This window comes from Benincasa hispida, chromosome 6 (assembly GCF_027475165.1).
Source record: "Benincasa hispida cultivar pf3 chromosome 6, pf3_genome.v1.1, whole genome shotgun sequence".
In the NCBI taxonomy this organism is placed as follows: domain Eukaryota; kingdom Viridiplantae; phylum Streptophyta; class Magnoliopsida; order Cucurbitales; family Cucurbitaceae; genus Benincasa; species Benincasa hispida.
Window position 1 is genome coordinate 3,128,551 of NC_143483.1, and position 72,089 is coordinate 3,200,639.

Consider the following 72,089-nt stretch of genomic DNA (forward strand, 5'->3'; position numbering starts at 1 on the left):
GTCGAGGTACCATTATTGTCAATATCCTCCATTGCTTGCTTATAAGACAATGGATCCTCAACTCCATCATCATATATGATGTTTTGGGCTTCAGCCAAACCCATGTAGCGTTCTGGTGGGTTCACAACCCTCCCACTACGTCGAGGTAGTCTCAACTCTTGAGATGGTTGACTAGATGAACCGACATCAACAACTTTTGTTGATCTATCGGTCTGTTAAAAAAATCTTATTGAACTCTTAGTAGTCTCATTAGAAATCTCATTTAAAACAAGTTTACTTCGTTGCTTATGATCCCGTATGTGGTCTTCTGCCAAGAAGATAGAATTTTTTGACACAAACACCTTGTTCTCATATGGATCAAAGAAGTATCCACCCCTCGTTTCTTTAGGGTAGCCTACAAATAGGCAAACTTTCAAATGAGGTTCCAAATTTTTAGGGTTAGCCACAAGCACGTGGGCCAGACATCCCCGAATCCTGAAGTGGCATAAAATACCTTTTCGACCTCTCCATAACTCAAAAGATGTTTTAGAAACACTCTTTAAGGGAACATTGTTCAAAATGTAGATTGCAGTCTCCACTACAAATCTTCAAAATGAGTCTTGAAGATGAGCGTAACTCATTATAGACCAAACCATGTCCAACAGGGTTCTATTTCTCCTTTCTAATACACCATTATGCTGAGGTGCACTTGTAGCTTAGAGTTGGGACGTGATTCCATTATCTATCATATAGTTTTGGAATTCTATGTCCATATACTCTCCACCACGATTAGATCGTAGTGTTTTTATCTTCTTACCTAACAAATTTTCAACTTCAGCCTTATACTCCTTGAAATTTTCAAGAGTGTCAGACTTATGTTGCATTAGGTATAGATACTTGTATCTTGAAAAATCATCTATGAAAGAGATGAAATATTCATACCCATCTTGGTCTTTTACACTCATCGGAACATAGAGATCTGAATGTATAAGCTCTAAGATTTCTTTGACTCTATAACCTTTTCTAGTAAAAGTTCGTTTGGTCATCTTGCCTTCAAGGCATGATTCACATACCGGTAAAGAGTTTTCCTCTAAACCATCTTGAAGTCCACATTTCACCAACTTCTCAATCCTATTAAGGTTTATGTGACCTAACCTTAGATGCCAAAGATGGATGTTTTCTTTAAGAGAAACCTTTGGTCTTTTTGCAGTTGTCGTTGTTTTGAACATTTCAGTATTAAGCAAGGCTTTTATGACTAACGGTCTTAGTATATACAAGTTATTTTCCATTGAACTAAAACAAATCTCTATACCATTCTTAAAAATAGACACTTTATTCTCAGAAAAGGAGATGGAATAACCTTGTTAAATCAGACAAGACACTAAAATTAAGTTCCTCTTGATATGAGGGACTACATAAACATTATCCAGTAACAAATAACGTTTCTTGTCCAAAAATAACTTTAGCCTGCCTACAGAAACAACTAAAACAACCTCACCAGTACCGACTCGATGAGTCAACTCTCCATCTTCCAACTTTTTTCCAATAACTAAATCCTTGGTAGGAAGAACTTACGTGGTTAGTAGCACCTGAATCATGTATCCAGGCAGAATCATCATTCTCTATCAAACACGTCTCCAAGACAAATAAATCACATTTACTGTCTCTAGACTTCTTCATCTTCTAGAGAGTAGTGGGATCGGTATCAGAACTTATATAAGCTCCAAGATCCATTTCAAAGAATAATTCTCGTCGATAAACTTCATCAGAGTCAGCAACAATTATTTTCTCTTTTAATCCCTTGACATTGAAGAAAGACTGGAGATTATCTTTGGAATTGATACTACTAGTTCCTTTGTCATCCATCCCATTTTTCTCAAAAATGACAACTTACGTTCAAATAATTCTTGCAAGGAGTCCATGATCATATGTGGAATGACCATGTTCTCAACCCTTTGGGCTAATACATCAGGTATGCTTGCCAAAATGTGAAGTTGGGCCATCGAATTAGCCTTTATCCACACCTCATATGCATTAAGAATTTCACGGTGCATCAAAGTTTGAGACTTGAGGACACTCTTCACCCATGACAAACTCGAGTGTTGGGATTGGTGTCCTAATTCTCCCGGAGTCTCGTTGTTTTGTAAAGATACACATTATTTAATGAATAAAATAGGTGTTATTTAATTCTAGCATTTACTCATATCCAATAAACAAAGCTCCTTGGTTATCTTATGTGAACTTAATCATGTATATTAATATACAAGTGGATCATGCCTTAAGTGATAACCTAAATCGGTCTGTAGTATAAGAATTAAGGTGGGATACCTGATCTTGGTGACACTATGGATACGACCCGCGTTGTAGAGGTTTGCAAGTGTTGTAAACTACTATAGATGGTTGATCCTGACCATTCGTGTGGAGACGTGGAGCAGGGATGTCCTATACAAAGAGTTCGTATAAGACATGAACCACGAGATAACTAGACTCTGTATATAACGCCGTTGATACTAGAGACTTGCATCTCACCTTAATGACCATAGATGACATGACCTCAATCCTGAGTGTTTTGTGAACTCCTGCCTTTGAGGGCGGTCCTTTCATTAGTATGAGTGAGAGTGGCAAAATTGCCAACTCAACATGCCTACCTTTTTGGGGACTTGTCTGATCTGAGAGCTGGGAACTCAATCCACAATATGGAATTCACTCCATTCCCGAAGCAAGGATAAGTAGAGAGATTGCTCTCTTAAGGGCTAATTTCGGGGCTTGAACACAGTGGCCATAGCTTCTCTTTGGAAGAGGAGACTCAGTCATAGTAGGACTATGATTTATGTTCATTAGAGGAATAAGTGGTACTTAAGGAGACAGATGTAACTACAGGGGCATAACGGTTATTGGCCCAGCTGTACTTACGAGCGATCTATGAAGGGTTGTCGCACTGCTGATTGGTTAAGATGGACACATAATATATCTGTAGTGAGGAGAGTTCAGCTGTCGGTCTTGAGTGGAGTGCCTGGAAGTTAACGGATGGTAGATGATAACTTGTAGAAATACAAGTTATTTATATTGTTTTATTTAGATATTGCGGTAAAAAGAGAGGAAAGTTGCGTCGATAGTATAAAAATTGGCTAAGAAATACGAAAATTATGAAATTTCGTAAATATACCCACTAACATCATTGCGATGGAGAATAGAATGTTTCAATTTCTATTTTGCAGGAAATGAGTCACCACATGCGTTAATGGCTCGAAGACAAAATAAACGATGCATCTACGTCACATGCGCCCATCACTCAAGAATGAAGAGATGATCAATGCAATGACAGCGTATGCGACAATCAATCATAAGCTTTAGCGATCAACAAAATTCCAACCGCATGCGAGAATAAAAAACAACACCGCATGCAGCGATAGATCGAAGATGTGAAGAGAAATTCATTCGCAGGCGATTCTGACAAGTGTACAGCTTTGAGTTGTACATTTCTGACAGATTGATGCGTAACAGAAAGGAATTTTCCATTCCGCCATTTTAGGAACTACCATAACTATACAGTAGGGACCACAAAATCAAAGAGCCAAGGCCTCGCCTATAAATAGCTTCTTCCAATTCGCTGAAAGAGGGGCATGATATTCTGATATACTGGTACATACTGATACTGAGAGAGAGGCTAGTCTGAAATGACTTACAGAGTAAATCCGGGAGAACTTCGAGTAGAGAATTCTTCCAATTCCTAAAGTCGAAGATCTGTACAAAGGTCAAATTCTACCAGGAAAGCAAGCCTGAAAGGGAAGCTTTCCTCTCCACCACTTCCATACGCCGGCAAGCGCAAATCTCTGATCGGGATCTGCATCAAGATGTTGACACTCTTTCAGTATTTGTTTCTATTCTCTATTTCATCCTCTGTATTCATCTTCTTTAATCCTTCATTCACAACATGTATCAAACACTTAATTTTAAAATTAAATATTATCATCGTCATCGTTATCATCTCTCTGCCTCTTTCCATACATTCATAATCCATTTTCTCCATGATGTGTTCTTAATCCTCGAGGTAAAAAGCGAGAATTAAGCAAGTGAGTTAATTTGTGTTAAGGAATTAATTAAGTTTAGGTAAAGCATGCTTGATGGCATCTTCACCTGTGAGAGCATAAATGAAGATGTTATTCCGCCTATCGAGAGAAGGTTGGAAGGATGCATTAACTAAAGTGAGAAGTATTTCCAGAGATGCAAAAAACCTTGCGTTCATCACGTTCATCTCTATTTCACCATAGACATATGGGAACGCGGCCGATCACCGAGAGGTGTATGCCAAGGGAAAGCTGAACCTTAGTTGCGTCCTAAACATGATTGACAAACTTGCGATGTTTTTACTCTTTACTCATTCTCTTTCTGCATCATTCATGAGACTTGCCATCAAGCGTTTTTGTACAACTTCACAGTCAGTCCTCGACCCTAGTATCCTGTATCCTGTATCCTGTATCCTGTATCTTGTATCATGTATCATAGTAGTTTAGGATTTACTTTATCAAGCATTTTTACTTTCATCGCAATTTATATTTCTGTACAAACCCAAACTCTTTATTCATTATTAAAATCGGTTGCACGTATCACATAAGTATCGCATTTAATGAAAACAATCCTCGTGTTCGACCTCAGATCATTTTGAGAAACTTGCGTTGGAATTATACTTGGTTTCATCGCAAGGAAACTTGTGACAGGCACTACTTAATCGCATACTACGAGCATATCACTATCAACGCATACACTTAGAACGTAGTATCACATAAAATTATCTTTATCGCAAAGCATTTGAGCGCATATAGCACATCATTCATTCATTCATCAGTGCAATAGATAAACAACTTTCCATTCGTATCCTTACAAGTTTATGGGAATATGAGCTTGTATTATTCATATTTATCATTGTCTATATGCATAAAGATAAAAGCATTAAAATTATGTCAACAAGTTTATGGCGCCGTTGCTGGGGATTGGTAATGGTTAGTGTTGAATACTTTTGTGGTACTTTGCAAGACAAATCTCTGTTGTACTGGCTGTTTATTGCGAAGAGTAGGCTGACAGTTTATAAGTACTGGAATTGATCCAGAAATTCAAAGCTGACCCAGAGATCAGGTGTATTTTTCACGCAAGAGTACATCAGAACCAAATTAAGCGAAGAAGAACCAAATTGAGAGGCACAATGGGAATCAACGGGTAAATTGGCCAGCGCAAGACACTATTTTTCTTGCCGCCGACCGCAACATCCCTATGATGAACTATGCGGCACCGAATCTTTATAACTTCTCGCCCGGAATTTTAAGACCCACGGTTGTGAAGAATGCAAGGTTTGAGATAAGGTCGGTCATACTTCAAATGATCCAAAATGCAAGACAATTCAGAGGTCTACAAGGAGAAGACCCACATACTAATTTGACCTGCTTCATAGAAATATGCAACTCATTCTCCATACCTGGTGTGACTCCCGAAGGAATTAGATTGTATCTCTTCCCGTATACATTGTGGGATGAGGCAAAGAGGTGAGCTCAGTCACTAAAGCGAAATGAAATCAATGCATGGGATCAGTTGGTCGAAAGGTTTATGAATAAATTCTTCCCTCCAACCATCAACGCAAGGAGATAGAGGGATTTGTTGAATTTCGAACAGAAGGGTTATAAAACTTTGAGCACCGCCTGGGTGCGATTCAAACAATTAGCAAAGAACTTTCCACACATCGGGATTCCCGATTGCGTTCTGATGGAGACTTTTTATAACGGCTTGGATTGATCAACGTAAGTAGTTGCTGATGCCTCCGCGGTAGGAGGGTTGATGGACAAGATGTATACGGAAGCAAAGATCATCTTAGATCGCATTTTGCGAAATACAGATGAGTGGATTGATAATGGGTATGATGAAAGAGGTTCGGAACAAAGAAGAGCACAAGGTGCCATTGTACCAGCTGATACAATGAACACCCTGGCCGACCAAATGGCCACAATAACATCGCTCATCTAGACTATGGCTATTCAGCAAGGACATCTCCCTCAAAATTCAGCGCAAGCAAATGCGCTGACGCAAGTGGCCGCAATAAACTGTGTTTAATGTGGAGAGGGGCACTTAGTGGAAGTTTTCCCGTTGAATCAACAATCCATACACTATATTCACAACGAATCATTCGGCAACACCTACAACCCTAGTTGGCGGAATCACCCAACTTTCAGTTGGGGCGGGAATCAAAATCAGGGGGGCCAAGGTAATCAGCAGAGCAGTCATCCCTGGAATCAAGGTAATCCTCCGGTTTTCATTAATCAGAATCACAACGAGGTTATTTTCAGAGTGTACAACCCTACGACCAACCGTCCTCTTTTGACACCTTTTGTAGTACCTCATCTATGGAAACATTATTGAAATAGTATATTGAGAAGAACGAGGCAATCAAGCAATCGCAAGCTTCCTCCCTATAAATTTGGAGGTAAAATTGAATAGCTTGCGATCGAACTTAAGAATAAAGCGCCTGGTACGCTACCTAGCAGCTTGGAAGCATTGGGACCGCGCGGTAAAGAGCAATGTCAAGCAGTGACATTGAGAAGTGGCAAGACAACGGTTCCCATGCCACCAGTACCGAATTTAGTAGAAAGGCCAGTAGACGTAATAATTAATGATGATCAATCAACCACGAACAACAGAACCACTAGTTCAGAAGGAAATACCTCTACAAAGAGTGAATCTCAGCAATACTTAAATTCAAAATCACCGCAACCTCTAGCTCCTAAAACACAGCAAGCATAGGACCTCAATGAATAACCAAATGAACAAGAAGTATGGAAGGATCCTCCACCTTTCCCGTCCAGGCTGAGAAAGAAAGATGACAGTAAACAATTCAAGAGGTTCCTGGATGTTCTCCGACAATTACATATCAACATTCCCTTAATAGAAGCATTGGAACAAATGGCGAGCTATGTAAAATTCCTCAAGGACATACTTGCCAACAAGAGGAAGATCGAGGACAATGAAACAGTCGCATTAACATGTGAGTGTAGTGCGCTTTTTCAGAACAACATCCCCACTAAAATGAAAGATCCCGGGAGTTTCACATTGCCATGCTCAATAGGGGGAAAGGAAGTCGAAAATGCGCTGTGTGATTTGGGGGAAAGTATAAACCTAATGCCCTTGTCAATCTTCAAAAAGTTAAATATCGCCAACGCAAGACCCACCACAATTACGTTGCAGTTGGCTGATAGATCAATAATGCATCTAGAGGCAAAATAGAGGATGTACTTGTGCAAGTGGATAAGTTCATCTTCCCTGCAAACTTTATCATATTAGATTATGAAGTTGACATTGAGGTGCCTTCGCCCATTGCTCGCAACAAGGCGACCACTGATCGATGTACAGAAAGGGGAGCTTACCATAAGGGTCGACGATCAGCAAGTTAAGTTCAATGTTCTTAATGCGTTGAAATACCCAAGTGATATGGAAAATTGTCAATATGTTAAAGAACTGCAGGAAGAACATTGGCACGAGCCTCAAGAAGAATCGGAGGAAGAAGACTTTGGGATCGGCGCAATGTGGGAGGAAAATTGCACCGCAATAGAAACTAAGTCAGATTTTGAACCAATCAAGTTATCTGAATGAACAACGCAACGTACTAAGCCATCTTTAGAAGAACCACCCATGTTAGAGTTGAAGTCGTTGCCAGTGCACCTCAAATATATTTATTTAGGAGGCAATAATACTTTACTGGTTATAATCTCTGCCTCACTGACAAAGAAAAGGAGGTAGCACTTATTCAGATCCTGAAGAACAACACAAAAGCCTAAGGATGGACCTTAGCGGGCATTTGTGGGATTAGTCCCTCGTATTGCATGCATAAGATTCATCTTGAAGAAGGAAAAACAAGATCTATAGAGAGGCAATGCCATTTGAACCCTGCCATGAGGGAGGTTGTGAAGAAAGAGATAGTGAAGTGGCTTGATGCAGGCGTCATTTACCCTATATCTGATAGCAGCTAGGTAAGCCCAGTGCAATGCGTTCCAAAGAAAGGGGGTATGATAGTCGTAACCAATAGCAAGAATGAGTTAATTCCTACAAGGATAACTACAGGGTGGAGAATATGTATAGACTACTGCAAATTAAATCTGGCCACGAAGAAGGACCAGTTTCCACTCCCGTTTATTGATCAAATGTTAGATCAACTTGCTAGAATGAATTCTTTTGTTTTCTTGACGGCTACTCAGCATATAACCAAATTGCGATTGCGCCGAAAGATCAAGATAAGACAACTTTCACGTGCTCATTTGGCACATTTGCATTCTGTCGCATGCCATTTAGACTCTGTAATGCACCAAGTACCTTCCAAAGGTGTATGATGACAATATTTTAAGATTTCTTGGAGGAGTCAGTCGAGGTATTTATGGATGACTTTTCAGTTTTTGGCAACACTTATGACTCCTGTTTATCAAATCTTGAAAAAGTCTTGAAGAGATGCGTTGAAACGAATCATGTTCTGAACTGGGAGAAATGCCATTTGATGGTTGAAGAAGGAAACGTGCTAGGTCACAATATATCAAAGGCAGGATTGGAAGTTGATCAAGCAAAAATCGACGCGATTTCCAAGTTACCACCACCAGTCAATGTGAAAACGTTTAGGAGTTTTCTGGGACATGCGGAGTTCTATCAAAGATTCATCCACAACTTTGCTCAGATCGCAAGACCCCTAAGTGTGCTCTTCGAGATTGATCGCGAATATGATTTTGATGACGCATGCGCTGAAGCATTCCACACGCTGAAAATGTATAGCTTTGAGTTGTGCATTTCTGATGGATTGATTACGTAACAGAAAGGAATTTTCCATTTCACCATTTCAGGAACTACCATAACTATACAGTGGGGACCACAAATTCAAAGAGCCAAGGCCACGCCTATAAATAACTTCTTCCAATTCGCTGAAAGGGGGGCATGATATTCTGATATACTGGTACATACTGACACTGAGAGAGACTCTGGTCTAAAATGACATACAGAATAAATCTGGGAGAACTCCGAGTAGAGAATTCTTCCAATTCCCAAAGCCGAAGCTCTGTACAAAGGTCAAATTCTACCGAGAAAGCAAGCCTGAGAGGGAAGCTTTCCTCTCCACCACTTCTATATTCCGGCAATTGTAAATCTCCGATCGGGATTTGTGTCAAGACGTTGACACTCTTTCCATATTTATTTCTATTCTTTATTTCATCCTCTGTATTCATCTTCTTTAATCCTTCATCCAAAACATGTATCAAACGCTTAATTTTAGAATTAAATGTTATCATCATCACCGTAATCATTTCCCTGTCTCTTTCCATACATTCATAATCCATTTTCTCCATGATGTGTTCTTAATCCCCGGGGTAAAAAGCGAGAATTAAGCGAGTGAGTTAATTTGTGTTAAGGGATTAATTAAGTTTAGCTAAAGCATGCTTGACGGCATCTTCACCTATGAGAGCAAAAGTGAAGATGTTATTCCGCCAATCAAGAGAAGGTTGGAAGAATGCGTTAACTAAAGCGAGAAGTATTTCTAGAGATGGAAACAACCCTGTGCTCATCACATTCATCTCTGTTTCACCATAGACATATGGGAACGCGACCGATCACCGAGAGGTGTACGCCAAGGGAAAGTTGAACCATAGTTGTGTCCTTAACATGATTGACAAACTTGTGATGTTTTTACTCTTTACTCCTTTTCTTTCTGCTTCATTCATGAGACTTGCCATGACATACATCGATTCTTTGTACAACTTCACAGACAGTCCTCGATCCCAGTATCTTGTATCATGTATCATGTATCATGTATCATGTATCTTGTATCATGTATCATAATAGTTTAGGATTTACTTTATCAAGCGTTTTTACTTTCATCGCAATTTATATTTCTGAACAAACCCAAACTCTTTATTCATTATTAAAACCGGTCGCATATATCACATAAGTATCACATTTAACGAAAATAGTCCCCGTGTTCGACCTCGGATCATTCTGAGAAACTTGCGTTGGAATTATACTTGGTTTCAGCACAAGGAAACTTGTGACACGCACTACTTCATCGCATACTATGAGCATATCACTATCAACACATACACTTAGAACGTAGTATCACATAAAATTATCTTTATCACAAAGCACTTGAGCGCATATAGCACATCATCCATTCATTCATCAGTGCAATAGATAGACAACATTCCATTCGTATCCTTACAAGTTTATGGCAACATGAGCTTGTATCATTCATATTTATCATTGTCTATATGCATAAAGATAATACCATTAAAATTATATCAACAGAGGATCCCATGACTAAAGAGTTTAGTCAGTTATTCATGTACCATTGGAGCTTCAGATCTACAGGTCCATTAGGTCCCCTTGGTAGCTTGGATTCATGTTGAAGGATCATGTTCTTGGTGTTGATTTGAAATGTTCAAATTGACAAGAGGTATTTTGAATATATATGATATAATCGGTATGATGTATGAGAAACATCTAGTGGAAGATTGATGTAAATGAGATTTACATTAAGTACCATGGAAAAGAAAAAGAAATATTGTTTATATGTTTCATAAGATGAAATAGTAAAACTATAGGTTATAAATATAGTATGATAAGTTGGTTATCATTTATATTTATAACACTATTAGATAATTAATACTTTTTTCTTTTAAATAACCAAATGTAGTGGGTGGTTATTGATCATCGTAACCATGAGTTTAAAAGAAAATCGGTTTCCTATTTTGTAAAAAAAAAAAAGAAGTTTTTTCCAAAACGTTTGAAAAGATTTGAGTTTTCTCTTCGGCGAAAAGAAACTCACGGAAGTCGTCAAGTAAATACAGATTTACTAAATGACGGCTGGGCGAGCTAAACGATCATGCAGGTGCTAGCTAAACAATCGTGCAGTCTTTACTAAACGATCACATAGCTTTGCTAGACGATTGTTGGCCCAAGGTAAATGATTGTGTAGAATCGACCAAGCTAAACGATAGAGCTAAACGATTGCATAGTTTTATCTAAACGATTGGGCATCGACCTATACAATAGGTCTCCGACTTCTCCCACTTGCCCAATCGTGTAAACGATCTGTCTTTCCTCTGTTCGTCTGCCTCACACCAAGTCCGAACAGAGCCCACCCTCTTGATTCTCACACCGAGAATACCAAGGTCTCCTTGTTGGTGGTGTCAGACTCAACTCGACACCGTCAAGGTTTTCTAGAGGCCATTCGTGGTGCTTTGGAGGTGTCCATTCGTGGTGTTGCGGAGGAGATCGTGACCGAGGAGATCGTTGAGGACGAGCATGAAGTGTTCATGCTGTGTTCATGCGGTATTGTGGTTGTGTAGATCGAGCGCTCGTGGTTGCAGTTGTTCAATCAGAGTCACGCATCGAAGCGTGGAGATGGTGCTGCCGTTATTAGTACAGTATCTCCCTCTGTACATTTGATGTTCATGCTGTAATTTCTCTGTATATTTGCATAACCGTTTGTGTTCAAGTCGACTGTAAATGTATTGTTGATTCATGATTGTAATTTGGAATAGTCGTGCTGAGCGCGCTAAGCGATTGTGTACTTCAGGCTTCATCGCTTAGTTACGGTCCACGATCATGTTGTAATAGCTAAACAACCATTTGGATTTTTCTAAACGATCGTATAGTAATGCTAAACGATCGTATAGTAATGCTAAACGATCGTTTAACTCTGGAATGCTAGTAAGTGATAGAGCAAAGAGTTTATTTTATCGTGTAGACGATCGCGGACTGCTTAGTACATGATGGTTGGTTGGAGAAGCGATGCTTTGCTGAGCGGTTCAAGACCCGGTTCGTCTGTTTGAACCGAAGACTCCTTGTCTTTGTAATAGTTAGCTTTCCTTTTTGTGTTTTAAGGCAATTTAACCCGGTTCATCCACTTTTATTGCTTATACATGTGATGTATGGTTCTTATATGTCAAAGTGTTTGTCATATACTTAAAAACCCACCTTAGGTTGTGCAATTACTCATGTATCATGTATTATAAATATTATAATCTTGCATGAAGAAATTACTTGAAAGCATGTGCATACATCATGAAATATAAGAGTTATATTTTGAATGCAGTGAGCTTTATCATGCATCATCCTTTTATTATAAATGTTATAGTCTAAGAGTGAATGGAAGCATGTTTTGCTTGTTTCATTGTTGTTTTGTATAAGTGATATAAAAGAAGTAGCAATGAATGGACAATGCATTGAGCATGACACATGCTATTTATAATCGTTATGAATGCCTTGCATGTGTTAGCTTAGCATTGTGGTTGTTTCCGTTTATTAGTGTTATAAAGGAAATTAGACCTAAAATTGATAATTCAGAGTTTCATGCGGACTTAGGGTGAACTCAATTTTTTAAAAGGGTTTTCAAATTGGATTGAGATAGACCTAAGTTCAAGTGCTTCCAAAGAGTTTAGAAACCAAGATTAATCTTTTAAAATCGGTTTAGGTTGGAATAAAAGATTAAAATTGTTATAAACCTATCTATAAGGGACCTTTTGTCTAAGGCGGGTTCTAGCTAGGTTGGGGTTCTTAAGTTGACAGAAACGTAACACCTCTACCTGGGAACCTACCTAGAAAGGTGAATTAGATAATTTTCAACAAGCATGCGACGTATTAGTCAAAGATTCCGTTAAAGAGTTTAATGGATGATGATCAAAAGTTTTTCAATTATCTAAGATAAAAGTTACTCTTGGGAAAACCTAAAAGTCACTTAGTTAAAATCCTTAGCCGTGTTTTTTCTAATTAAACTAAACTCTAGGTTATAAAATACTCAATGGGAGGAGGAGGCATATCAGATATGTCTATGATTCCACTCATGTTTCTCTCTGTATGTTCACACTGTGAGATTCATGCTTGGCCTCGAGATGCCCTAGGATGCATCCCCCTTCGGATGGTGTTTGCATGAGTCAATATCAAGATGGACGAAGAGAGTATTTATAGTAAGTGGGTGAAGGGTGTGTGCCAACACATCCTATGGTCTCTGTCATTGGTTCACACCGTGAGATCATTCTATACGCCCTCATGTCGCCTTCGATGCGGCCCCCTTCGGATGGGTTTTGTGCAGTTGGTCAATATCAAGGTGAACTCTACAAATGGATAGGGCCGCTTTAGGTTTTCCCCAATCGGATTTTTCCCTTCGGATTGGCTTTTTAGGACATACCTCTAGGGCTTAAAATGGCGAGTCACACTTGCGGGAGATTGTTAAATAAGTTAATGATCTCTTGGCCAAATCAATGATGGCTAGTCGTTATAGGAACAAGAGTTGTTCTACTATTAATGACTGGTTGAGAACTTCTCAATTCAGAGGAGGGATAACTAACCTCCCTTCGGCGGCTTTTGTCCGAAACCTTTGAAGTGTCATTGCGAAACTAGATGTCACACAGGGTTCATGTTAGTTTTGCTAAAATCTTAGTGGATGTTGTTTTGTTTTACAACAGGTATTTGCTAAAAACCTATCGTAGGTCAATGTGTTTTTCTTTTCAGCAACTCGTTAGTATTTCCGTTTAAAGCTTTTAAAAATGACTGATTTATTACAGTGGAAAGAATCGTGTGAAACGAATTTCGTGGCAAACGACCTCCATCCCACTACTCTCCAAAAAAGGAGACAAGATAGTAAATATGATTTATTGCTCTTGGAGACATGCCTGGTAGAGAATGATGATTCTGCCTGGATCCTTAATTCAGGTGCTATCAATCATGTTAGTTCCTCTTACCAAGGATTCAGTTCCTGACAAATGTTGCCACTTTGAGAGATGACTCTTCGAGTCGGTAATAGTGAGATTGTTTCAGCTGTTGTTGTAGGCAGGCTGAAGTTATTTATTGACAAGAAACGTTATCTATTACTAGATAATGTTTTTGTAGTTCCTCATATAAAGAGGAACTTAATCTTGGTTTCTTGTCTCTTTGAACAAGGCTATACCGTCTCTTTTTCTGAGAATAAAGTGTTTATTTTAAAGAATGGAATGGAGATTGGTTCTGGTTCGATGGAAAATAACTTATATGTATTAAGGTCGTTAGTCATTAAAGCCTTGTTTAACACTGAAATGTTTAGTACGGAAACAACAGCTAAAAGACCAAAGGTTTCTCCAAAGGAAAATGCCCATCTTTGGCATCTAAGGTTAGGTCACATCAACCTCAATAGGATTGAGAAGTTTTTGAAAAGTGGACTTCTAAAGAGTTTAGAAGAAAACTCCTTGCTGGTATGTGAATCATGCCTCGAAGGCAAGATGACCAAACGAACTTTTACTGGAAAAGGTTACAGAGCCAAGGAAGCCTTAGAGCTTATACATTCAGACCTCTGTGGTCTGATGAATGTTAGATCTTGAGGTGGGTATGAATATTTCATCTTCTCCATAGATGATTATTCAAGGTTTGGGTATCTCTTCTTAATGCAATATAAGTCTAAAGCCCTTGACAAGTTCAAGGAGTATAAGGCCGAAGTTGAAAACTTGTTAAGAAAGAAGATAAAAACACTACGATCTGATCATGGTGGAGAGTATATGGACCCCTAATTCCATAACTATATGATAGAACATGGGATTGCGTCCAAACTTTTGGCCCTGGTACACCTCAGCAGAATAGTGTATCTGAAAAGGAGAAACAGAACCTTGTTGGACATGGTTCGGTCTATGATGAGTTATGCTCATCTTCCAGACTCGTTTTGGGGTTATGTAGTGCAGACTGCATGTTATATCCTGAACAACGTTCCCTCAAAAAGTGTTTCTGAAACACCTATTGAGTTATGGAGAGGCCGTAAAGGTAGTTTACGCTAATTCAGGATTTGGGGCTATCCGGCACATGTGCTAACGACTAACCCAAAGAAGTTGGAACCGCGTTCGAAGGTTTTCCTCTTTGTGGGCTACCCCAAGGAAACGAGAGGAGAATACTTCTGTGATCCAAGTGAGAACAAAGTGTTTGTTTCAACTAATGCTATCTTCTTGGAATAAGATCACATGAGGGATCATAAGCCACGAAGTAAGCTCGTTTTACGTGAGATCTCAAGTGAGACTGAGACTACTGAGGGTTCAATAAGATTTTTTGAACTGACCAACAGATCAACAAGAGTTGTTGACGTCGGGACGTCTAGTCAACCAGCTCAAGAGTTGAGACTGCCTCGACGTAGTGGGAGGGTTTTGAACCCACCGGAGCGCTACATGGGTTTGACTGAAGCCCAAAACATCATTACGTATGATTGGGTTGAGGATCCATTGTCTTTTAAGAAAGTAATGGAGGATGTTGACAAAGATGAATGGGTTAAGGCCATGAACCAGGAAATCGAGTCTATGTACTTCAACAGCGTCTGGGAGCTTGTTGGTGGATCTATAAGCGAAAGAGAGGTGTAGATGGAAAGGTGTAAACCTGTAAGGCTAGGCTTGTGGTAAAGGGTTATATCCAGGTTGAGAGAGTTGACTATGAGGAAACTTTCTCACTTGTTGTCATGCTTAAGTCTATCAGGATTCTTCTGTCCATAACCTCATTTTATGATTATGAAGTATGGCAAATGAACGTCAAGATTGCCTTTCTAAATGTAGATCTTGAGGAGACCATCTATATGACTCAACCAGAAGGGTTCATAGTTCTAGATCAAGAGCAAAGAGTTTACAAGCTTAATAGGTCCATTTATGGGCTGAAACAAGCATCTCGATCTTGGAACATTAGATTTGACACTGCTGTCAAGTCATTTGGCTTTTACCAGAACGTTGATGAGCCTTGTGTTTACAAGAAGATCATCAACCGCTCAGTAGCTTTCCTGGTACTGTATGTGGATGATATCCTACTTATTGGGAATGATATAGGATATCTGACTAACATTAAGAGTTGGCTAGCTGCCCAGTTCCAAATGAAAGATTTGGGTGAGTCACAGTATGTTCTCAGGATCCAAATCATTCAGGATCGCAAGAACAAACGGCTAGCCCTGTCTTAGGCATCGTACATTGATCAAATGTTGATCAGATACAGGATGCAAGATTCCAAGAGGGGTATGTTACCTTTCAGGCATAGAATCATTCTGTTTAAGGATCAATTTCCTAAGACACCTCAAGTGGTTGAGGAGATGATATAGATTCCCTATGCTTCTGTTGTAAGAAGCTTGATGTATGCTATGTTGTGTACTAGACCCGACATTTTCTATGCAGTAGGGATTGTTAGTCGATATCCGTCCAATCCAGAATTTGATCACTGGATGGCAATTAAGACGATCATCAAGTATCTTCGGAGAACGAGGGTCTACATATTTGTCTATGGAGCTAACGATCTGATCCTTATGGAATACAACGTTGTTGATCACTTTATAAAGGCCCTCACGGCTAATGTGTTTGAGGGTCACCTAGAGAGTCTGGGTCTGCGGGACATGAGGCATCTTGTCTAGGGCAAGTGGGAGATGATATTGGGGTATGCCCTAGTTTATTGTATATTGTACATTTTTATATTGTATTGTACATTAGTCTCCCGAGTCATTAGGACAAGTGGGAGATTGTTAGGATTGGTGTCCTAATTCTCCTAGAGTCTCGTTGTTTTGTAAAGATACACATTATTCAATGAATAAAATAAGTGCTATTTAATTATGGCATTTACTCATATCCAATAAACAAAGATCCTTGGTTATCTTATGTGAACTTAAGCATGTATATGTGATATAAAAGTGGATCATGCCTTAAGTGATAACCTAAATCGGTTTGTAGTATAAGGATTAAGGTGAGATACCTGACCCTGGTAACACTATGGATACGGCCCGCTTTGTAGAGGTTTGCAAGTATTGTAAACTACTACAGATGGTTGATCGTGACCATTCGTGTGGAGACGTGGAGTGGAGGTGTCCTATACAAAGAGTTTGTATAAGACCTGAACCATGAGATCACTAGACTCTGTATATAACATCGTTGATACTAGAGACTTGCATCTCACCTAAATGACCATAGGTGGCACGACCTCAATCCTGAGTGTTTTGTGAACTTCTGCCTTTGAGGGCGGTCCTTTTACTAGTATGGGGACTTGTTTGATCTGGGAGCTAGGAACTCAATCCACAATATGGAATTTAGTGCTTTCCCGAAGCAGGGATAGGTAGAGAGATTGCTCCCTTAAGGGCTAATTCCGGGGCTTGAACATAATGGCCATAGATTCTCTTTGGAAGAGAAGACTCAGTCATAGTAGAACTATGATTTATGTTCATTAGAGGGATCAGTGGTACTTAAGGAGACAGATGTAACTACAAGGGCATAACGATTAATGGCCCAAATGTACTTACGAGCGATCTGTGAAGGGTTGTCACACTATTGATTGGTTAAGATGGACACATAATATATCTGTAGTGAGGAAAGTTCAGCTGTCAGTCTTTAGTCGAGTGCCTGCAGTTAACGGATGGTGGATCCCGTGACTAAAGAGTTTAGTCAGTTATTCACGTATCGTTGGAGGTTCGGATCTAAAGGTCCATGAGGTCCTCTTGGTAGCTTGGATTCATGTTGAAGGATCAAGTTCTTGGTGTTGATTTGAAATGTTCAAATTGACAAGAGGTATTTTTATTGTATATGATATAATCAGTATGATGTATCAGATACATCTAGTGGAGGATTGATGTAAATAAGATTTACATTAAGTACCATGGAATAGAAAAAGAACTATGGTTTATATGTTTCATGAGATGAAATATTAAAACTATAGGTTATACATATATTGTGATAAGTTGGTTATCATTTATATTTATTATAATATTAATTATTAGATAATTAATACTTTTTTCTTTTTAATAACCAAATGTAGTGGGTGGTTATTGATCATGGTAACCGTGAGTTAAAAGGAAATTGGTTTCCTATTTTGTAAAAAAAAATAAGTTTTTCCAAAACGTTTGAAAAGATTTGAGTTTTCTCTCTGGCTAAAAAGAAACTCACGGAAGTCGTTAAGTAAATACAGATTTACTAAACGACGGCTGGGCTAGCTAAACGATTGTGCAGGTGCTAGCTAAACGATCGTGCAGTCTTTACTAAATGATGCTCTGAATTATGTGGTGGAAATAAGGATGATATGCGTTGATGGATTTGCATTGTGCAATCAAGTTTCCCCAGCGGAATCCAAGTGTAAATTCCTCTGAGTTTCCTGGTAAGTCCAAGGTCGAACACAGGGACTTGTAAAAATAGGTTGCGTTGGTAATTTTTATGAAAACTTTGTGGTAACCAAGTAAATAGATAAAGTGTTAGGTGTGTTGTTGCGTTGATAAAAAAAGAAATAAATAAAGGCGGCGGATTTGAGAAAGACAGTTGTGTTGATAAATGCAATGAGTATTCGATGGACGGGTTGAGAAGATCTTTAGCTAGCGTTACTTGGGAATGCGTCAGACTATGCGATCATGTTACAACCATGCACAGCAAGTCATTTTCCAATGTAAATGCAATGCTCCTAAGTCTAGGACGCAGGTGTTGAATGCGAAATGTCCATAGAGCTTATCCCTAAGTCTCTACTCTTGTCCTATGCGTTGATGCAAAATGCATGAAAGCAAGGTGACCGCATACAATCATATCTTATTGCTAAGATGCATGCGATGCATTAATAACAAATAGTGCTCATTCCTAAATGCCTATCTATCATTATGCGTTCTAATCTGGTTCTTCCAAACCTAGATTCTGACATGACCTTCCAAAGTTAGATCCTGTCATTAGACTACCCTCCTGAGTATCTCTGATAGACGAATGAAACATACATAAACAAGATAATCACAAAGAATGGAGATTCCATCGTTATGTCAGCTAATTGCTTCTCAACCCATTCAACTAATTTAGCTACTTATGCGTGAATAACAAAGAGTGAACAGATATAGAGAAAGAAATTCCATACTTATAAGGAGTTGAGTACAAAATGACAATGGGAAGTAAAGGTAGAGACCCTTGTAGCAATTCCTTGCTGACCAAGGCTTTTTACACTGAATCTTTGTTCTGATCTACAAATGTTACCGCTTCTGCAGGCGTCGGCCCTCTCTCTGTCTTGAAGCTTCCGACGCTTTCCCAAGATTACCAAAACGATCTACAGACTCAACTTTCTTCCTCGCATCCGCCTTAAAATGAAAGAAAATTATAGACTGAGGCGTGAACTTGTGGAACAAAAGAATGTAAAAGTCGTGAACATGGTGAACCTCTTATCTGAAGAATGCCATTGGTATTTATAGAGCATCTATGATAAAAGGCGGCTTCTCTCTCCTGGTTGTACAGATGGGACAGCTTTAATTCTTGACTGATGCGCCGGATAATTGTCACCGATAAAACTTAATGTACTTTGTGACTGTTATCGGCTGTCAACTTAATTTGGATCCGACTGTCATCAGCTTTCTATCTCATCGCTCTTAATTATCCTTTCACCAAGATGCGCCCACCATGTTGCACTGACCAAGTTGCGGCAATCCTTCTCGGGCGAATGTGTGCGAGTACAATCAACGCAAAACCTTGCGTTGAAGTTGCGCTCGACCAATGAATTCCTATCATCGCAATCCTTGCATTGCGTTAACACATATTCTGCACAAAAATATAAAGATCAACTATTCTAATGCGTTGGATGCATGCGACCGCAATATTATAGAATTTATGCTTAATGGACGCAATTTAACATATTTCATCAATGCAATCCAACATTGTTTAAGAACTTAACGCTATGATAACGTACATTTCTGCCCGTTATCACTAAACGATCGTATAGTTTTGCTAGACGATCGCTAGCCCAAGGTAAACGATCGTGTAGAATCAAATGAGCTAAACGATCGTATAGCTTTTGCTAGACGATCGCATAGTTTTATCTAAACAATTGGACATTGGCCTATACAATAGGTCTCCAACTTCTCCCACTTGCCCAGTCGTGTACACGATCTGTCTTCCTCCATTCGTTTGCCTCACACCAAGTCCGAACAGAGCTCACCCTTTGGATTCTCACACCGAGAATACCAAAGTCGCCTTATTGGTGGTGTCAGACTCAACTCGATACCATCGAGGTTTTCTGGAGGCCGTTCGTGGTGCTTTGAAGAAGTTCGTTCGTGGTGTTGTGGAGGAGTTCGTGTTGTGGAGGAGATCATGATCGAGGAGATTGTTGAGGACGAGCGCAAAGTGTTCGTGCTCTGTTCATGCGGTGTTGCGGTTGTGTAGATCGAGCGCTCGTGGTTGCAGTTGTTCAATTAGAGTCGCGCATTGGAGCATGGAGACGTTGCCACTGTTGTTAGTACAATTTGTCCCTTTGTACATTTGATGTTCATGCTGTAATTTCTCTGTATATTTGCATAACCGTTTGTGTTCAAGTCGATTGTAAATGTATTGTTGATTCATGATTGTAATTTGGAATAGTCTTGCTTCCGTTGCTGACGAAAATCATAGTTTTGATTTCCTTCATTGAGGTCATCTACCACAAAATATGTTTTAGGAGACTCTTTCCAATGTATGTAATCAGTCAAATTAAATGAGGCAACTAACAGAAAATCATACAATGACATGTTACTGACAAAACAAACATATTGATCTACATTAGATTTTAGCAAATACTCTTTTAAACAAATCCAATTTGGTTTAGCAAAATTTAAATGAACCCCGTGTGACATCTAGTTTTGAAATGACGCTTCAATGGTTTAGGACAAAAGCCATCGAAGCGTATTCAATTTATTCCTCCTCTGAATTGAGATACTCTCAACAAGTCATTACACTAGAACAACCCTTGTTCGTATAACAATTAGCCATCATTTATTTGATAAATAAATCATTAACTTGCTTAATAATTTTTCATAAGTGTGACTCTTCATTTTATATCCTAGAATTCCACCCCAAGCAGCCAATCCAGAGGGAAAAAATCTAATTGGGGCAAAAACTAAAGCGATCCTATCCATTTCTGGAGTTCACCTTGATATTGACCAACTGCATAAACCATTCGAAGGGGGACACTCCCTGGGCACCACGAGGTCATGCAAGAAGATCTCACGGTGCAAACCATTGAAGAAGACTGCAAGACATGTTGACACACATCCTTCACCCACTTACTATAAATACTCTCTCCGTCCACCTTGATATTGACTCATGCAAACACCATCTGAAGGGAGATGCTCCCAGGGTACCACGAGGCCAAGCATGAATCTCACGGTGTGAACATTAAGGGAGAAATGTGAGTGGAATTGACATATCATATATTTCTTTTTCTCTCACTTAGTATTTTAAAACCTAGGGTTCAGTGTACTTAGAAAAACACTGTTAATTATTTTTACTAAGTGACTGTTTAGGTTTGCCCAAAAGCAACGCTTACTTTGAAAAGTTAAACAACTTTTTATCATCATTCATTAAGCACTTTAACGAAGTTTTTGATCATCTGTTGCATGCCTATAGTAAATTTATCTAATTCACCTTTTCAGATAGGTTCCCAGGTAGGGGTGTTCTGTTTCCGTCAGGTTAAATACCCCAGCCTTGCTAGAACCAAGACATAAGGTCTCTTATAGGTAGATTTAATACAAATTTAATCCTTTATACAAATCAATTAAATCCTATTAAACCGATTTAACAGATTAAACTTAGGTTTCAAATCTCATTAGAACCATGAACTTAGGTCTATCTCAATCAAATTTTAAAACCCTTTTAAAATATGATTTTACCTAAGTTCGCATGCAACTTTTTCTTATTGATTTTAGTTCTAATTTCCATTATAACTATTATAAAATGAAACAACTAAAACCATCCACAATGCGAAGCAACACATTCTCAAGGCATTTATAACTCTTATAAATAAACCTAAGTGTTATGCTCCATGCAATGTTCATTCATCACTACTTTTATATAACTCTTATATAATAAAGCAATGAACCAAGCATATATGCTCTCATATACCCTTATACTATAACAGTTGTAATATAAAGATGATGCATGAATATATTTAATGCATGCATAAATATAACTCTTATATTCTATGATGCATGAGCATGCTTTAATGTAATTTAATCATGCAATCTACTATTTTATAACACTTATAATATAAAGATGATGCATGAAGAAATGCATAACCTGAGGTGGGTTTTAAATCTATATGTCATACATTATGACATATAAACAAACATACATCTCATGTACATTAGATAAAAGTTGATGAACCGGGATAATTAGCCTCAAATCTAAAAGAATAAAGCTAACTATTACAAAGAGCATTGAGTCCACTGGTTCAAACAGGTGAATCAGGTTTTGAACTGTTCGAGCGATACCACGTCTCCTTGATTGTGTAACAGCTCCTTGTGATCGTCTAGCAATGCTATATAAGCATAAACAATCATTTAGTATGGATCGAGTGCCTATGACTATGCGATGAAGCATGAAGGTCATGCGGTCGTGCAACGCACATCGTGTAATGCATGCCAAAACGATCAAGTAAACGACAACTATGCGGTGAAGCTTGATCGTCTAGATATCGCAGAGCAAGCGTCAAGTATTGTATACCGGGTGATCGAGCATATACTGGGTGATCGAATAGCCACTGACTATGCGATGAAACATGCTGGACTACATGATCATTTAGTTCGCGCACCTACTATGTGATGAGTATTATAAACTCTATGCGATCGCTTACCCCAAGCGCCCATGCGATCGAGCTACCAACGCAACACGATAGAGTAAACTCTTTACTCAATCGTTTAGCATCAGTTATGCGATCGTTTAATAAATGTTACACGATCGGATAGAACTTTTCTACTCAATTGTTTAGTCAAATCTCAACGATCGTTTAGCCTAGGCTACATGATGCGACCAATCTTTAGTCTTCTTCCTCGATGAGAACAACATCTCCATGCTTCGAAAATTCATCATGAACGACTAAAAACATTCAAAACACTTTGAATACAAACTCGATTGCTTGTTAATTATGCCCAAAAATGCAGGGGGCCTTACAAATTAACACTTTGTAAACTTAAAAAATGCTTTAAACAGAGGAAATCATCCAGTAAACATCCACCGACACATCCACAAACACATTTAACTCTTAAACGCATGTAGAAATCTTAAAACCCAACACGACTGTAAAGGAAGTTCAACACAACAATATAATTTGGAATATCAGAACAACCTGGCTCCGATACTAATTGAAAGAACTCTGAATCGAGATCCAGTGAGCAGAAGCGGATCGTTCCAAATCCCATTAAGAATGAACAAAAACAATAACAGTCTTACACAGAAACGATTATGCATAATCAAAAATTACAACATGCTACTTAAAATGAAAATACAAGGGATAGTGTATGCAAACCTTTGAAGAACTCTTCTTCAAGTATCCCTCGATCGTTCAACAACTCGTTCAATCAGCACGAACTCAAACGCAACGATATGAACATAATCTCAACAAATGTCTAAATGAACCTCGATCCCAATCGAGTCCGACTCGATCCTCGAATGGAATTAGAACACCACCACAATTGTTACCTTGGTATTCTCGATGTGAGAATCCAGGAGTTGTGGGCTCTGTATGACTTTGGATTGACGAAAGCAAAAGGTAGACGATCGAGTAAGTGGGTGATGAATGTTGTCTATCGTATAGACGAAATACTCGATGTTTAGTAAACAGAAGCCTATGGTATAAACTTTACTACTCGATCGTGTAGCAACGATTAAATGAGTAACTATCGTATAGTAAACTCGTAACTTGATCGTGTATGCTCTCTATGCCATCATTTAGTAAAATCTTTTTACACGATAGCATTTTGTGAGATTATTCCGAATGAATCATCTACTAAATTTTGGAAAACCATTTTCCTTTTTATCTCACAGTTACCATAAAACTTCCAATAACCTCCCACTCAATTCGGTTATTAGTGAAAAAGAATAATTAATTATCATATATCATTGACAACTCACTTAGAATTCAAGTGATATCACCTGCAGTCATCTTGATGAATTGTAAGTCTATAATTTTAACGATGTTATATAATGAGACTATTCATTGCATGGTTTGATCCTATAGAAACCACTTTCGTATATAACACCCCCGCTCATATGTTCTCCATGAATGATCAGGATCAAATCATTTGTAGAACTTTACAACAATTGTAACATCTACAAAGCAGGCCATATTCGTAATATCTCTAGAGTAAGGTACCCAACCTTATCCATTTACTACGGACCATTTAGGTTATCACTTAAATACGATCTACCTGTATGTCTCCACATACATGTTTCAGCTAGAGAAGATAACCTTTGATGTTTGTGTTATTAGTTTTTTGGGTTAATAATACTAATATCAAATAAAATACCTTAGATTTTATTAAATAAATAAACTCTTTGTAAACTACAATTACAAACTACATAACCCACGAGATTAAGGACATCAACCCACCGACATCTTGAAGGTAGAATTGTGGTTGATGATAATCCTAACTTGGTTTCTGGTAATATTAAGTCTAATTTGCTTGAATTCATTGCATCTATGAATGGAAATGTTATTGTTCTTGGTTCTATTGAGATGGAAAAAGAAAATGTGCTTGTCCATGATGAGAATGATGTGCATGAATTTTTTGATAAAGTAATTGCTGAAACAATTGCCTCTATTCTATGATCCCTATAAGTAGTGGTTTTGAGAATCTAGCTGAGAATGTTGAAAGTAATGTTTCTCCTAAAACCATACAACCAACTGAAGAGGGTGTTAATTCTCCTCTTGAGACGATTGCCTTGAAAGATCAAGGAAATGTGAATGATAGTACAATAGATGGCTCAATGATTACTGAGAATGTTGAGTTTGTGAAGGATATTCTCTTATCTGATGTTGTCCCTAAATCTAGTTAACCAAATTGGGAAAGCCCCCAATTATGTCCGAGAGTTTGATTCTGATGAGGATATTCTTTTGTCTAAACTGGCTTCCATGAAAGCCCCAATTGGTTGGAATGAGCTCAAGATTACACAAAATAAACAAACTTTTGGGAATAGGTTTAGATGGCGTACGCTTTGTTGGAATATGGGGAACGGGTGGAATTGGCAAAACTACCCTCGCTAGAATCATTTACAAAAGTGTTGCCCATTTATTTGAAGGATGTTATTTTTTGGATAATGTCAAAGAAGCTTTAATGAAAGAAGGCTTAGCTTTATTAGAAGAAAAATTTCTAACAGGAGCTTTAATGAAAAGAAACATTGACATCCCAAATGTTGATGGAGCTACATTAATCAAGAGAAGAATAAGTAATATAAAAGCTCTAATTATTCTAGACGATGTCAATCATTTAAGCCAAGTTCAAGAGTTGGCCGGAGGTTCTGATTGGTTCGGTTCGGGAAGTAGAGTCATCGTTACGACGAGAGACGAATATCTCCTAATTTCACACGGAATCAAAAGAAGATACAAAGTTGAGGGGCTAAATGTTGAAGAAGCTCTTCAACTTTTTTCTCAAAGAGCATTTGGAACAAACTATCCAAAGAAAGACTATTTTGATCTCTCTATTCAAGTTGTGGAATATAGTGGAGATCTTCCCTTAGCAATTGAAGTTCTTGGATCTTCTCTACGTGATAAATCAATGGAAGTATGGGAAAATGCAGTGGAGAAATTAAAAGAAATTCGTGACAAGAAAATTCTGGAAATATTAAGGATTAGCTATGATTTGCTAGATAAGTCAGCAAGAAATATTTTTAGATCTTGCATGTTTTGTCAAAAAGAAAAGTAAACAACAAGCAATAGAAGTGCTTCACAGCTTTGGATTTCAAGCTATTATTGGACTTGAAATTTTGGAGGAAAAATCTCTTATTACTACTCCACATGAGAAGATACAAATGCATGATTTGATTCAAGAAATGGGTCAAGAAATTGTTCGTACAATGTTTCCGAACAACCCTGAAAAACGTAGTAGGTTGTGGCTTCGTAAGGATGTTAATCTTGCTCTAAGTCATGATCAGATAAGACTTTCAAGTTTTTTATTTTAGTCTCTATATTTTTATACTTGTTTTATCTATATTAGAATCTATTTGGATTGAATTTCCAAGTACATAAAACTACTTTTCTTGCATTTGAAAACATAATAATTTTTGTTGTCTAATATCACTGAAGTTTGCTATAAATGGACATAATTGAAGTTATGTTATCTAGACTATAAATGAACATACTTGAAGTTACATCTAAACTTAAGATGTGATTTATTTTTTCAAGTGTTTAAATATAAAAATAAGTCATTTTAAAAAAAAAATGAAATACCTGTCAATCACTTAAAATAGTTTTTGAAACATCTTCAAAGTATATTTTAAATAATTTTTATCAAAAGAGTTTAAATATTAGATTTTTTGGAAAAAATATTTTTTTCTTTATTTCAATCAAACAGACCCTTAAAGTGGCGGTCAAAAAGTGTAGTGACCTAAACTAAAATAAAAAAGGTAAAATTTTAGAACCAAAATATGATATTTGAACCATATTTTATGTACATGAGTTTTACAGGGAACAGAAGCTATTGAAGGAATAGTAATGGATTTAAGTGAGGAGAGAGAATCACAGTTGAATGCCAAGGCCTTTTCAGCAATGACTAACCTTAGAATGTTAAAAATAAACAATGTTTACCTTTGTGGTGAACTTGAATATCTCTCTCATAGTTGAGGTTCCTCAATTGGCATGGATACCACTTAAAAGTATTTACCACCAAATTTCCATCCCAAAAGCCTATTAGAACTTGAATTGCCCAACAGCTGCATTCACCATCTTTGGGAGGGTTCAAAGGTAAATTACAACTTTAGCCCAAAACTTCTATGGATGAATATGAATTTAAACATTTGACATGTCAATTATCATTAAATTATGTTCACTTTGGCAACGGTTTGAAGTGTATCGTTGCTCTTTCTTTACTATTTTATATATATAATCACGTGCATAGAGCTATTCTTTAGCTCTTCGACGAATTTCTTTGTACTTGATTCTGTTATCTATCGTATATTTTGTTTTTGAATGTGGGGCATGAAGAGGGTGCTACACATGTGTCAACCTAGTTCAGATATACCGATACACCATCTGATTCCTCTTATATATATCCAAGAGGTTTTTTTTTTTAAATAAAAAACCCTTGTCAACTGTTTTTTTTTGTTAATTCATTTTGTTTAAAGCATGTATTATTCAATTTCCAATTTTTTCTCATAATGTATTTTTGCAGACATTGGAAAAATTGAAGGCAATAAATCTTAGTGACTATCAGTTCATATCCAAGACACCTGATTTTTCTGGAGTTCCAAATCTAGAAAGATTGATTTTGAGTGGTTGTGCAAGACTCACTAGTCTTCATCAATCTCTAGGGACTTTAAAGCACCTAATTCAATTAGATCTTAGGAATTGCAAAGCTCTAACAGCTATTCCTTTCAATATTAGCTTAGAATCACTCCTTATTTTAACTTTTTCTGGCTGTTCAAACCTCAAAAATTTCCCAAAGATAGTTGGAAACACGAAAAACTTGATAGAGCTTCATTTAGATGGAACATCCATACAAGAATTTCATCCATCAATAGGAAACTTAACAGGACTTATCCTATTAAACCTAGAAAATTGCACAAATCTTCTAAAGCTTCCCGACAATATTGGTTCTTTAATTTCTTTAAAAACTCTCTCATTACATGGCTGCTCAAAACTTGAAAGAATTCCAGAGAGTTTAGGAACTATTTCTTGCTTAGAGAAACTTGATGTTACTAACACTTGTATAAATCAAGTTCCATTGTCCCTTCAACTTTTGACCAATCTGGAAATACTAGATTGTCAAAGGCTTTCTCGTAAATTCATCCATTCATTGTTCCCATATTGGAATTATTCATCATATTCATGTCAAGGATTGAAGTTGACATATTGTTTTTCTAGTTTTTGTTCAATGAGGAAATTGAATTTAAGTGATTGTAATTTAATGGATGGGGATATACCAAATAACCTTCCAAGCTTGCCTTCAGTTCAAATTCTATATCTAAGTGGAAATAATTTTAGTTTTCTTCCTAAAAGTATTGGCCATCTTGTGAACCTTAGAACTCTTATTTTGGTAAATTGTAAAAGGCTTCAAGAATTGCCAAAACTCCCACTTAGTGTGCGTAGTGTAGAAGCAAGGGATTGTGTTTCACTTAAAGAATATTACAATCAAGAAAAGCAAATGTCTTCAAGTTCAACACGTATGGCTGTTATAAGTTGCCCCATAACGGCTGAAGAACATAATTTCAAGATTGATAGAGTCAATTTGTCAAGTATTCATCTTCGGACAATGTTTCAAAGATACATTGAGGTACCATTTCTCTCTCTCTCTATCTCTCTCTCTTATATATATATATTATTTTAGGTTTAAATCTGTAGTGTGTCGTTGAGTTTTTACATTCATTCTATTTTGATATGTGGAATTTCTAAAATAGCTATTTTAATTCAAATAATTATGGTTCTTTGCTGTCATTTTGTAGTCAATTGTATATAGATGAATGAGATGACTTTCAATATATTGTTAAATGTTGTTTGCAATTTTCAATTAGTCCAGTGAGTTTTTCAGTATGACTTTTTGTAACATTTATAGGTTATGTAATTTTCTAGAAAGAACCATATGTTTAGAATCCCATATTGGAAAACGAAGGAGACCTCTCAATTTTTATAAGATAGATTGACGACTCCTCTCTGTACCAATTCGTTTTGAGATAGAACTTCATACTATCAAATATTACAATCTCCTAGGTCATTACTAAGATTCTCTATATTCTTCTATTATTGACACCTACAAATAGAGCTATTCTCTAGCCTTTTAAGCGAAAATAGAAAGTTCGACACAATTCTCTTTCCATTCTAAACTCTTGCCTATTTTTTCTTCATTTCCTCCAACAAATTGGATATCAATCTTATATTGAGCTCCTTCCCGTGAATGTGGATCTCTAGTACTAAACCACACAACTTGAGTTTTCTTCTTCTATCGCTCTATCATCCTTGCACATGATCATAAGTTAGAGACAACGCAAACCCTCCAAATGTCTACAGTTGTTGTATGATACTTTTCTTTTTTCTTGTAGGTATAAGTTCTCATAACTTGACTTTTGATTTCACTCGATAATCCTAATCACAATAACGGAGATTTTTTCCTATTGTATACTCAGTTTCTTCCTCTCTAAGAAAGCAGATAAAGCGATCCCAATTCTTCTCTCAGACGTTACATATATACACATGATCATCTTTTTATCTAGTCATCTTAAAACTTTGGTCTTATTTCCAATGTGAAATCATGTCATTCATCTATTAAAACAACTGACTATAAAATAACGATATGAAAATAATTATGAAAGTTTTTTTGAAGTCTATGGACAAAAAACAGACTTAGCGTTACTGAAGGTTCATAATTTGAATATATTTGAAAGTTCGTAAATTTAAACATAAACTTGATATCCACTATATATTCTTCCTTATTTTCTTGAATTTGCAGGTTCTTACATGGCAACAAGAAGAATATTTCTTCGCTATCCCTTACACTCAGCTCATTTCATGCTTTGACCGTAGAAAGCTTGGATCCTCAACCACGGTCCATTGTCATCAAAACACATATGAATCTGATGATAATGAGAGAATTGGGATCGCTTTATCTGCTTTCTTTCAAGTTGTAGAAAACCCTCAAAGCATTGGCCTTTCAGAAACAGTATTTTGTAACTTCATCATCAAACTAGAAACAGATGATTGTCCTTTGAAATCTCCTCTAATATTTGATAGAAATGAAGACAAATTACGCCCTCCACGAGGGCTTCTAGTGTTTTACATACCCTTTAGAAATATCAGTTATTGGCTGGATCAACCTTGTTGTGTTGATATCTCAATAATTCCTACAAATCCAATGGTAAAAGTGAAGGCTTGTGGGGTTTCTTTACTTTTCCAGCAAAATGGTGGGATTTTTATTGGAAAGATAATGAAGGGTCTTTTTGGATCTCCTGATTTTGTGCATAAATTCATGTTGGATCACATGTTAAATCGTCAAAACCATGTGGAGGTCTCTAGCTTGGTCGAAGGAGGAGCCAATGCAAGAAGTTATTGGCTAAATGCCTTGCATAGGTTTGTTTTAAAGTTTCTCTATCTAAATATTTGAATTTGGCTTTTAGTTAGAAAAAAAGATTACGTATTTGAATCTTATGTTGTTTGTCTAAATATAATGAAAGTAGAGAAGGAATAGAGTTCACAACTCCTACTTCACAATTCCCTAAGCCAAACACTCGAATGTATAACATGCATTTTGAAACTTACGGACTAGATGGAAACTAGACTCGAAAGTTAAGGATAAAAAGATATTTTTCTTCTTTTTCTTTCCCTTATTTGCCCTTATTTTATTTATTAGCTAGCCTCCTCCCTTTAGTCACACAATGCTCCACCATCACTTTGTAATTGTCAAATCAAAAGTTATTGAGAATTTTGAAAACATAGGAACTAGGTAGACAACTATTCAATGTTCAAAAATCAAATCTTTTGTTTTCTTTAATTTGTAGAAACCTAATTTAATTTGATTTCCAATTTTTTATGTCTTATCTCTGTTTGTGTTTGTTTTAGGACGGTGGGAACGTTACCACCAAAGCTTCAACCGAGTATACAATCCAATGATATCGAAGATGGTTCCTCTTCTAATGTGGCAATTGAACAAGTGTCGTCTCAAAATCACTCAACAATCATGTTGAAGATGAATCTCAAATTGGTGCTATGTAGAACTTTTGAGGTTTCATCTTTTCTTCCTAATCCGCTTTTCTTAGAATCCCCTATCTTAACTATTTGTTTCTTCGATTTCTAGTTTTTGAAAATTATGATTATATACATTATTTTTTTATATTATCTACTTTTTATGATGGTTAGATGTAAGTGTTAAACTGATATCATTTGTAGTTTTAACTGTTGGAAATAGGGTTTTTAACCTAGGGGCATTTATGTAATTATGTAAGACCCCTAGGGTTTCCTATTATCTATTTATACAGTGTGTCCCTGTGTATTTAGTATATTAGTTTTAAAAAAAAATAAGAAAAGACTTTATATCATGGTTTTTCTCCCTACATTAGGGTTTCCACATAATCTTTTTGTTCTTCTCTTCCCTATTCTCTATTTTTAACATGGTATCAGAGCACGGTGACGAAAACCTAGCTATTATGGAAGAGAATCAACTTCAATCCTCCTCTGTTGATAGGTCTTCAAGTTTTGACATGAAAACGGCAATTTGAGCAGCGGTAAAGGAATGTTTTCAGGATGCCTTACCAGAATTAATATCTGCCGTTCAGGTACAATCCTTGGAAAATCACCCTCAGCCGATCGGGTTTCACCATTCTGAAACAAGTCAAAATTCGATCGGAGCTGAAGCCGGCTGTGAGGAACCAACAATTCACGATCGAAGCTATCACAATCATGGCAGAGTCGACGACAGTCACGGCAGAGTCGGCAGTCTCGGACGTGAAGAATAGGCTGGCCGCGAGGAGATGTTGACCGTCGATCGACGCTAATAGGGCGAAGTGAATAGCATCGAAGGTGAGGAGCAGAGGAGTCGTGATGATCTGATTAGGGTTAGTAGCAGTCTGGAGCAAACCGGACTGGTTCGGGTTAAACCAAGGCAGACCAGCCAAACCCGGTATTTTGATTTTAATTCCAACCCGAACCGGTCCGACCCAAGGCTAGCCTGACCCGAGAATGCAGCTGTTAATTTCGACCCGAGATCCTTTATTTCGACCCGCGATCTAACCCACAGCTAGCCCGACCCGAGAGCTCATCTGTCTAGTTTTTTGTGCCAATCGATCCACTTCCAGTCCATCCAGCTCGACCCGGTAATCCGGTTTCCTTCAACAATCGACCCAATCGTTTTTTCACATCCAACAGCCGAGGTCTTGAACAGCCCAAGCAACCAGCACCAGTTCCAATCAATTGTGGTTCAGCTCATTATCCAGACGATGTGAGACAATGGTTGGCTTACCTGTAACAGCAGATTTCCTATTTGGATACGATGTTCGGTGCAAATCCTCAACCAGTTTATTTAGAAAATCCGGTAAACTCGTTACCTATAGTGCCTAATGTTTCCTACTTATCTTGTTCAACCAGGATCTATCGTCGGAGAAAAATTAAATGGTCAGAACTATTTTTCCTGGTCTCAATCTATCCGGATGGCCTTGGAAGGGCGTCACAAGTTTGAATATTTGATAGGGGAAATTCCAAAGTTGGCCCAGGTGATCCACAAGAACGAATTTAGAAAGGAGAAGATTTGTTGCTACGGTCTGTCTTGGTGAACAATATGAAACCCCAGATAGGAAGACTGCTATTATATACTGCAACAGCCAAGGATATCTGGGAGATAGCGCAAGATCTATATTTTAAACGACAGAATGCCTCTCGGCTATATACACTCCATAAACAGGTTCATGAATCTAAACAAGGGTCTATGGATATTACCTCTTATTTTAACAAACTGTTGAGGCTGTGGTAGGTAATGGACTTGTGTAGAGAAATTGTCTAGAATTGTCCATGGGATGGGGCCCAATATTTGAAGATTGATGAAGCAGATCGTGTTTATGTGTTTATGGCTGGATTAAATCCAAAGTTTGATGGGGTTTGTAGTCGGATCTTGGGCCAGCGCCCGATTCCTTCACTTCGAGAAGTCTGTTCTGAAATATAGCTGGAAGAAGATAGGTCGTGTGCCATGAATAACCACCTCAACTACTGATGCAGCCACTTTTGTTGCCAAGCCGTCCGATACTGATGGTGATAAGAAACCTCCTCTAGTTTATGAACATTGTAAAAAGCTTTGGCATACGAAGGATCAATGTTGGAAATTACACGGAAAGCCCTCAAATAGCAGGCGACGATAGTCTCATGAAAAATCTAATACTAGTCGTGCCCTAGCAAGTGATTCAGTAGATGACCAAACTCAGAAGTAATCTCTTGGTGACGGTAAACACAGCTCGAGTACAGTTGGGGTGAGTGCAATTGCATAGTCAGGTAATTTTCCTTCTTTTATCCTCATTAGTGTAAATGGTAAAAAACCATGGATTGTAGATTCAGGGGCTACTGATCATCTTACGAGTTCCTCAGAGTTATTTATGTCATATAATCCGAGTGCTGGTAATGAGAGGATTCGAATTGCAGACGGGTCTTTTGCCCCTGTTGTAGGAAAGGGCAATATCTCTCCGTTTCATGGTTTAATTCTACGTGATACCTTACATGTGCCTAAAATATCATATAATTTGTTATCTGTTAGTAAACTAACAAGAGATTTGAGGTGTAAGGCGATTTTCTTACCAGATTCAGTTTTATTTCAGGATCTAAAATCAGGGATGACGATTGGCACTGCCCGGCACAATAGGGGACTCTACTTCCTTTTTGACAAAGCTTCCTCTAGGAATGATCACGAATCTGGGTTTATGTCTTTAAATTTCTCTGTTTCTGAAAATGATGGTATGTTATGGCATTTTCGCTTAGGACATCCGAATTTTCAATATATGAAATATTTATTTCCTCATTTATTTCGTAATGGTAGTACTTCTTCTTTTAATTGTGATGTTTGTATTCGTGCCAAGCAACATCGTGTTTCTTTCTATTCTCAACCTTACAAACTCTCAGTCCTTTTTCTCTTGTTCATAGTGATATATGGGGTCCCTTATCGGTTACTACTTCCACTGGAAAACGGTGGTTTGTCACATTTATAGATGATCACACCCGTCTCACCTGGGTTTTCCTGCTCACTGATAAATCTGAAGTGTCCTCTGTTTTCCAATAGTTTTACACAACTTTCGAAACTCAATTCAAAACAAAGATTATGATTTTAAGAAGTGATAATGGGCGAGAATTCTTTAATGCCTCTTTTAGAGAATTTCTCGATTCTAAAGGTATTGTCCACCAGAGCTCATGTGCTAACACTCCGCAACAAAATGAAGTAGCTGAGCATAAAAATCGACATCTGGTTGAAGTAGCCCGATCTCTTATGTTATCCGCCACCCTTCTGTCATACCTCTAGGGAGATGCAGTTCTTACTACTCACCTCATTAATCGGATGCCCTCTCGTATTCTTAATCTTCATATCCCTTTAGAATTGTTTAAAGAGTCTTTTCCTACTACTCGGTTGATTTCTGATGTTTCTCTTTGGGTTTTTGGTTGTGTTGCTTTTGTTCACTCCCATGGTCCAAACCACACGAAATTTACTCCTCATGCTCAGAAGTGTTTCTTTGTTGGACATCCACTCCATCAACGTGGATATAAGTGCTATCACCCGTCATCTCAAAAATACTATGTCTCTATGGATGTCACCTTTCTCGAGGATCAATCGTTCTTCCCTGTTAGTCATCTTCAGAGGGAGAATATAAATGAAGAGACTAACTGGTCATCTTATACTATTCCTTTAGAGTCAGGGCCCATTCAAACCTTGTTTAAACCTAGTCCTGAACATGATAGTCTGGTTCTTCCTACCAATCAAGTTCCTTGGAAAACGTACTACAGGAAGAATCTCAGGAAGGAAGCAGTATCACCTGTTGAACCAGAACTGCCGGCTCCAGTGCAGGAGTCAGACCTATCATCAGGTCCAGGTACGTATATTGCTAATGATGTTGATTTATGTATGGAGAATGATGAAGGCAGGCATGACAAGGGGGAAGGGAGCATTGATACTAAGAGAGTGATAGAAAGGGAAACTGTAGAGGATGAAATGATTAAAGCTACAGAGGATGAAATGGTATGTGCTAATAATGATGTGGAAAATAACACTTAAGTTTCTGATACATAGATAGTAAAACATAGTGAGAAGCCTAAAGAGGTGAAAGGACGTGATGCATCACTTGATCTTCCTATAGCCCTGAAGAAAGGTACCCGTTCATGTACTAAATATCCTAAGCATAGTTACATGACATATAGTAATCTGACATCCGAGTTCAAGGCTTTTACTACTAACTTGGACACTGAGGTGGTTCCAGATAACATAAGTGTTGCATGAGAAAACCAGAATGGCGGTTTGCTGTTATGGAAGAAATAAGGGCTCTGGAAAAGAATAAAAGTTGAGAACCGGTGACTCTGCCTGAAAGGCACAAAACAGTAGGATGTAAATGGGTGTTTTCTATAAAGTACAAGTCATGGGACGATTGACCGATACAAGGCTAGACTTGTGCAAGAGGCTTTACCCAAACATATGAAGTGGATTATTATGAGACGTTTTCACCTGTGGCTAAAATTAACGCGATCCGAGTGCTTCTGTCGGTAGCTATGAATAAAGATTGGCCCCTATACCAGCTTGATGTTAAAAATGCATTTTTGAACGGGTAACTTGAGGAGGATGTCTATATGAGTCCCCCTCCTGGGTTCGAGAGTCAATTTAAAAATAACGTGTATAGATTTAGGAAATCACTATTCCTACTGTCTATTTATACAGTGTGTCCCTGTGTATTTAGTGTGTCAGTTTTAAAAACAAATAAGAAAAGACATTATATCATGGTTTTTCTCCCTACATTAGGGTTTCCACGTAATCTTGTTGTTCTTCTCTTCCCTATTCTCTATTTTTAACACTAACTAATGAAAGGGAAGTGAGAAAAATGGGAAGTGTGTGCATTTCATTCTAGAAAACTCTATATAAATACATATCTTAAATCTAAAAATAGATTCCACAATGTTAGCAACTAATCCCACTAATTTCACAAGAATAGGAACTTAGACTTGACTACAACTAAAAATAACTTCAACTATTTCTTAGAAACTAGGAATTGATTAGACCAACTCAAAAACTAATTTGCAGTTTTGAGTTACATGAGGCATCCAACTAGACTCATGTACACAGTCTCATCGGCAGGTTCCTCTCCATCATCCTTTTGCAACTTCTCCTTCTGAATCATTAGAGTGTTCACACTCTTACACTTCTCCATATTGAACCTCTTCAATATCTCTCTTGCATACTTCTTCTGAAAGAGGAGCATTTCATTCTGCCTTTGCTGAATCTCTATACCTAGGAAGTAATGCATTAGACTTAGATCAATCATCTCAAACACCTTCATCATTTCTTGCTTGAATATCTCTATCTGAACATCATCACTTCCTGTCACTGGCAATTCATCTACATAGAGGGATACAATCACAATTGTAGTATTTGATTTCTTCACATAGAGTGTGGATTCACTTAGACTCTTCACAAAACCCAAGTTCAGCAAGTGATCATCCATCTTACTGTACCATGCCCTAGGAGTTTGCTTCAACCCATAGAGAGCCTTCTTCAACAAATAAACTTTCTACTCTTGTCCTGGTATGATGAATCAGTCTGGTTACATAACATAGATCTCTTCTTCTAACACTCCATTTAGGAATGTTGACTTCACATCTAGCTGATACACCTTCCATCCATGTTGGGCTGACACAGCCAGTAGTAACCTGATTATGTCCATTCTTGCAACTGGTGCAAAAGTCTTAGAAAAAATCAATTCCCCAGACTTGTGTATACCCTTTTACCACTAACCTGGCCTTGAGCTTGTTCACAGAGCCATCTAGATTCAATTTGGTTTTGAAAACCCATTTGACTCCAATCACTTTCCTGTCTGTAGGCTTCTCCACCAGCTCCTGTGTATTGTTTTCCTCTATCATACTCAACTCTTTCTTCAATGCCTCAATCCACTACGTATCACTTTTAGCTTCTTCATATCCTATAAGCTCTAATGCAGCTACACTACTTCTTTCATACACCTCCCTCAATACATCATCAACTGCTTCTTTTGTCCAGTCCTACTCCTCATCCTCCAAAAACTGAACATCTCTGCTAATCACCATCTTCTCTGTGTAAGGTTGATAGATCTTATAGGCTTTGGACACCATACTATAGCCTACAAAGATTCCTGGTTCGGCCTTCTCACTCAACTTGTCACTCTTCACCTGTGGAACATAAAAAAAACACAAATAACCAAACACCTTAAAATTTGTTAGTTGAGGTTAGTATCAAACCAAGCTTCATATGCCATCTTCTTCTCCAATACCCTCGTAGGTAGTCTATACAATAGAAAGACTGCTATGTTTGCTGCTTCAGCCCAAAATTCCTTTGGCAAGTTTTTCTCATATAATAAGCATCTTATCATTTCCATAATACTCTATTCTTTCTTTCACTGACTTCATTTTGCTGTGGAGAATATGGAACAGTGAGTTGATGCTCTATCCCAGCTTCTTCACAGAAGGAATTGAACCTTTGCGATGTATATTCAGTCCCATTATCAGTTCTCACCATCTGAATCTTACAGCCACTTTGATTCTCAACCCATTTTTTGAACTTCAGAAACACTTCAGCTACTTTCCAACACATTCTGGTATAATCATCAATAAAGATAATAAAATACTTGCTACCATTTAGTGAGAGAGTTGGTTGAGGTCCACACAAGTCAATGTGGATGAGCTGCAACTTCTCAGTGATTTTCCATTGTGACTTCTTGAAAGGCAGCCTTGTTTGCTTCCCTGTTAAACAAGCTCTGCAATTTGTTTTCAGCTCCTCCAAAACTGGTACTCTTACTGTCATCTCATTCTTCTATAGATACTATAACCCTTTCTGATGAAAATGCCCCAACCTCTTGTGCCATAACTCAGTGTCATTTACTTTACACTTGAAAGCTATCTACTCCTTCTCGAGTGGATCCAACGAGAAGCTCTTATGCTGCATTTTTATTTTGAACAACTCATTCCCATTGGAATCAGAAATGAGGAACTTTCCATCTTCAAACAACACTTTGAATCCATTCTCTACTAATTGACCAACGCTTAACAAGTTTTGATCAATTTCAGGGACAAACAATACTTCAGTAATCAACTTGGTTCCAGCACTTCTTTATTGTCACTATGTCCTTCCCCTTTACTTCTAGATACTCACTGTTTCCTATCTTCACCCTTGACTTGAATGACTTGTCAAGGTCCTTGACCAACTCTTTGTCACTTTTCATGTGATTGGTACACCCATTATCAACCAACCAACAATCACATTGAGTGACTGATGAGAAACAAGTAGCCACAAAGAGTTGATCTTCTTCTTGCTGTACTACAACATGTACTCCTCTTTGCTATTGAGTTTTTGCTTCCTTACATAATCATTCAATGTGCCTCAATAAATGACATCTTCTACATTTCACATCTGGCCTTCTCCAGCATCTGAAATATAGATGATTCTGCTTCCCACAATGCTTGCATGTACTACCAGCATCTTTTGCAGCAGACTCTAAGCTACTGCTGCCAGTTCCATTCTTCCTTTTCCCCTTCTTCTCTCTATCACCTTCTCCCTATTGCACTCTTGCTTTCAACGCCCTCTCAATGCTTCCTTCTTATCTCATCAACCTCCTTTGCTCTTGTGCTTGCAAAGCACTAACCACTTCTATCACCTTGAGTTTCGAGAGGTCTTTAGTATTTTATAAGGAAGCAATGGTTGCTTCATATCTCTCAGATACTAAAACTAGAATCTTTTGAATCAATCTATTGTCAGATAAATTGGTTCCTAATGCTCTTTCCTTGTTAGCAATCCCAATCAACTTATCTGAGTACTCATTAATGGACTCAGAATCCTTCATTTTCATTCTCTTGAATTCTCGCATCAAGTTCAACACTTTCATGCCTTTAAACCTCTCATCACCTTCATACTCACTTTTGAGGAACTCCCAGATCTCCTTTATTGACTTCAAGGCCATAATTCTATTGAATATGGCAAGAGACACAACTATATATAGGCAAGCTCGAGCTTTTGTCTTCCTGGTGACCCTCTCCTTGTGAGTCTTGTTCTGATGTATTGTTGGGTTATCAGGAAGTGGAACAATCTCATAGTCTTGTTTAATTGCTTCCCAATAATTACAACCCTCCATGTAGGCTTGCATTCTGATAGCCCATGCTTGGTAGTTTTCACTATAAAACACAAGTGGAGCCAATGAAGAAAGACTGTTTGATCCTAATTCCATCTCTAACAACTCTCACAAATGTATTACTCAGTTTCTCTCGGAGATATTTCATTGATTCTCACTCATAGATCCCTTAAGAATTAAGGCCTATGATACCACTATGTTCTAACTAACGAGAGGGAAATGAGAAAAATGGGAAGTGTGTGCATTTCATTCTAGAAAACTCTATATAAATACGTATCTTAAATCTAAAAATAGATTCCACAATGTTAGCAACTAATCCTACTAACTCCACAAGAATAGGAACTTAGACTTGACTACAACTAAAAAAAATTTCAACTATTTCCAAGAAATTAGGAATTGACTAGACCAACTCAAAAACTAATTTGCAGTTTTGAGTTACTAACATTATTAGATGGATGATGATGGTTTACAAACTGACATTATATTGTGTGTCATCGTAAGGTACGATGATGGATGATCTTTGATGGCAATTCTGAACTACAATCAAAACTTGCAATATCATATAAGTATGATGAAGGTTGTTTATGATGACAGTTTCTAACCGACATCATATCCTCTGTTACCGTAGGCATACAATGATGGTTGTCTATGATATTGTCAATTTAGTAACATTGTATAGATAATAGACGATAGTTATGAACTAACATTGATTCTAATTCAAGTTTTTTTATTTAGATGACGTTTAGTTGTTAATTCTGCCTAGTACAATGTTAGTGTAGAACTGACATCACATCTACTATAACATGTAACAAATATAGTAACAACATTAAATCTGCACAAAATTAATTTTGCATAACCTTATAGTATATATGTTTTAAGAATCAAATTTTTATGTCTTGAGAATACTAGAGAAGAGATATATTGGTTCTCCTCTATCTAGAATAACATGTTATACTTTTGCCCCTAAGTATTGAACTTAATTTTCATTTGATTCTAAGGAAAAATTAAAACATTTGTATTACAATAAATATGAAAACAAAAACTCGGAGGCAGAAATGTAACATTTTGATGAAATAAAAACTATAATCTAGAAATGATATTCAAATAACATTTTACATAATATTCTACCAAATATATACTCTCTTTTTTTTCAGGAATTGAAGCTTAATGGTGAATACTACTTTTTTCCTCGAGTGGAAATTTCCAAAAGGTTGTTCTCTCTTCAAGTTAAGCAGCCTCTAGTGACAATAGAGGTTCCTCCAAATTTGCATAAAAACAAGAAATGGATGGGCTTGGCATTTTTTGCCATATTTGCTAGTGATATCAAGTCCAATATTTCACAATCTTTCCAATATCAATTGGAATTTATACCCATTAGGACGTCCATCAGTTATTCGTTTGCATGACGGAGCCTTCAATAATGACTCTCATCAATTATGGGTTTGCTATGAGCCTCGTGAAGTTTACCCTTATAGGTTAAATAAATGGAGGCGTCTTCGTGTTTCTTTTCTACCAAATTGCACTCAAACAAAGGTAATGTTAGAATGCTTTAAATCTAACCTGCAACGTTTAAGTTATTTACGCATTTGTTGTCTTTATATTATTTATGTTTATGATTCTACGGCTTGAAGTGTACTATATAAACTCTCTAATCTAGAGATATCGTATTCAATAATCTGTGTAATTCTTTGATTATCGATTCTGACAGATAATTTTATGTGGTGCACGTCTTTTTTACAAGGAAGGTTTGGATGAGTTTGTACATACTATTATTATATTGTATTGGATTCCTCCATAAACCTTCATGAGTTTTACGATGGAGTGTTTTTACAAGATATGTTGAGTTTGATAAGGTCACAAAAATATGATCCGGACATAGAGGAGGAAGAGGAAGACGAAGACAAAGACGAGGATTTGATGGAAACTAGAAGAGGAAATTATGCTTCCACATCTAGTAGTTCTCTTGTAACAACAACAAAAAGTCTTGATGATAGCAATGATTATTACTTTGAGCTCAAGAAATGCCTTCACGTTTTCTTCCAAAGGAGTTTACAGGTTCTCTCTCTATCTCTCTCATGCATTTTAATTTTTGAGCAAATTGCAAACAACAATCCAAAAGTATGGTGATAGTTGTAATTACACATTTGAAAAATTTTCCATTACAAAATTATCACGATATAATTTGGAGTTCTAAATGATAAAAATTTAACCTTTAAACTTATACAATTATTATAATTTTTACAATTATGTAAGTTTGAAGGTCTAACTTTAACACTTGTGTAAGTTTGAGAGTTCAATTTTTGCAAATGAAAGTTTGAGAGTTCAATGTTTGCAGCTGTCACCATACTTTAGAGATGGCTTTTATAATTGCCCTTAATTTTTCATAGGGAAGGATGTAGCATTTTTAGTGTCATTAAAATTTAATTTTTTTATAAAAATATTTCATGATTAATTAATTGGCATCATAGTAATGTAATCTTTATTTTTTTTTTTTCTGGCTAAACTAATATTTAGTTTTCATCTTTTTGTTTTCACCATTTATGTATTCATTTGCTTTTTCAACTATTGTTGTCATAGAATAGTATAGGAAAGAAACAAGAGAGGAGATCTAATAACAATTGAACATGGCAACCTAATGATTTGGGATTATTGAGGCCAATGGCTAGTACATTAAAAGGCTGTGATATCTTTCCTTCAAACAATCCACATGAGATAGTAGATTAAAAGGCTAAGATCATCTCTGCATATATTGATGTTATGAGGGCAAACAAAGTCTATCATTGATTAAGAGAATGGAGAAACTCGTGAAATAAATACATAAGAACAACTATATTCATTGGTATAAGATCATTTAAGTGGTTCCAAAAGCTCAAGAATGGAAATTTAGGCAAAAAATGGACAATATCATATACAATTATGTTCCTAGTCACGATGATGGAAAATTGACAAATAAATTTAAATCATAGTTTAACGTTGAAATAAATCATTTATATAGAGTCGTAGAGGTGAGTGTTTTCCTGATATCAAATTGTTTTATTACTTGAAAATGATGTTGATTGAGAGATCACTCTAGTGTGTCTTTCTATTATCGTTGGATATGAATTTGAAAATCAATTATGCGTGAGCATTAGTAATGAAAGATTGCCTTTTTATTAGCTACCTTGGGTCTACATTATTGTCACTAGGTAACTTTTTAATTTCAAGTTCCTTGTGTCTAGTGAAAATGGCTTTATTAGTATTGAAACTTAGCAATAAAGAAGTTCTAGAAATAGCTCACAAAATGGAGTCCCAATCAAACTTTTTCCAACACTCCCAAGGCTCAAAATTTTTCCCAACTCACAATAAGCATCATAAATCTTTTTAAAACTAATTTTAGCATTCACTTCTCACAATGGTAAAACTAAAAAATATCGAATCACCTGGGGCCACGTTGGAACCATTGGAACAATAAAGACTGAATTGATAAACATATGAAGTTTTTAGGGACTAAAACATATATTTAGCCAAACTATAAACTAAGCTACACTTTTTTTCTATTGCTTAATGTCCATAAATATCAGGCAGTCATTTATGGTATATTTGGAATAAGATGTATATCTCACGATCATGTTAATTCTCTATTCATAGAATCGATTGACATTGTATTTGATTTTATCATACGAGGACATGACGTTCCACAGTTATTTTCCCGACAACCAGAGAGCAATAGAGCAAGTATTCAACTTCCCCCGACATTATATACAAACAATGATTGGATTGGGTTTGTCATTTGCACACTTGTATACATCAACAAAAATCCAACCAAGATCTTCAACAACCTTGGTTCAAAAATGCCTCATGACCTTATGTGCCAATTTGAAATTGAGCAAGGCCTTCTAAAAACCACTTCACATTCACACTACAATGGAGAATAAATGGTTGTGGTTGGACGAAAGACAATTTATTTGGTTGTACTATACGCCACGAATAATATTTGGTAACATCTTGCGTCATTGCTCTTATATTCGTGCTATTGTTGAAGCTGATAGTCCTGAATTGGCAGTTCGTCGTTGTGGAATTTATCCGGTACATAATCAAGATAGGGAAAAGATTGATCAAATTTTAATAGAATCGATATCAGGAAGAAGCATATAAATCTATATAACCATAACTTTGTTATAAATTTTCAATTGAAAAAGAAAAATATCGAGATGTTATAAACTTTGGTTTGTGATTCTTATGATATGCAAAATAATATCAAACTCTACTATAACTATTGAATATTTATGTTTTCATTTGATTGAAATAAACAAAGCACTCAGCCATAAAAAATAAAAAATGACAAAATATATATGTTTTAGCCTACCTTTGTCTTACCTAATTCAAGAGTAATTGATATGACCATTTTTTTTTTAAAGGTTGAAAGTTAGGATCTTAGGAGTTCATCTATCTGCCTAGCTTTGGTAGATTTTCTCCAATGCAACCCACAAAAAAGATGTTCAGTTCTTAAACGAATGAGCTGTGAATATAGAATTTTTTTCTTCTTTAATTTCACTCTTTATCTTCTAGTTCACCTTAAAGCATTTCTAGTAAACTAAGGAAAGACTCTGAAAAGAGCTGAATTCCAGGCGGTTTTTCTTTTGGGCAGCTGTTCATCGTTAGATCTCGCCAATACAGCCCCCCATAGTTTTCGTTATCGGATGAGCAGGGCTAAGTAAAAAGAGCTTATTTATTCGTCGATAAATAGCCTGAACTTCAACCTATTACATCAATTCCTTTTAACAATAGGCAGGCCAATAAACCGCTCTGCTTGTCGGAGATAAGGTCAGTGGCAATAAGCCTCCTACCTTCTAGTCCCTACTAGTTCGCTATGTTAGGTAGTTTCTCCTTCCCTTGAGCCTAGTGCCCCAAAATAATGAATCAGACTACATGGAACCATCTTCTTTTCTTTCTGTCGGCAAGAGCTTTCCCAGAGATTCTCATAGATGGGATGATTCTATTCTTCCTCAGTTGGGGAATCTTCCTGCGACTAAGCAGCCAGGCCCTCATTGCATATGTCCTCCCAAGTTTTCTTCCCCTGAGTCTTAGTACAGACTTTCAACCCTTAGTCGAGAATCTTCGATTTCCTTATAAGACTAGAGCCCTACAAAAGAAAGACTTCACAGGCCCTTTTGTACCCCAACCAATGCTACCCAGCACCTACCACTGAAGTTAGCCTTCATGATTCAGATGTTGCTACTGCTGACATGCAAACCATTGAAGATGGTCCTCAAAAAAGTATAGTCTCGTACGTTCCGCGGCTTCGACAGCCCTGCTCCCTAGTGGACTACGTAAGCCCCTCCAATTTACTCTTCATATTGGAGGATTTAATGATCTATGGAGTGCAATTCGACTCTTACGCGGATTTCTTATCGATGTATTTAATGGAATGTATGTATTTTACATAGTTCGAGAGGAAAGGGAGTCAAGCTCTTCTGGTCTGTGTTCGCTACCTGGGGAAGAACAAGCTTCCCGAATCCACGTCCATAGTTTTACAGTCTCTTTTTCAATGGTAGTGAATCTCTTCCGCCAAGGCGGGATGCTCAGTAAGCATTCTTTGAAAAAGAGTGTAACATGAGTGTTTTAGCTCTCGGATCTGGAGATCCCAATTCTCGAATGAGATCATTCGAGGATAGTCGCTCGTTTTTAGAAAATGTCGTGAAGCTTTTTCTCGGGCGGTCTCGGCAGGCTTCGGTGAGGTTACTCTTTTTGGTCTGTGTCGCTCTTATTTTTTGGGGGATGAGTGTCATAACCTATTTAGTAGAGTGGAATCAACAAGAAAGCAAAAATCAGGTAGATTATTCGATTCTATTTCCTCGGATTGGTTTGTTGTGATAGGGGATGTGATTGGAATTCGTCTTTTCTTTGTTTGTATCATTGAGACACCCGAAGGGCCGGCCATATGTACCTCGCCTCGGGAGACCCGGGGACTTGCTTAAGAATAAGAAAGAGGAATCTCATGTAAATACCATGGATTAAGGTTTGATCTTATTCATGGGGATTCGTAAATATTCCATTCCAAAAAGAGAAAGTTCGAAACAATTGGGATTTTTTTGGAGATTGGATGCAGTTACTAATTAATGATCTGGCATGTACAGAATGAAAACTTTATTCTCAGCTCGACAAGTCACTTATAGAATGCCGACTACTAAGTGAAGACTTTCCATTTCATTGAAAAAGGGAAGGTTCGAAGACACTCGACCGATAAGGAGAGAGGAAGGGGGGGAAAGGAAGCGAAGCTTAGCGAGCTTTCCGCCGGCCGACCACTACATAAGCCACTGGCGGAGAAAGTTCGAAGAGCTCCCCTTCATTCGTTGCTAAGCCAAGGTCCAGAGTTGGTAACATAGAATATTACAGATAGAACAGGTATTCTTCTTTTCACATTTATTCTAAACTGTAGAAATTCGTTGGCGGCTCTCTCCTCTAATAAAAGATTTTACCATCTGGACTTGGAGCTTTCTAAATTCCTTTCCTAAAGCTTGCCTTAGGCATCTTTGGACTTACGGAACCTGCTGTCAAATTGAGGAAAAAACCGTTCTCGAAGAAGCGTGACTATCCAGTTGAATCTCGTTACCCTCCCGTGTGGTTATGGGGGCAGGCCTACTTTCCACTTTGTTACTCTTTCTTACTTACTTACTAATTGGCTTTTTCTCTATGGGCATATTCCTTCCACTAGAGGAATTTGCCTTACCTATCCCAATAAGTCCTACCAGCATCCTATCCTATTCTCTGCTCCCGAAGAGCCTAGACCGATTGGTAATGCCGTAATATGTCGGTCATTAGAAGGAAGAACCGCCATAAAAAGATTCCTTGTGTATCATCTGTAACAAAACTATGAACGGGAGCTTATCCCATGATAATTGTACTAAAAACCCTCCACCTTTCTCTTTTAACTCATTGGCACCATGCATGTATCTTTTGTCTTCTTTCTCTAATTTAGTAGCACTTTTCTGTTTCTTCATAGATCACTATCTTCTCATTAAAAAAATCTTCCATTTTCCTTAACCTTTACTCTCATGTGCATAAAGAGGATTTCTTCAAAACGAGTGTTCTTTCTCTTCATTAATTCTTTTGTGTACTCTAATTTCAATGAATTCATTATTTCACCTTTTTATTTTCTTTGGTTTCATTTTTTTTTTCTTTCTCCAACAAAAATTCATATATATACCTTCCTCTCATTCTCTTGTTTCCCTTCTGAAACCTTATTTTCTCTTAATTCAGTAAGAGAGTGGACTTCATTGTTCAAGTTCCAAAATTAACACTCAAAGAAACAACTCATTTGTTTCCTCTCATAATGGGAAGGAGTGATATTCTTTTTGTGAAGGTTATATTCTTAACTCCCTATTTGGTCAAATCTCCAAAATTGTGGACTTATTTCACTCTTGCAAGTCAAAGGACAAGCCTTCACAGATAGAAGTTCATAACTCATTCAGGATTAAAATCGATTAACATATAATCAATCTTATGTCAAATACCAATCCTTCTCAATTAATTAATATATAATGCGAGATGAAATATTTTGCGGTTTCATCCTTATAGTATAGAATACCCTTACTCACATTTTTTTTGTATGAACAAGTTGGATAAACCATTTCCTCTCCCTAAATACATATGTATTGATAAGTGTAAAAAAATGGGTAAATTATAGAAAATACACATGAAATTTTTGCTTTATTCAAAAATTCCTCTAGACTTTCAAAAGTTTTCCTGATTGAAATTTCAAAAATATGCTTACCATTATGTTTTTTTTTTTTTTTTTGTTTAAAAAAATACTCTCGAACTTTTAAAGTTTCATTAATGTTCTTCAATTTTTCAAGAAAAAAACTCAAAAATACTCTTATTATATGGATGGAAACTTTTAACACCTCATTTCAAAAAATGCCCTCAAGGTCTACAAGGAAACAAACGTGCAAAGTTTTAGCAGTAGTTGTGGATGAATGAATGACCCAAAGCAGTTAGTGTTGAGGGACAGTGTTAAATATATATAACAACACTAACTAGTCTAGAAGATTCTTGAAATATTTATTATATGACATAAAAATGTAAATTAGATTTTTTTTAGATGCATGTTGTAATATGTAAAATAAATATCTCAAAAGAAAAGATTTATAAATATCCTAGATTTTTCTTAGATTGAGAAATTCGCCTTTAGATAAGGATAGTCTAAATATCTAGAATGTTTATAGGATCCAATAATAGCCTAGAAAAATAACCATTTACTTGGACTCCAAGGATCTAATGCCTATAAATAGGAGGTGTGACCCCATATGTGAGCCAAGCAAAGGTAGAGAGCTAGTGTACAAAAGTGAGTGTGTGTCTTGAGAGTGAAAGAGTAATTTCTATGTGTTCTCTTGTGTATTTCTAAATAAAAGTTTTTTCTTCAAAAGAGATTGTTTCTCTTTCTTTTGAAGAAGAGAGAGAGAAAAAAAAAAAAAAAAAAAAAAAGAAAAGAAGAGAAATGAGGAAAATTCAAGAGATGGAGGAATAAAAAAGAGAACTAATTAAAAGGAATATTATATTAATATTGAGGGGGAATGAAATTAAATGGAAGAAGGATGTAATCAGCTAAAGGTATATAAGTAAATGGTTTATGCAAATACCAATGGAAGGATATTTTTAATCTTTTTTGTTAAAATAGTTAAGGAGTAATATTTTTTAAACAAGGCGCTAACCGTTTGTGTTCGTATGGATATTTTCGAAATTTTGTAATGTTTAAGGGAATTAATGAAATTTTTGAAAGTTAAAAACATTTTTAAACAAAAAAAAAAACTAATAATTAATGTATTATTTTTAACTCCATTGAAAGATAAAGGATATTAATAGAATTTTTGATAGTTCAAGATTATTTTTTAAATGAAGTACAAAGTTCTTGTATATGTTTATAGTTGAGCCTCGAACAAATCTACCTTGTAGTAGACAGAATATTTGTTCAAAATACCCAAAATTTCCAGTGATGATTAATAGGAGAAACATTAACAGAAATAACTGAACAACATGTATATTTAGACTAAGTAGTGTTTAAAAATTAAAATAATATATTTGAAAGTAAAGAAGAGACTAAAACATATTCTATAAAAATTTAGGTATACAAGGACAAGATTTTAATAATAAAAAAGTATGCAATTAGAGTAGGTGTTGAATTCAATACGTAGACATCTAAAGGGATGTCTATTCTATTCCTCTTTTTTTTCTTAGTGGAAGACTGGAAAGCACTTTCTTTTGAAATTTTGTCAAAGTTTAACTACAACTATCCAAAATTTAAAACATCGACATCAATAAAAATATCGAGATCTTAATTTTACTAAAAAAATTGATAGAAATATTGATAAAATGTCAATACAAAAACTATAAAAACAAAAATTTTAAAAATAAATTTAAATTGATAAACAAGTTAACATGTGTATTATTTATATTATATTTACATCATTAACATTTTGTTACTCATTTTTTATGTTTGGTAAATTTTTATACGATATAATAAAAATATCAATTTATCCGTCGTATCAACATCAAATCTATACAAATTTGTAAAGATCTTCGTTGGTCCATAGAAATAATGCATTGAGATTGCAGAGTCGATTTTATGTATTACAAAGATTTGATTCATGATTTCACCCACTTGTCATTAAAATAATTGATTAATTGATGTTGATCATGTGTCACCACATGGCGACCCATCCTTATTGCCAAGACCTCATTTTTTTTGTAGTTCATTTTTGCTTTTGGACTATCTTGGCTTAGCCATAATTACGAATGATGTTTTAGAAATCACACTTAATTTGGACTAATCTTTCTCAGTCTGCATCTAAGTCTATCTGGTTATCAAATTATAACAAATTTAATTAAATTATGGAAAAAAAAATCAATTATTGCTCAAATAAATTTACTTTTAACTAGCAGCTACGTTAGAACATCTATTTAATCCATGAATGATCATATAGATTAATTAAGAGGTAGTACTGAGTTTCAATTATAATTCTTTTGTTATTTCAGTATAAGTTTGGATCGTTTCTAAGTATATGTTTGAGAATTATTTTTAAATATGGGTTAAAATAATCTTTTTTCAGGTTTAAAATCACTCTAAAATACATCTTGAATCATTGACAGCAATTCAAGGTTTAATTTTACTTTTAAATATACAAATGCTAAAAGTACTTTTTAAATAAATTTAAACATTAAAAAAATACAAACAAGCTACGCTCTTGTTGGCTGTTAACACTATTTCTTCTTTTTTTTAAAGGTATTGTAATTAAAATGCGGGGTGGGAAATCAAACCTCGAACATTGAGATCGATAGTACAAGCACTATGTCAACTTACGCTCTTGTTGGTATGTCAACACTATTTCAAACCCCTCGTTTACTACAGTATTTATTATTTGTTATAGTTTTTACTATTTTACTTTCGTTTTTTTTTTTATTACAATATTCACTATTTCTTTCTCACACTAAAATAGTTTATACTTTAAACACATATTATTATAATTTAAATCTATTCTTTAAATACAAATTATTATAATTTAAAAAATAATAATTTGAGACTAGAATAATTAACTCTTGCCGAAACGTCTCGTTATCCCAAACTAGGATGGAAATTGCAGTAAAACAATTAAATAAAGTTCTCATCCATAGGCAAGAAATTTAAGGGGAAAAAAAAAAAAGAAAAGAGAAGAAAAAAAGAGTTTTTCCCTTAATTTATCGAAACCTTAAAAAAGATAAGGATGTCAGAGTTTTAACATTTGAAGACCAAAGTCTAAATATAAAAACTAAAGTCAAGGAAAAAAATCTTAAACCTTATAAAGTGGTTGTCAGTATCATGGGAATTTGAAATAATAAATTAAAACAAACATGATAACTTAGTTTAGTATTTTCCTCCTTACATCATTGTACTGAGAGACAGCCAAAATAGTCAAAGGCAGAGACACATTGTCCACCACAATAAAGACATTACCTACAAATATTAATTAAGACCCATATGCCCCTATCACTAGGTGTAACCAATTGCCCCCGAACTTATCTTAAATCTCAATTATATACATAATTTAAGGAGCTATTCATAACTAATTAATTTTTATTTTTTATTTCTTGAAAATAGATAAGATTGATTCACAATTCATTTTTTTAAACGACTTTTAAACATGTTTTCAAAGGAAAATCCTTAGGTACATCTCGGACACTATTTTTATGTATTATACCAAATTATCTCATCATAATCTTTCATGTGGAAAATTTTGCTTTCTTCTTTTTTTGATATATTTTAATATTTTTTTATATCAATGATGAGAAGGAATGCACAAAGATGAGTACATCTTAGGATACACCCAAATATTATCCGTTTTTAAATTGATAAGGAATATGAAAAATGAAAAAAAAAAAAAAAAAAAAAACTATTTCTAAAAAACTTGTTTTCATTTTCTAAAATATGTACATGCTTTTAAGTACAAAGTTTGATGAATAATTTGAATGAAATACCTATGATTATGTAACACTCTGGGTTATCATATAAAATTTTCATTATTGTTTGGATAGATTGGAATTCGAGTTTTAAATAATTGGCTAAGTTAATTTTTATTTAATTATTTTAAATTAATTGGGATTTAATTTACCATGCAAATAAAAATTGGATTATTTTATTTAGACAATTCAATTTATTTTTGTGGATGGAAGATTTAAAATAATTTGGAAGGGAATTTTCGAAGGAAGGTTTGGGATATTGGATTTTATTGGGTTATGAATAAATGATTTTTAAGGAATTCGGATTTTAAAGTTTTAAAAGAATTTGGAATTAAAAAAGTGGAAGAAATTTGGAATAGAAAGGTAAAAGGGAAAAAGAAAAATTATATATTTGAGAGAGGGGTGTTATTTGGGTTTTAAAAAAAGAGAGTAAAAGACAAAATAAAAATAAATAAATAAATAATTTATTCCCTCTCCCTCTTGTTAACGCGTGCGGGAGGAGAGAAAAAAAAAAGGAAATTATTGTTGGGGATGATGCCCTAAACTCTCGTTAGGTCCTGTAGTTTGTAAACATTGTATTGAACAAACGCCTATGATAATATATTATATTTTCTTCATTGTTGTCTATGAAACATTGGATGTTTTAATTGCTTTACCACAAACTAATAAACTAAGATCCCTGATTGTCATTGTAACTTAAGCATGTATGTGGAGATATACAGATGGATCATGCCTTAAGTGATAACCAAAATGGTTTGTAGTATATGGATATAGGAGGGAAACCTTATCCTGGTCCACTTTGTAGAATAGTTACAAGTGTTGTGACTTGCTACAGATGGTCTGATCGTGATCAATCATGTGGAGACATGCGAGCGGGGGCGTCTATACAAAGGAGTTTGTATAAGACCGGACCACAAAGTGTTATAGTCTCATTATATAACGTCGTTCATGACAGAGACTTCACTGCACTAGGATGACCATAGGTAACATGACCTTAATCCTGAGTGAGTTGGAAACTCCTATCTTTGAGAGTGGTTCTTTGATTGCATAGGTGCAAGTGGCCAGATTGCCGACTCAAACCTACCACTTTGGGGATTCGTCTGATTTGGGAGCTGGGAACTCAGCTACACAAGATGAAATTGACTCTTTCCTCGAAGTAGGGATAAGTAGACAGATTTCTCCCTTAAAGGTTTATTCTGCGGCTTGAACAATGTGGCACCACACACCTCTCATGGCCCGAGAGGTGTCCACACATAGTATGACTATGTTGTATTGTTCATTGGAGGGATTAGTGGTACTTAAGAAGTTAGATATAATTATAGGGACAAAATGGTAAATTGGCCCAACTGTACTTACGAGCATCTATGAAGGGTTATCGTACTGTTGATTGTTTATATCCAATAGACATAGAAATATATCTGTTGAGAAGAGTGCAGTTGTTGGTCTTTAGTGGAATGTTTGGCAGTTAATGGATGGTGGATCTCGTGGCTAAAGAGTTTAGTCAGCTATTCACGTACCGTTGGAGCTTCGAGCCATAAGTCCATAAGGTCCCCATGGTAGCTCAATGGATTCAAGTTGAGAATCAGTTTTTTGGTTAGTTTGAAGTCTTTAAATTGACAAGAGGGAGTTCGATTATATATGATATGATTGAACTGGTGAATTATATAGGATATGGTTGACATGATGTATGAGATACATTAATTGGAGGAAAATGATATAAATATGATTTATATCTAGTGGAGGAGAAAATGACTATGGTTTATATGTTGCATATGATGTATTATTAAACTATAGGTTATAAATATAATACGATTATATTTATTCCTAATTAAACAATTATTAGATAATTGTTGGCACTTTTTTCTCCGTAACTGATTGAGATAGTGGGATGTTGCAATTAGTTTTCGTAACTGAAGGATAAAATGAAAATGATTTTCATTTTGCAAGGGATCGGATAATCGCTACTCGAATTAGTACGCTGCCCATCGCCTAGCAAACGAGAGCATACACAATAGCTCAATGTTTACTAAACGATCGTGTACACGTGCGTTTATCTTAAATGATCTCATAGTCTTTACTAAATGATCGTGCGCGCGGAGCGATTTACCTAAAAAATCGTCTAAACGATTAGCCCCATTTTCTATGCGATTGTGCACCTTTTCCTAAATGATCAAGCACCCGTCTATACTATAGACTTCAGATATCTCCCACTTGCTTGGTCGTGGTAAATGATTGTTCCTTCCTTCTTCTCTCTACCAAATCTAACAGAGCCCATACCTCCTGGATTCTCACTATGAGAATACTGAGGTTTCTGAGTGGTTGTATCTTTTTGGTTGCTTTTTTGTGAAAAGTCCATTGGGTGGTAGACGACAGCGAGATTTGGTGGATGATAGTCTTGGCGAGCGAAGCGACTGCGTGAGTTGTCGATTCCTGACGAGAATGGGAGTTCAAAAGAAGAAAGGTTCTTCAACTGGTATGTCTCTCGTCCCTTTGTTGTTTAAGTTTGAATAGCATGTCGTAATTTGTTATCAGATGGTTAATTTGTAGGTTTTAAGCCATTGTCCAACACGTTTAGAGTCAATTTCAACATAATTGTGGTGATTATTAAGGCTATGAAACTTGTTAGTTTAGTTATAAATGTTAAGAATTAAATTTTAAATCCTAAACTATGGTTATGTGTAGATTTGAATCGTTGAGTGAAGTTTGGATTAAATTTTGAGAAAACTAAACGTTTCGTAAGTTATTGGAGAGCTTTAGAAAGCATTTAAATTGGTTGAAATAAAATTAAGTATTTGGGATGAAATTGAACGTTGTGTCTCTGTGTTAGGGACATTAATTCAAGTTTCTGTTGGAGAATGATTTCTTGGATTAATTTTGGAATTTCAATATGAGGTAAATGTCTTTCTACTAGTTCGCCTTTGAACCAGTAATTCCCCTCCATATGATAATGGTTTAGACTTTTTAATTTAGATTGATTGGACTGTTTAATTTAGATTGATTGGACTGTTCATTTTAGACTGATTGGACTGTCTATTTTAGACTGTTTGGACTGTTTAATTTAGACTGGTTGGACTAACTTCTTTATCAGGGTAGGTGTACACATACAGTTGATTGTGTGCTCTTCCGGGACTATACCATGATTATATTGTTGGGATTGATGTCCTAAATCTAGTGTATCTCATTGTTTGTAGTTTTTGTTAACACAAATTATTTATCTAAAAAAATCAGAGGTATTTTATTTGAAATTTAGACAACATTAGTTCAATCCAACAAACTAAGATTCAAGGTTATATGATGTCACTTGAACACTATGTGGTTGACATACAAGTGGTTCACATTCAAGTAATAACTTAAAGGTCTGTAGTAAATGGATAAAGATTGGGTGCCTTATCCTTGTAATATTATGGATACAACCTACTTTGAAATTATTATATGAGATTTAAGTGTTACAAATAATATGAACCATGTTGTTCATTTAAAGATATTTTACTGGGGGTATCCTGTATAAAGGAGTTTATACATAGACTAAACCATGAAATAATTAGTTTCTCTTTATAACACCGTTACTTTAAGAAACTAATATTTCACTAGGATGACCATAGGTGACTAATAATTCACTTCTTCCCATTCCTTGGAAAAGTAGATAAATTGCTCCCTTAATAGCTGATTTCGGGTCTTGAACAATGAGGCCTCAACCTCTCACTGGCCCGAGAGGTGTTAGTTTATAGTTAGACTATAAACTATTTTTTCATTAAAGGAATCATTGGTACTAAAGAAGTTGGATGTAATTGCAGGGTAAAACAGTATTTTAATCCAGCTGTAATTATGAGCATTTGTGAAGGGTCATCGCTCAGTTGATTGGTTATATCCATGGACACAGAAATATATCTACAATATGAAGAGTGCAGCTATCGGTCTTTAGTGGAGTGATCAGTTGTTAATGAATATTGATTAATTGGATTAAAAAAGTTTAATCAATTGATCTAATATCATTGGAGTTTCTAATTTGTAAGTTCACAAGATCCCCTTCCTCGCTCATAAAAAGATAGTAACGACGAATGATTTAAATTGTTCAAATTAAATGAGAAAATTTTATATTAATGAGATTAATATATAATGGTTAATTAGATATGATCTATAATCCAAATTATGTAAGAGAGATATATTTGAATAAGATTCAAATATTAGATATATATGATTTAGATTCATAAAGAGATGTCTACATATCAATATGTGATATTTATATGTTAATTAACTCCATATTAAATATGATTTAATATAGTTAATTTATTTATTAGTTAATGGTTAATTAATTGATTAATATATAATGGAGATTGGAGGTTAGCATAAATATATGATATTTATGATGATTAATTAAATGTATATTAAATAGGATTCAATATATGCTTATTTAATTAATGTGCCAATTAATTAAATAATGGTTATTTAATTAATTAGCACTAAGGGCATAAAAAGAAATTCTTGGAGAAGGGGTTAAACTCTTCTCCATATAAATACATCCTTATAGGCATTTTAGGTAAGGTTTTGATATCACACAAAAGCCTAGAATCCACATTCTCTCTAATTTCTCTTTAGAATTCTCTACCCTTTTACTCCTCAAAGTTCTTGGAAACCACACTTCCAAGTTCTTTGAATCCTAGAGACTAACAATGTAACCTCATTGATGGTGTCCTTCTAAGTTGGAGAATTTCAAGATTATTGACAATGATGAAAGAAGAAAACTAGAGGAATAAAAAAAAGGTAAGTTGTGATTTCTCCTATTCTTCATTTTTCAAGCATGCCTATGTTTCCTTTGAATATTTATACTACAAATGCATGATTTGTTTTCTATTTTTTGTTTCTTTAAATAATCGGTTATCTAAATGCAAGGTGTTCATATACTTCCGTAGGAATTCAATTCCTTCAATTGGTATCAAAGCCAATGGTTTCTTGCACTTGATTTTCAGTTTTTTGAAACAAAAATCTAGTTCTTGATGTGGGTATTTTTCTTCATTTTCTTTGAAAATGTATTAGGTTTGTTTGATAGATAATTTCATTTATTGGCACTATTGACTACATTTTTTTACGTTGATTTGAACAATGTAACGGCCTATTGTTTTGAGCATTTATTTTTGCAATCTAGTTTGTATGTTTTAGGTCATTCAGGATCATAGTCGTAGTTGTTCGTTGCCCATAATTTTGAAGAAAACAGAAGCTTTTGCTTCTATCTTGTGGCACTTGGGAAGAAGGCATGCGATGATGTCTCGAGGTGCCTGACATATGATGCTGGTTTGCAGCAAGATGGCATACTGTCACACCCCCTCCCGAGCTCACCTCTCGTACCCAAAATAAGGCATGAGGACGACAGATACCACCCTTTTGTGATACCTACTACCCATCTGAACTTTTTGCTCTTTTACTAAACTCGAAGGCAAGTAAATAAGCAACGACTATTTGGCTAACCTTATTTTATTACAACAGTATAACGTTTATACAACTCCTAGACTTAACTACAAATGTTTACAACAACTTAAATCTAGAAGTGTGGTTGTGGTGTGACAGATTTTGACCTCAGCAGCACCTTGAAACTCCTCATCTTTTGTTACCTGGGAAAGATAACATGAAAGAAAAGAATGAGCTACAAGAAGCCTAGTGAGTCGTAATAATTTAACAAGTCTCTTTCAACTTATAGCAATAAAAGCATATCACATTACGAGGTCAACATTCAAACCTCATTCTTGAATGAGTATATTCTCAACCCTTCCTATAGACATGGTAGATAGCTAAACTAATACTCATCATAATTGCTTAATATTCTATGTGCACATAGATTCCCCTCTTATCGTCTCAGAACCTAGGTCGTCAGCCCTCTGACCATCCAATACAAGGTTTCTCTTACAGGCTCAAGAACTAGGCTTCATGACCCTCTGACCATCTTGTGAGATTCTGTTCCAGGCTCAGGAATTAGATCTATTGACCCCCTGACCATCCCGGCCACATATTCTCATTCTCGTTCTGGCTATTCATTCATTACATAAATATATAATCTAAAATATATGCTTTGAGACCTTAAAAGAATACCACTCACCTTGTTTTGTTGGAACCTTTCTCTCTTTCCAAGTTCCCTGGTTTCCTCTGGCTTCCTTTTTGAACCCTAATTTCTAAATTCATTTTGAAGCTCAGATTACTCATCATTCCAGACCTTATTTCGAGACACTTCCTTCTACAAATTTGTTTAAAAATTTCTTAAGTTACTTACCTTAACATTTGAGCTTCGAACTGCACTGCAAAAAATCAGAATCTCAAGATTACTCCACCTTGCTTGGTTGTCACATTTGAGCTTCTCTTGTATTTTCCTTAAGGCAACCGTCACACATAAACTACACTTAATTTATGAGATTTTGGCTAAAACATCACCTGATTTGCACGAGTGGTGTGTGAGAACTCTTCATTTGAAGTTGGTGCAACAACAAGACTTTATGTTGTGAGAACATTCCCCAACGCCTAGGTTGATCTTAATGCACAGACAACACTTTGGACACCTGGACACCTTCATGGACACATGGTTGGTCCATTCCAATGCATGCCTTACATCTAGAACCCCAATTCCTCAAAGACTCCCCTTTTTTAGTCTTCTTTGGGAGAACTTTGAGTTGTGTTGGAAAATGAGGCCCTCGTGGGGTATTTTTAAGCTTTTAGAAAACCATCCTCATCATCACCTCAAGCTCCCAATGCAGGACACCACCTACTTCAAGAAAATCCAAGTGTCTTCCTCATGCAAGGGCCAACATTTAGCCTGTTACACCTCATTCTTGCATGAAAAGCTTAGATGTCTCCTCCTACCTTAGGCCAACGGATGATTCCCTTTTGAAGTGTCATTCCTACACTTTTCATGCTCCACATAGTATCCTGGGCATCCACCTCATGCTTTGACACTTAGTCAAATTCACATCATGTTGCCATTTAACTTCTTAAGGTGTCCACCTCCGAGTTAGATTTTTGGCAAAACTAGTGCAAGCATATCCTAATTCCTCTTCCAACATGCGTCCAATTGTGCCCCCATCTCAAAACATGTATCCAAATACTCCTTTTTCACACCCTAGGCATCCAACATGGCCCTACTAGGGTGTGTATCCAACGAGCTGTCCAATACTTAGTCAAATTCTCACCCATGAATGTCTCATACGTTCACATTTTCTTTCCCAACTTTTGCATGCCTAATTCCACCACTTGGAGGTTCTCTTAAGTCTCTCATCCCCCCTCCAAAGCATAGTCCAATCACTTGGTTGCATCTCTATTTCTCTAATGGCTATGCGTTCAACAAATTTCTAGCTTTAACACACCATGCTTTCACCACCCTTACACTATACGTCCAACCCTATTTCCTCACTTTGGTTGTGCAAAGTTCAATTCATGGTTGTCCAACACGTAACCAGTTTTTCCCCTTAGACATTTGACCTATCCAGAGTTGCTAGAGTTTCCCTAACATGCGTCTAAATGAGCATTTCTATCCCAGAGTTTTGTCCAAGGTTCCTACCATTTCCAGTTGTGCTTCTATCTCCGAGATGACTCATTTCATACTTAATATTTAGTCCAATTTCCTCCTTCTTCCTTGGCCTAGGTGTTTACCTTGTCCCCCAACACTTAGCTCATTTGTTTTCTTTATTTCCAGGCCAATTCTAGGTTCAAAGCATATTTTGAACACAACCAAAATTCTACCCGCCAACCTACTATGCTTCCAACTCTTGAATTCTCTAACACTTAGCTAAACTTTCCTTCTCCAACTCCTCCTTTATTCCTATGTCAACAACATGGTCTCCATACTTAGCAATTTTCTTGACTAGTGACTACTTGATGCCACCTCTAAAGCATGGTTCTAATACTTAGCCAAAATTTATGCTTTCAAATTTTCCAACTTTGGCTCCCATCAATTATTCTTAATTCCAAGGCATAGTTTAGGGACTTAGTCAATTTTTTTTCTTCCAAGGCTTTAACTATGAGTTCTTCTCTAAATCTAAGGAATATTGCGATGGTCCAGGTGTTACACATACAATGCTGACTCGCGGAAAGATGGCATGTGATGGTAACTCATGGCGAGATGGCATGCGATGATATGGCCTGCGACGACGGCTTGCGTGAGCTAGCATGCGCTGATGGCTTGGGACGGGACACATTCCATTTGATGGAGCTGATGGCCTTGCAAAGAAGAGGAGTTTGAATATGAGCACGTCACCACATACCATGCGTCAACACTTATAAGGATGAACGATGCGTGGGACACATTCCATGTGATGCGAAAGGACGATGCCCATGCGTTGAACTTCATTGTCTGATGCATGTATTACTCAAAACCCATGCATCGAGTGCTTTGTCTGCCATGCGTGGAGTTCAGCGAAAAACACTTGTACATCTCATTTTGTGCATCAAGAAAGGTTTCTAGTAGATAACTGATCGTTAAAGTCTCTTCCAATGCCAGCTGACGAATTTCCTTTGTAATTTTAATTTTGTTGAAATTAAGGTGCAATTATTTGGTCTATCATAGGTTTCATATAGTTTTATACGCATAACGTATGCCATATAGTTTTAAAATCCCACCTTAGGATAAACATGTTTGTGCATCATATCTAAATATAAATGTTATAGTTCTAGATGAATGATTAATACAAGCATGCTCATGCATTATAATATAGTTGTTATATTATTTGAATGCATGTTTTGAGTATGCATATTCATGCATTATAAGTGTTATAATGTATGATGAGTATGCATGTTTATTTTTCATGAATGATAATTATAAGAGTTATAATTAGATTAAAAATGAACTTTGCATAGAGATGACATTACTTAGATTAATATAAACTTTATATTTAATCAAAGTCGTCCTAATCCAAATGAAAAATGTTTTCGACAAATTCATTATTTTATAAAGGTTGTAAGTTCAATGAATTAGAATTAAAATTGATAATCAAGATTGAATGCATACATAGGTCATAATTAATTTTAAATTGTTTAAAATTAATTCACCTAGACTTATGATAACGGGTTTCTAATGAGAGGAAAAATGCACTAATCTTTTGTTATGTTAATCTCTATGCGTCGACGGTCATGCGTTGGACTAGAAAATATTCAATATGTGTTAAGCGCGTATGCAATGACTATGTGTTCCTGTCACAAGTTTTCTTGCTTTCTCGTTAAGTATTAAGATTTTGAGGATCGGACGATCAAAAGCATAAGCTATACAATAGCTTAAGAGCATACATGATCGTGTAAGAGTTTTCTATACGATAGTAACTTGTCTTCTAAACGATCGAGTATACTGTCATTATGATAGACTAAAACTATCTTCCCCTTACTCGATTGTCTACACGATATGTAAAATTCCTCATACCCTCTACCAAATCCTATAGTGCCCAAACTCCTAGATTCTCACACCAAGAATACCATGGTAGCCTTTTGGCGGTGTCTTCTTACTGTTCGATGGACGAGTGAAGATTTGTTCTCATTCAAAGTTCTTAATGAGGAGATTACTGTTCGAGTGTAGATTCGTTCGTGTTGTTGAACGATTGTGCAGTAAGTACGAGGAAACAAGAAGAATAGTTCTTCAAGGGTAAGTTCTTTTTAACCATAGTATTTCTCTTTTGTGGCATACTGTAATTTAGAGTTTTGCATAACTATTACTGTTTGATTGTAAATGTATATGTTTTTGTCACAATGGGGTTTGGAACAATCTCGCTTCTGCTCATGGGTCTCTTTATTAAAAGTTCCTTCACCTTGTCCATGACCTTTTGTTGAGTTTCCTAATCCTCTTTGGGAGTTATTGTTGTTGTCTTCATAGGGTCTCCAATCACGCCCTTGTCCTTGTCCATGACCTTTTCCTCGTCCTCGATGCCCACCATGTTCTCGTCTTTGTTCACTTCTATTATTCGAACTAATTGCTCCAATAGTCGAATCAACTTGCAACTTGAGCAATTGATCAACAATTCCTTCCTTCTTCTTTTTCGTTTCTTCAAATAGTTGTAACGAACCCATGAGTTACTCAATGGTCACTGTTGGGAATGATGCCCGAAACTCTTATGTTCTGTAGTTTGTAAACACAGTTTTGAACAAACTATTGTGATGTATGATATATGATATTTTCTTCACATATTGTCTAAGAACATTGGATGTTTTATTTACTTTACCACAAACCAATAAAGTAAAATCCCTGATTGTCCTTTGTAACTTAAGCATGTATGTGGAGACATACAAGTGGATCATGTCTTAAGTGATAACCAAAATGGTTTGTAATATATGGATATAGGAGGGAAACCTTATCCTGGTAACGCTACGGATGTGGCGCACTTTGTAGAATAGTTATAAGTGTTGTGACTTGCTACAGATGATCTGATCCTGACCATTCATGTGGAGATATGTGAGCGGGGGCATCCTATACAAAGATTTTTTATAAGACCTGACCATGAAGTGTTAACATCTCGTTGTATAACGACGTTCATGACAGAGACTTCACTTCACTAGGATGACCATAGGTAACATGGCCTCAATCCTGAGTGAATTGGGAACTCCTGCCTTTGAGGGTGGTATTTTGATTTGCGTGGGTGTGAGTGGCTAGATTGCCGACTCAAACCTACCACTTTGGGTATTCGTCTGATTTAAGAGCTGGGAACTCAGCTACACAAGATGGAATTCACTCATTCCCCGAAGCAGGGGTAAGTAAATAGATTGTTCCCTTAAGGGTTGATCCCGGGGCTTGAACGATGTGGCACCACACACCTTCTCATGGCCTGAGAGGTGTCCATACATAGAAGGACTATGTTGTATTAATCATTAGAGGGATCAGTGGTACTTAAGGAGTTGATGTAATAAAAGGGGAAAAACGGTAAATTTGTGTAGTTGTACTTACGAGCATCTATGAAGGGTTATCGTACTATTGATTGGTTATATCCGATGGACACTGAAATATATCTGTGGTAAGAAAGTTTAGTTGTCGGTCTTTAGTAGAATGCCTGGCAATTAACAGATGGTGGATCTCGTGGTTAAAGATTTTAGTCAGTTATTCATGTACCGTTGGAACTTCGAGCCATAGATCCATAAGGTTCCCTTGGTAGCTCAATGGATTGAAGTTGAGAATCAGTTTTTGGGTCAGTTTGAAGTATTCAAGTTGACAAGAGGGAGTTCGATTATATATGATATGATTGATCTGGTTAATTATATTTGATATGATTGTCTTTATGTATGAGATACATTAATTTGGAGGAAAATGATATAAATATGATTTATATCTAGTGGAGGAGAAAACACTATGGTTTATATGTCATATTAAACCATAAGTTAATAAAGATAATATGATTATATTTATTATTTTTAATTAGACAATTATAGGATAATTGTGCCGTCGTTCTCTCCGTAACCGTATGACAGTGGGAGGTTGTTTGTAGTTTTCGTAACGAAGAATAAAATGAAAATCATTTTTCAGTTTGCAAGAGATCATATAATTCGCTTACGGAGTGTATACAGCCTATCGCATAGCAAACCGTGAGCCTACATGATAGCTCAAAGTTTGTATACGATTGTATACACGTGCGCCACTTTTTAAACGATTGCATAGGAATTGCTAAACGATCGTCTAGCTTTTTCCTAAACGATCGCGCGCCCGAGCATTAGCTAAATGATCATTTATACGACCGCAACGTATTTGCTAAACGATCGTGTACCTTCTTCTAAACGATTAAGCATTGTTTATACGATAGACCCGATTGACAACCAACTACCTGTCGTCCAGCGGAATAGGCGTCCGATACTGGTTGACAAAGGAAATTGTTTCCACTGCAACCAAGACGGATACTGGAAGAGGAATTGTCCTCGCTGTTGAAAGAAAATAAGGTGGCCAAGGGTAAGGCCAAGGTGAACAAACGTAAATATGATTTACTGGTGTTAGAAACTTGTTTAGTGGAGAATGATGATTCTGCCTGGATTATTGATTGGGGCACCACTAATCATGTTTGTTCTTCTTTTTAGGGGATTAGATCCTGGCGCTAGCGAAAGGTTGGTGAGATGACGATGCGAGTAGGCACCGAACACGTCGTCTCAGCTGTGGCAGTGGGAGGGATTCAGTTGAATTTACAGAACAGATTTCTTATTTTGCAACATGTATTTGTAGTTTCTAAGCTGAAAAGGAACTTAATTTCTGTAAAGTGCTTGTTACAATGTAAATATACTATTCAGTTTAATGTGAATAAAGTCTTTACTCATAACGATGGAGTAGAAAATTGTACAGCAAAACTGGAAAACAACTTGTATGTGCTAAGGTCATTAGCATTAAGTTCCCTCCATAGCATAAAGATGTTTAAAACTGTTGTAACTCAAAATAAACATCAACGTGTTTCTCCAAAAGAAAATGCCCAACTTTGGCACTTTCCATTAGGGCACATCAATTTCAATAGGATTGAGACGTTGGTGAAGAATGACTTTCTAAGTGAGTTAGAGAAAAATTCTTCACCGGTGTGAGAATCTTGCCTTGAGAATAAGATGACTAAAATAACTTTTACTGGAAAAGGTTATCGAACCAAAGAACCTCTAGAGTTAGTACATTATGAACTTGTGGTACTAAGAATGTGCGAGCCAGGGGAGGCTATGAGTATTTTATCAGTTTTACTGAAGATTACTCTAGGTATGGGTATGTTTATTTTTTGTAATGGAAGTTTGAATCCTTTGAAAAGTTCAGAGAGTTCAAGGTTGAAGTTGAAAATGCATTGTATAAATGGATTAAAACACTTCGATCGAATCAAGATGGAGAGTTTTTGGATTCGGGGTTCCAGGACTATTTGATAGAACATGAAATCGTTTCCCAACTCTCAGCGCTGAGTACACCTCAGTAGAATGGTGTAGCAGAGAGGAGAAATAAAACATTTTTTGACATGGTTCGTTCGAAGATGAGTTACGCTTCCTTATTGGACTCATTTTATAGTGGAGACTGCAGTGTATATACTCAAATGTGTTCCTTCCAATAGTGTTGCGAGAACACCTCTAGAGTTGTGGAACAGGCGTAAAGCTAGTTTACGTCACATCCGCATATGGGGTTGCCCAACACATTGTTGGGGTTTGTGTCCTAAAGTCTCGTGTTATATAGTTTGTAAACAACTTTGTACGAACACTTGTGATGTATAATATAAATAATATTTACTTCACTACTTGGCTTTGCACATTTAGATATTTTTTATTTTACCACAAACTAATAAACTTAATATCCCTGGTTGTCTTTATGTAACTTAAGCATATATGTAGTGACATACAACTGGATCATGTCTTGAGTGACAACAAAAATAGTCTGTAGTAGATGGATGTAGGAGGGAAACCTTATCCTGGTAACACTACGGATGCGGCCCACTTTATGGAATTGTTACAAATGTTGTGACTTGTCACAGATGGTATGATCCTGTTCATTCGTGTAGTAAACATGCGAGCAGGAGCGTTCTATACAAAGAGTTTGTATAAGACTTGACATCGAAGTGTTAATGTCTTGTCATATAATACCATAGGTAATATGACCTCAATCCTGAGTGAGTTGGGAACTCCTGCCATTGAAGGCGGTCCTTTGATTTGCATGGGTTCGAGTGGCCAGAACACCGTCTCAAACCTACCATTTTGGGGACTCGTCTGATTTGGGAGCTGGGAACACAGCTTCACAGGATGGAGTTCACTCCTTCCCCAGAGTAGGGGTAAGTAGATAGATTGCTCTCTTAAGGGCTGATCCCGGAGCTTGAACGATGTGGCGCCACACATCTTCTCATAGCCCGAGAAGTGTTCACACATAGTAGGACTATGTTGTATTGTTCATTAGAGGGACCAATGGTACTTAAGGAGGAAGATGTAATTATAGGGACAAAACTGTAAATTGGCCTACTATAATTATGAGCATCTGTGAAGGGTCATCGTATTGATGACTGGTTATATCCAATGGACATATAAATATATCTATGGTAAGAAGAGTTCAACTGTCGGTCTTTAGTGGAATGCCTTGCAGTTAACGGATGGTAGATATCGTGACTAAAGAGTTTAGTCAGCTATTCACGTACCGTTGAAGCTTCGAGCCATAGGTTCATAAGGTCCCATTGTAGCTTGGATACAAATTGAAAATCAGTTTAAAATATTCAAATTGACAAGAGGGAGTTCGATTATATACGATATAATTGAATGAGTTAACTAAATATGATATAATTAACTTTATGTATGAGATACATTAATTTGGAGGAAATTGGATATAAATATGATTTATATCTAGTAAAGGAAAATATTATATCAATATATGATATTAATGTATATGTTATGAATATGATAAGATCACATTCAATGGACGGTTATAAAGGAAATGGGACAACGTCTCTTCTATTATAAATAATGAATGAGTGCATTATAAATAGCTGATGGTGTGTTGAGAACAAAGGTGCGGACATTGTGGAAAAGATAGTGTCATCATTTAGAAAATCAATGCCTATACGATAGTGACTACACGATCGTTTACATATATGATATTGCTAAGCGATCGCTACCGATTACACCATCGCGCGCTATTATCTAAACGATCGTTTACCTTTTTCCTAAGCGATCATTTAGCTCCCGGTATTTACTAAACGATCGTATAGACGATCGCTTAGTTTTTCCTGTGCGATCATTTGGACGATCGCTCATCCTTTTCCTACATAATCGTTTATACGATCGCTTATCCTTTCTTACACGATCGTTTAGACGATCGCTTACTTTTTTCTACACGATCGTATACTTCACCTAAACGATCAAGCATCTCGATGCGATAGACGACCTCATCTCCCACTTGCTTCATCGTTGTGTACGATCTCTCTTCCTCTTTCCGTCTACCAAATCCGAACGAAGCCCACACTTTGGATTCTCATTCCAAGAATACCGAGGGCTCTGAGTGGTGACTGTTCAAGGTAGACGGTTGGGTATTAGACTTGGTGTGAAGTAGAAATCTTCATCTGGTATGATCTCTTGATCTCTTTAGCATTATGAATGCATATTAGTATGTGTTGAATGTATATGCGGTAATTCTGTCACAATAAATTGGAAAGATCCGCTTCCACTCGTAGGTACTCTTGAATAGATTGGAACCACGGTCGAGGTTGTGTCTCTTTGTAGGATACCCCAAAGGTACACGAGGGGGTTGTTTTTATGATCCGTCGGAAAACAGAGTGTTTGTTTCTAGAACGCTACTTTCATGAAAGAGGATCATATTAGGGAGCACAGTCCACGTAGTAAGGTTGTGTTACGTGAGCTTTCCAATAAAACTACTAAAACTTCAATAAGAATTGTTGAAGGGTCCGCTTCATCAGCAAGAGTTATTGATGATAGTTTATATATGATATTAAATCATAGGATAATGAATATAATATTATTATATTATTATTTTGAATTGAACAATTATAGGATAATTGTGTCGTCGTTTTCTCCGTAAACGTATTATAATGGGAGGTTGCATGCAGTTTTCGTAACTAAAGAATAAAATGAAAATCATTTTCATTTTGCAAGAGATCACATAATTCACTCACGGAGTGTATATAACCTATAGCATAGAAAATCGGGAGCCTACACGATAGCTCAAAGTTTCTACATGATCGTATACACTCGCACCTCTTTCTAAACGGTCAAATAGGAATTGCTAACGATCGTCTAGCTTTTTCGTAAACGATTGTACACCCGAGCATTAGCTAAACGATTGTCTTTACTATCGCAACCTATTTGTTAAATGATCGTGCACCTTCATTTAAACGATCAAGCATTGTCTATACGATATACCCGATATTCTCCCACTTGTTTGGTCGTGGTATACGATCTTCGTTTCCGCCTTCCCTCTACCAAATCCAACAGAGCCCACACCGAGAATATCGAGGGTTCTAAGTTGTGGTGTCATCCCTATTGTTGTGTTTGTGTGGAGGTTGTTCGAGTAGACGACTGGGTGATTTGATGAATGATTGGAGTGGACTTTCCCAGCGAGAGGGAGAGGAGCAGTCCTTAGAGAGAGCGAGATTTTGGTGAAGAAAAGTTCTTCAACTGGTATGTTTTGCTGTTCTCTTGTTGTTTGGTTTTTCAAAGCATGTCGGTAATTTATTGTATAATGTATATATTGTCTGTTAGATTGTAAATGTGGTAATTCTGTCACAATGAGTTTGGAACGATCCGCTTCCACTCAGAGGTACTCTTGTATCAGAGTTTCTCTAGTCACGACCTCCAAGTCTTTTGTCTCTTCGATTATGGCGATAATATGTTCAAACTTTGGATCTAATGATCTTAGTATTTTCTCTATGATTTTAACATCAACAATTTTTTTACCATTTCTTTTAAGTTGATTGTTGATAGTTAAGACTCTAGAAAAATAGTCTGAGATGGGTTCCCCATCTTTCATATGCAAAGTTTCAAACCCAACTCTTAGAGTTTGAAGACGTACATTTTTAACTGGATCTACTCCCTTGTATGATGTTTGAAGCTTCTCTCATTCTTCTTTCACTATCTTTGCTTCCGAAATCTTCTCAAAGGCATCATCATATATTTCTTGATAGATTAGATAGAGAGCCCTCTTATCTTTCTTTCTTGAATCTCTCAAAGTATGCCTTTATGCTTGAGAAAGACCACCATCATTCTCCGATTCAATATATCCTTTGTCTTCGATCTCCCACACATCTTGTGAGCCAAGGAGAGCCTTCATCTTGATACTCCAATTATCGTAGTTGCTTTTGTTGAGCATAGGAACTTGGAAGGAACCATGATATTGCTTGCCATCTTCTAGAAAAGAGTCTTTATGCTCTAATACCACTTTTTTGGAAGGAAATTTTGGAGGTTGGAGGAAATTTGAAGAAAGAATTGAGATAGAGGCTACTTGTGTTATTGAGCATTTATAATTTTCTGGCTTGATACAAATACTAAGACATACCTCCTATTTATACTAGTTGACTCCCAAAATGCATGGCTAGGATTTTGCCAACACATTCATGATCTAATGGTTATAAATATTTATCTAGACTATTCTCTACAATTACTAATTTTTCCCATACTTTCTAGAGAATCTACAAAATGCTCTAATATTTCCTACATGTAATTTCTCTAGAATATTCTAAGGTTTGATATTTTTAGAACTTGGACTTTTGTTTGGGCTAGGCCAAATTAATTTTAACCTAAAATCAAGTTTACATTTCAACAAACCATTCCTATCACGCGTCTCAGGTTTTTGCCGTTGCAAACGTCAGAATCCACTGTTTGGACAAATCTATAGCTGTTCCAGTTTTTGTTAAAGATCTTTGTGAATTTCTTGGAGTATTTTGAATGTCCATTAATTTTTAGTTCCAATTGGTTAATACCAATCATGTTTGGGGCTAGATTGAAGATTTCAGAGGTTTTAAGACGTTGTCTAGCACGCTTAGAGTTGATTTCGTCATAATTGTCGTTAGTATTTAGACTATGGAAGTTTTTAGTTTAATTATAAATGTTGAAAATTGGATTTTAGATCCTAAACTATTGTTTATGTATAGATTTGAATTGTTGAGCGAAGTTTTGGATTAGATTTAGAGAAAACTAAGCATTTGGTAAATTATTGGAGAGCTTTAGAAAGAATTTAAATTTGTTGAAATAAAATTTAGGTATTTGGGATACTAATTCAAGTTTCTATTGGAGATTGATTTCTTGGATTAATTTGAACGTTGTGTCTCTGTGTTAGGGATACTAATTCAAGTTTCTATTGGAGATTGATTTCTTCGATTAATTTTGGAATTTCAATCCGAGGTAAGTATCTTTCTATTGGTTCGCCTTTGAACCAGTGTTTTCTTCTGCATGATAACGATTGTATTGTTTAATTTAGATTGGTTGGACTATTAATCTCATGATATGGACTAGTTGGGTTGTTTTGATTGTGATGTTATGTAAAGTTAACTGAGAATGTACTGGAAATTTTATCCTTAAGATAAATGACTATAAATATTACAAAGGGGTTATATGTGAATTGATGCATGCTAAGTTTATATGGTTCTTATTAACTTCTTTATTTAGGCAGGTGTACATGTATGATTGATTGTGTGTTTATCTGGGACCACATAATGATTGTATATGTGGACATTTATGAATGATCGTGTACCTTTGGGATACACACCTACGACTAACGTGTGCACACTATAACTAATACATGTTCCTCAGAGTTCATGTTTACGATTGATTCGTATACCTTTGGGATATATATTATGACTGATGCGTGTTCATTCGGGATCACATTTATAACTAAATATGACCCTTTGGGATCACTACGTCTGCTATGATATGGGTGTACACCGATGCCTAGATAGACCAGTTAATAGATTACCTAGAAGACCTAGTACAGGTCACTTACTGGGAATTGTTATACTCATTCTTTCTTCTTTTATTTTTTCATGCAATGACAGAAATGGACCGGCGAGGAACAGACGAGACTCGTGATAAAGCTATATGGGGACACTAGAAAATGCTTCCATGCAAAATGTTTGAGATTTGAGTTTGTCGCTCAAACAGAATAGTTTATGGTTTTATTTTGAACATTATATTTGCAAATGTTTTTTTGGATCCCGACTAGACGTGTTGTTTATTTGATTTAGTTATCAAATTAATATTTTTGGTTTGAAATAGTCATTCCTATTTTATTGATTTTATGATATGATGGTCAAAATATTTGAATGAAAAATGAAAATAAGCTTAATTTTCATAAAAAAAAAATGAAATAGTTATCAAACGATACTTAAACAAACATAATTTTTCAAAAACAGAAAACACAAAATACAGTTATCAAACGTGTATCGATTTTGTTTCATTTAATCTTTATGGACCTTCATGTCATATTAATAAAACATGGATTCGATAAATTTCCAAAGAAAAAATGGGGCCATCAAAACTGTTTATTTAAAAAAGTATAAAGCCTCAAAAGATGAAACGAATATAAAATTTGAACACAATAATAGATTTGTAAACAATTTAAGCCACCTAACGAAATTCCACATGAAAGAAAGAGAGAGTCTCATTTGGCCGCCCATTTGAGTTAATTATTAGAAGAAGAAAAAACACTTCAATTTTCTTATCTAAACCATTACAATCCCTTTTGTTAGTATCAGAGCAGCTCTCACCTAGCCTTCAATGGCTTCTCCAGCAACAATGGAGAGAAGAGCTTCAATAACATCCTTATCTTCTCCTCCTCCTCGTTATTCTATCTCTCTTCCTCTTCCTCCTTTACAAAACTACGATGTTTTCCTTAGCCACAGAGCTAAGGACACCGGTCGTAGTTTCACGGCCGATCTCCACGATGCTCTCACAGATAAAGGGATTGTAGTTTTTAGAGACGACGTAGACGAAGAAGATGGAGGGAAACCATTAACGGAGAAGATGAAAGCGGTGGAAGAATCGAGGTCTTCGATCGTGGTTTTTTCAGAGAATTATGGGAATTTGGTTTGTATGAAGGAAATAGAGAAAATTGTAATGTGTAAGGAGTTGAGAGATCAATTGGTTCTTCCAATATTTTACCTAATAAATCCAGCCCATGTGAGGAACCAAAAGGGGAACTTTGAGAAGCATTTTATTGAACATGAAGCCAATCCTGAGATTAATATTGAAGAAGTTAAAAGCTGGAAATATTCAATGCAGCAAGTTGGCCATCTCTCTGGATGGCATCTCCAAGATTCTCAGTTAAGTAATTCTTCACTCTCTTTATTTTTTTCCCTTTTAATGTGGTGTGAATTTGTAGTTCAATCATTTTCTATATTATTGTATGTTTTGTAGAGTTAATATAATTATAAGATCTACAAGGGTAGAAGAAATATTTCCTAAAATTGTTTAAAAACTTTATAGTTAATTTTCGTTTAGGAAAAAAAAAAGAAAAATTTTCAAAAATGTTAGATTATTTACCGAAATAGAAAAAAAAAAAAACTGACTTCTATCCATGCCTATATCACTCTTATCAACTTCTACAAGCCTTTATAAAAAAAAAAAAAAAAAAAAAAAAAAAAAAAAAAAAAAAATTTGCTATTTTTTAAAAATAATTTTTCTTATTTTCTATTTTAAAAATTAAAAAAAAAACACATTTTTGGTAACCATTTTTATGCTTTCTATTTTTTTTTTTTTTTATTAAGTTGGGTATATATAGATATGTTAAATGGATAGAAAGGGGAATAAAAGTTATATGGATGGATGGAGATGAAATATTTTCTAGAGGAAAAAGCTGAAGAGAGAAATTCCATGAAAAAAAATTAGATGGAGAATTTTTTTATTTTTTGTTTTTGGAGGCCAAGGGAGAAAAGTTAGAGATCAAAAGATATATTAAAAAAAGATAGAGGAAGGTGTAAGGTTTAGAGAGAGAAGCTAAAAGATGGAGTAAATTAAGAGAGCTAGTGGTATTTTTAAGTTAGAGAGAGAAGAATAAATGAGAGAAATGGGAAAGGAAGATTAGTGAGAAAACATAAGAGGAATCTTCTCACTTATAAAAATCCAAATGAAAATCAATAATAAAAAATAGAATGTAAATTTATAGTAACTTTGTTTCTAATAATTTTTCTTTTACTTGTAAAATGTGTAATCAATACTTTAATAATAACTATTTTCCTTTCAAAAACATTTCTAGTTTAAAAGATAGGATTATTTGGTTAGTGATATGAGAATAAAAAACAATATGAAAATAAGAGTTCAAACATAAAACATTTTGGCAGCATATTTTACAATATTTTATAATATCATATACTCTATTATATATTACAATATACATATATTTATAGAAAATTATTTCAAATGATAAAACTGTTAAAAATATTTATAAGATATAGTAAAATTTTAGAACTATCAATGTTAGACATTGATAGACAATGATAGACTTCTATCAGTGTCTATCAATATCAATGATAGACATTGATACAAGACTATCAGTGTCTATCAGCATCTATCATTGATAGTTCTAAAAATTTTGTTACATTTTTTAAATATTTTGATTTATTTTTCTATATTTAAAAATGACCCTATATTTACCTTGAACAAGAATTAGTAAAGTGTATTTGCAACCGAAAATGTTATATTTATATTATGAAAATCATATATTTTTAATGTAATTATGTATTAAAAAATTTTAAATGCAAAATTTTGATACAAAAGTAGAAATAAGTTTGTAACAATTTAGTTTATCAACTTTAATAAGTAACAATAATATTTTAGTCTTTATATATTATAAATCATAGCAGTTTAGTTCCAACGGTTAAAAAAATTATCATAAACTTCAATGAAATTTCATACACATAAATTAATTCATTCATTGGTGATCAAATTTGTTAAGAAACTATAAAAACTAAGTTGTTAGGTGATAAAATGTTCATTATTAAATTTAATTTGATGATATATACACCAAGGTAAGGAACCTAAAAGAGGGTGTTTGGGACCTCAATTTGAGTTGGGTGGACTTGGCTATTATAGTCCACCCAAGATTTGGATCTCCTATTATTATAGTTGATGATTACAATTATTTTAATTCACCGATGAATGAAGACTATTTGAAATTCTCTTCAGTTACAATGAATGTTATTCTTCCATGAACCCACAATTAACTATAGTGAATACATAATATATTTTTTTTCATGAATTTGGCAATTATAGCATTTAAAATAGTTTATATTAGATAGATATCAATGATATCCATGTGTCCACGATATTAGTACTTCAAAGATATGATTTAGATAGATATCAATGGTATTAGTGTATCAATAATATTATTGAAACCTAATTATACATAAGTGATATCTATGTATCAGTGATAGAATAAGTGATATTTTATATTTCCAACGTTGTTTTCTATGCTTTTAATGGTCTTTTTGGATATTT

General features: G+C 35.8%; 2 protein-coding genes across 2 annotated transcripts in view; both read left to right on the forward strand.

The window, feature by feature from the left end:
- Window positions 1–24,868: 24,868 nt before the first annotated feature.
- On the forward strand, window positions 24,869–42,905 carry LOC150035351 (uncharacterized). Its single transcript, XM_090314763.1, is given in 14 exon segments — window positions 24,869–25,593; window positions 25,595–25,884; window positions 26,396–26,551; window positions 26,554–26,588; window positions 26,590–26,679; window positions 27,107–28,207; window positions 29,378–29,994; window positions 30,484–30,646; window positions 39,902–40,113; window positions 40,115–40,280; window positions 40,456–40,519; window positions 40,522–40,865; window positions 42,251–42,625; window positions 42,627–42,905. Coding segments are annotated over 14 exon segments (4,587 nt in total). The 5' UTR covers window positions 24,869–24,874; the 3' UTR covers window positions 42,882–42,905.
- A 26,280-nt stretch (window positions 42,906–69,185) lies between these two features.
- The window catches only part of LOC120079350 (TMV resistance protein N), a 14,402-nt gene continuing 11,498 nt past the window's right edge, over window positions 69,186–72,089 (forward strand). The window contains exon 1 of the mRNA XM_039033511.2: window positions 69,186–69,916. Coding sequence (XP_038889439.2) covers window positions 69,372–69,916 — 545 coding nt within the window. The 5' untranslated portion in view covers window positions 69,186–69,371. The remainder of the gene's footprint in view (window positions 69,917–72,089) is intronic.